Raw genomic sequence first — 71,464 nt, 5'->3', positions numbered from 1 at the left:
TGTCCCCATCCATGGGGAGAAAAAGCACAAGGACTCGCAGGAGGCTGTCCCAAATGGTTCTTCTGTAGCTTTTTGTTGATTTGTTCCAAAATGCCTCTTCTAACAGATACCCCAAGAGCGCCTAGAAATTGCAGTGCCACTGAAAACCAAAGGCCTCTGAGTACATAAATAATGGTGAAAATATTTGGACACCTTGACTCCACAAACTAAGTAGCGACAACATTACCCAGAGCATATAAAGGCATTTTTGCCACATGACAGATGAAGGGGAAAGACGCAGAAGAAAGTTTGGAAAACATAAAGGATCTGTTCAAGCAAAAGAAGAGCAGTTGCTGGAAGAGCCCATATTATCTTGCCTTCTGCACATGGTTCCAAGCCTTTTTTTACACGGACCACCCACTGCTCCTCTCTCCCCTCTCAGATGGCACCTGCATCCCCAATGTACTCTCTGTGTCTGCCGAGGGGTTGGCTGTGATGCGGTGATGTGACGGGTGGTTTTCACTCCACACGTCTTCCCCTTGCCATCCCAGATGGCATCAGGACAAATCCAGGGGTGAAGGAAGAGGCTTGGATTGCAATAGACGTTACTGTTTACCTCTTGTCCTCCAGCCTGTACCAGTAACCTCCTGGAATTCCAGATGTTCAGCCACTAGTCATCTGGAAAGACATCAGTCACATACAGAGCAGCTTCTGTACCTCCTTTTGATGCTGTCAATTCCTACCTTTCTCCACGATGGATTTCCACTCACCTCCTGATGTGTGCCCATCTTGTGGCTACTCCTTCAGCAGCCTTGCCTCCTGTGGCCAAGATCCACTGCTCCAGCCTGCCGCAGAGCAGGTCTGGGGAGAAGAAACTCTTCCAAGACACAGCTCGCCTTGGAGGTACCCTACGGCAGAAAGCACAGCAGATTGGTGATGTGTCCTCTAGGCCCACCAGGGCTTGAAGGCTCAGACCTTGGTCTCCAAAGGACCCAACAGGCCTCCAAGATGCTCCTTCCTGAGGAGTACATCCCACCAAGGGAAGCCTTGGATGGAAAAGTGCCTTCCTTTTGGAGTCCAGGAGGGACAAACTTCTTGGTGCAACCAACTTCTTCCCCTGAATGTCTGTCAGACAACTGCTTTTCCAAATTTTGTGTTAGAAAATGCACGCTTATTCACACAGTGGGTCCTCTCTCTCCCTAAATACACATACATGCTTCTACAGGTTCTAGTTAGAGCCATACCTCACCACCTGGGTGCACGGTTCTGTGCAAAAAGAGAGCTCCTCCCATGCCCAAATGCATGTATCTGGCTGACTAAGCTGAGACTGAACAGAGAGGGCCAATGCTTACTAACGATGGAAATTCTTGTTTTCTTTCGAGGTAAGAGGTCAATGCTCTGGCTCATGCAAGCAGCTTTACCAGAAAGGACAGAGCTAAGCCAGTGCCTCTCAGACTTTGTCCTTGTTATCCAGAAAGCATCAAGCCTTCTGTACTATACATCTTCATGAAATGAGCCGAATTATTATTACACATTTCAAGTTCGTTGTATTGCAACACTACGGATCTCGGCTGTTCTGTTTTCAGAAAGAGGATGCTGCTAAAAATTACATGAAAGATGAAGAAATACAAATTAACATGCCCTCTGACCAACCACGGGTCACTGGTGATGCATAAACACATCTGAACCCCAAGGGAACAACAGGGATCAGCCCCATACACTAAGTAAACTTGAAGGCAAAGTAATACTGCTTATTTCTACATTTCCCTTATTACTGCAACCCCATACGTGTACACTGTGGTTTGTGGTTGGGATGAGGCCGGACTGGAGCTTTGGTTGTGTCCTAAGGAAAGGATATTTGTTGTAATTGGGCTGGGATAAATTTAGAGCTGGCACGACTGTCTGGGAGAGGGCTCGGTTTTATCATGGTGCTGGCTGCTCCCCACGGCAGAGCTCATCCTGGAGCCAAGGCAGCTGGAGCCGAGCTCTGGTGGTGTGTGCGTGTGGGGAAACATTAACCGGGGAGAGGGAAAGCTACGATCAAGGCATCGCACCAACACAGGCATCCCGCCTGACTCTTTGGAGCCGTTATTTCTGCAGAGGTGCTCCCATCCAGCAGAGGAGGCCTTTGGAGCGAATGCTGCGGTTCCCCGGGGTCACCAGGCTGGCAGTTGTGTGATGAAGACCCAGCTCACGTTGAGAAAAAGCACTGAAAATGGAAGGGGAAAAAAAAAGGAATCAATCGAACCTCGAGGTGGCGTGGGCTGAGGGCAGAGGGCAATATATACCCACCAGGACTTTGGGCTTGCCTATAGAGTTGGCTTGTTTCCTTTTAGAAATGGGAATTTCTAGTTTGTGGCTTGGAGAAAGCTGGAGCCTGCCCACAACGAGGACGTCAGCGTGGTCAACCACAAAAGCTGGGCTCAAGTTCTTCTCCTGTCCTGGCCCCACAGGTCACATGGCGGCAGGTGAAGGCAAGAAGAGCAACCTGCTGGGAACCCGTTTTCCCAGACCGTCTTCCCTGCTCTCTGTCGATAGCCCAGGGTGGGACAAGAGGCTGAGACTGGCACTGAGCTGGCGATGGTGCTCATCTCCAGAGATGGGAGATGATGATGCTGGGTGGTGAATGGATGGAGAGCAGCCCTGCGGAGAAGGACTTGGGGATGCTGGTGGGTGACAAATTGGACACGAGCTGCGACAGGACAATTGCAGCCCAGAAAGCCAACCGTATCCTGGGCAGCATCCAAAGCAGCGTGGCCAGCAGATCGAGGGAGGTGATTCTGCCCCTTTACTCCGCTCTGGTGAGACCCCAGCTGGAGTACGGCGTCCACCTCTGGGGTCCCCAGTAGAAGACAGACATGGACCTGTTACAGCTGGTCCAGAGGAGGACCACAAAGATGGTCAGAGGAACAGCTCTGCTATGGATAGAGGCTGAGAGAGTTGGGGTTCTTCAGCCTGGGGAAGAGAAGGCTCCGGGGAGACCATACTGTGGCCTTTAACAATATAAAAGGGGCTTATAGGAAAGATGGAGAGAGACCTCTTACCAGGGCCTGTAGTGACAGGACAAGGGGCAATGGTTTTAAAATGACAGAGGGTAGCTTTAGACTGGATATAAGGAAAAAAACTTTTACGATGAGGGTGGTGAGACACCAGAACAGGTTGCCCAGGGGAGTTGTGGATGCCCCATCATTAGAAGCGTTCAAGGTCAGGTTGGACGGGGCTTTGAGCAACCTGACCTGGTTAAAGATGTCCCTGCCCATGGCGGTGGGGGTGAAGGAGATGGTCTTTAAAAGTTCTTTCCAACCAAAACCCTTCTGTGATTCAATGTTCAGGTACCCGGGAGGGGCAGGGAGAGGTCGGGGAGCTTCTGCCGGGCTGGCTTACCTGGTCAGTGTAAGCATCTGGGGTAAATCCCAGCCCTCCTGCCTGATGCCAGGTCTCTCCTGGAAGATTGAGACAACTCGTCCCCTGGAGCCCGGGTCGGCGTGGGGCTTGCAGCAGCCGTAAGCCGCGCCGTGGGAGTGCCAGCTCTGCGAGCCTGTCTGTGGCCGATGGTGGACTGGGACCAGCTCGGCATCCCTCGTGGCTTCCAAGGCCTGATGGATACCTGGAGAGCTGTGGCAGTCTTTCCAGAAACGTGCTTTCAGCCCCTGTTGGGACCTACATGTCAGCTTTGAGGCTGTGCTCCAACTCCAGAGTCATTGCGGTTAGTTTATTTTTCAGGAAATGCCACAAACCAGTTTCCCCGCTGGTTAGAAGAAATACTTGGTGCCAGGTTTTGACTGTGATGCAATATGCTGTTTTCTACCTGGGATGAGCTGAGCCGGCCACTGGAGAGTAGGAGCTGATGTTGTTTGAACCAATATTTGCTTCTAAGTATTGCTTAATTTCTAAACCGCACACAGCAAACAAAGAGCTCTCTGTCAGTTTTAAGCAGCTCTTCCCGGCTCAGAGCACTAAGCCCAGCTGCAGGCTGTAGCCTCTTGTCTGGACCTGCTTACCGCGTCGTGCCGTTACAGGTCTGCCTTTTTAAATTGGGCGCTGAAGTCAGCTCGACAGCCAGGTACCAGCAGTTCGGTCCCTCTTGGAGATGCAGCTAAGTGCCATTCCTCCTGACGAAAGGTTCCCCTTTGCTTAATTAACCCAGAGGTTAACGGGATTACCAGCCGCTCTGTGCAACCTTGGGAGCTGTGATACTCTCGAAGGGCTCTGGGAAAGGAAGGCAGAAAAACGAGGAGGGTCAACCGTTCCTGCTGAAGACATGCTTGCAAACAGAGCGGCTGGAGCCCGATAATACTCACCCCCACTTCCCGTCTATTTTCCAAAGCTGTGTGGGAACAAGCCAGTAAATACTGACAGCCGGGAAAGAAGGGGCAGGGGTGCCAGCTGCCCTGCCTGGCCACAGTGCCCTCAGCTCCTCGCCCACAGGACCCCCAGGTCCCGTGCGAGGGCATGCACCAGGTAGTTGCACAACTCTACTGTCCACAAAATGGTTGTGTCCAGCTCCATGGGCCACGCCAGAGAGTTTCCACGGGGGCATGTACCCACAGCGTATCCACAACGCGATGCTGGACCATCCCAGGGGATGTGGCTGGGTGAGAACAGGAGAAAGGGTGGCTCGTTTCCAGAGGTGGAGGGAGCTGCGGCTCACATGAGCCCCCGTGCACACATCCAGGGACAAGGGAGTAGGGCTGTGCGCGGGGACGTTCCCCTGCGGTCACAGAGCCCAGGTCACCGGGATGGGGACAGAGGCAAGACGGTGGCGGCTCTGGTCAAGAAGATCCCAGGGGAGCGAGAGCGGAGAAGCACGAGGTGCGCCTGGAGGTGAGCCACAGCCACCCCGCCCCACCAACCTCAAGGGGACACCCAGCTGGGTCCCACCTCTCTGGCTGCCGAAGGAGCGGGGGGACATCTCTGAAGCAGGCGGGAGAAAGCTGCCGGCAGCGGCAGCCGGCCTGGCTCCGGCAGCAGCCCTGCACGTCCCGCGGAGCGACGGTGGTGGCTTGGCTGGGCCCCAGCAGCCAGAAGGACGCAGAAGGAAGCAAGGGGAGACGCCGAGGAAGGAAGGCTTGTGGCAGCGCTGGCCAGCCGCTGGGTCCGGCCCAAGGAGCAGAGACTGAACCTCTTCGTGTCCACTGCAGCCCGCGGGGACACGAGCTGCACCCAAGCATTGCAGTTGGCTGTCGGATAGCCGCTCCGGCCAGAAACGGGATTTGGGCATTAAATGGACGGGAAAAGGGTCAGCTCACCGGTGGGTCAAGTTGAACTCTACCGCTTGCTGTTCAACGCCTTTCCAGTTAGTTAATTCATGGTAATCATTAATGCCAAGCCCCTGTCCGTACGTGGAGCCTCACAATAGCTAATTTTTAAACTGTGACCGCAATTACATGATGTTACCCGTGTCCTGGTTGAAGCCACCTTCCCATTTAAACGGTCTGACGGCCGATACATTTCCCTGCGGATTAATAGTGGTTGTTTTGAATCCACCAAAAAATCTGTTGGCAAGCATTCCCTTCCACTCCATAATTTTAAAGCAGCATTAGAGGGAATTAATGGAAATAAGGCTTCAGAGTAACAGCAAGGCTTAGTCTTTATCGGAGACCCTTTGAACTCTAGTTAAATTAATTTTCCTTTTGCTCTTGAGATTTTCAAACGCAGATCTGACAGTTCAGCAGTCACGAGCGTGCAAACGTCTCACCCTTTGGAGGTCAACGGCTAAGCGCGACACCAATGACCGGACCCAGGACCCAGGAGGACATCTTTTCCCTGCCAGTGTTGGTGACCACCATACCGTCAGTGAAAGACCTCCCCTGCCCAGGGATCTCTGAGGAGCCCACAGGCAGGCTTGACCTTTCAGTTCCCCCTCTTCTTCCCAAGCGGCAGAGGAATTTGTTTCCTGGTCGTCCGTCAAGATGTTCTCATCAAGATAAAATCCGAGGGGAATGGCTCCTCCCGTCCTCACCGCTCCACTCCCCGGTCGCCTGGGGCTGGCACAGCCCCGAAGGCGCTGCTGGGCCCTGGCTCTCAAACCACCTAGATCCTTCCAGTAATTAATGTTTTGCAATGAGGAAAATAATAAAAGTCTTGGGACTATTCAGAACCCTTGGAGGAGCAGACAGGGGGGAGCAAAAGGCCAAGCTGAGCAGATTTTAAACCCCCTCCCGAGGGCTTTTAGACCCCTGTGGCATTTTAATCCTCTTGGCATTTCCAGCTGCGAGGATAAAGGAGCAGAAACCCTAGGCAGAGGAGCAGGGGCTTCAGGGTACGTGTCTGGCTGGGGCTGTCCCAGGAGGGAGCTCTGGGATGGGGTGGTCAGCAGGACGCAGCAGCCGTCCCTCTCCCACAGCCCCCAGAGCATCATCCCTCCGCCCCTTGCTCCGCTCAGGTGGGTGTCTCAGCGCTGGGGAAAGCGATGGCAAAGCCCAGATAAAGTGTGACGTGGCCCTAACAGCTCCCGAAAACTGTTGCAAGAATAAGGAAGGAACCAGAAAAATTTCTTGCCTCGGATGCTTTGCTAAAAGTTGCATAAGGTGGGGGACGTGGCTGTGCTCTGTAGGTGTAATGATCGGTTTTGTTAGAGACAAAGGGTGCTGGGCGGGGAGAAACAGCTTCATGCCGGTGCTGGTTTTGGCTGGGATAGAGTTAATTTTCTTCATAGTAGCTGCTATGGGGCTGTGTTTTGGATTTCTCCTGGAAACAGTGCTGATAACACAGGGATGTTTTCATTATTGCTGAGCAGGGCTTACACAGAGTCAAGGCCTTTTCTGCTCCTCACCCCACTCCACCAGCGAGGAGCCTGGGGGGGGCACAAGAAGCTGGGAGGGGGCACAGCTGGGACAGCTGACCCCGACTGCCCAAAGGGATGTTCCAGACCATACGACGCCATGCTCAGCACATAAAGCTGGGGAAAGAAGAAGGAAGGGAGGGACACTTGGAGTGATGGCGTTTGTCTTCCCAGGTAACTGTCACGTGAGATGGAGCCCGGCGTTCCTGGAAATGGCTGAACCCCTGCCTATCGATGGGAAGCACCCAGGTGGCCAAGAAGGCCAACAGCGTCCTGGCCTGTACCAGCAATGGTGTGGCCAGCAGGAGCAGGGCAGGGATCGTGCCCCTGTGCTCGGCGCTGGTGAGGCCGCACCTCGAATCCTGTGTTCAGTGTTGGGCCCCTCACGCCAAGAAGGACGTTGAGGTGCTGGAGCGTGTCCAGAGAAGGGCAACGGAGCTGGTGAGGGGGCTGGAGCACAAGTCTTATGAGGAGCGGCTGAGGGAACTGGGGTGTTCAGTCTGGAGAAGAGGAGGCTGAGGGGAGACCTTATCGCTCTCTACAACAACCTGAGAGGGGGTTGTGGTGAGGTGGGTGTTGGTCTCTTCTCCCAAGTAACCAGTGACAGGACAAGAGGAAATGGCCTCAAGTTGCGCCAGGGGAGGGTTAGACTGGATATTAGGAAACATTTCTTCACGCAGAGGGTGGTCAAACGTTGGCACAGGCTGCCCAGGGAGGTGGTGGAGTCACCATCACTGAAAGTGTTAAAAAACGTGTGGACGTGGCAGTTCAGGACATGGTTTAGTGGGCATGGTGGTGTTGGGTTGATGGTTGGACTTGATGATCTTAAATGTCTTTTCCAACCTTAATGATTCTGTGACTCTGTGAATAAAATCCTGGTTTTGCTCTGCTTGCCTGCACAGCTTTTGCTTTCCCTATTAAACTGTCTTTATCTCAACCCACGAGTTTCCTCATTTTACCCTTCCGATTCTCTTCCCCCATCCCACCGGGGCGGAGTGAGCGAGTGGCTGCGGGGGGCTTGGTTGCCGGCTGGGGTTAAACCATGACAACACCACTAACCTTCGAATCACAGTGGAAAAGGAAAATTAACTCCTTTTGGGGAGTCTGGTCACTGGCAGTGACTGAGGGTCTCGGCATGGCCGCGTCCACAGCCTTGCAAGACCCAAGCTGGGATCTGTTGTTCTCCCCTCCACCAGAGGTTTTGTCCTTCAACATGCACTTCTCTGATCACCAACGCATTTTTCCCACCATCTGCGTCTGCCAGTGGTGTCCACTGCAGGCAGAAAACCCCGGCACTGTTCTGCCACGCGAAACCCAGATGGACACCACAGCCAGAGTGCAGCACCAGGACCAGATGCCGAGGGGAGAAAGAGAGAACAAGCTTTGGAGAAACACTGATCAGACTTCCCAGCTAGACCTTGGACCTGCCTGGTCACTGCAGACCCGTCTGGTTGGTCCCCGGGCTGTGTCTGACCCTGCTCCAGTCCCCAGACCTGATCCCAACCTCAGACCTGCCTCATCACCACCAGCTTCCCAGGGGATCTGGGCTCTGGGCTGACCCTGGCTGCTACCCCAGGGCCCATCCTGCTCACCTCGCATGGAGACAGTGATGGACGCGTCCCCTGCCCACCCGGCCGTGCCGCCACGCCGGGCTCCCCATCCCTCCGGGAGCAGTCAGCCCTTGCGATACTCTGACACGCAGGAGGGGACAACACAAAGCTATCTCCCGGTTGGACCAGGGAATGGAAAACAAGACCCCGACGCTCTTGTAGGGCACTGAGCCTCTATTTCAGTCCCTTTACAGCCCGTTTTATCCTCGGCAATTATTTTCTGTATGCAGCAGTGAAGGTTTTCCCATTGAACCAAGCGTTCGTACCGAGTGCTGGCTCTCGAAGGAGTCCCGCAGCCCTGAGCTGACATCAACACCATCGTCTATAGACGTGCCATGGAGAAATAACATGAACAAACAGCAGGAAAGGCTTTATGGAGATCCTGTTACAAACAAGATGTTTGTTCCTTTTGCACATTCCCCCTGAGGTGGGAAATCCCTGCCAAAAGACCAGGCTGGCCCTTAGTCAAGGACATCGGGCTTGTGTAACACGGCAGGCTGCAGGGAAGCTGGACGTACCAAGCCGTGTCTCCCTCCTTGTCTGCCGCGAGGGATGCTGGCACAGATTTTAAGAGCACAGCAGCAAACAGCTTCTCCAGGGAGCATTTTACACCAGAAGAGCAATCAGCTTTTTACTCGTTAGTGTAATACTTCTATTAGCAACACTTGCAGGCTCTGCCTGTGACAGACGACAATAAATTGTCGAAGCCAAGAGAAGGGACCACCTTGCTCTGTTTTAACCCTCTAAAAGTTAAACCTGGGCTGCTTCTACCACCCCAGGTGTAGACCTCTTCAGAGGCCAATTCACCCCACTATAGCAGAGGCGGCACCAAGGGTCCTGTGGATGCGGTAGAGGACACAGATGGTGGCTCAGATGGGGCACCCACTTGCCTGGTGGCTAGGGGAAATTATTCCCACCTTGAACAATCAAAGCTGAATTAAAGGATTAACTGATCGCAAGTCGAGCTGTCCTGATTTTATGGAGAGACATAGGCACCTGGAGCAGTTCGGGGTTAAGTCTCCTGCATTCACAAATGCCAAAGTACAGGTTGCTTATTTATCCAGCAGCCACTGTGCAATTTCTTCTGGTCATGGGTGACCGCTTAAAAATAAAAGGGGCAGAAGCGGAAAGGTAGGGGAGGGAGATGCAGAGGATGTGCCGCGGCCGGACTCCCTCAATGGAGAGCTCGGGGCCGCGGCCAGCTCCTGTCCCAGCTCCTGCCCCAGCTCCTGCACTGCTAGCATGCAGGGTCTTGGCTTGAGAAGACAAGCCAGGGAGCGGTATCCCAACCCAAGCCTTGGACATAATCATCTCCTGAAGGTTTTCAGCGGGTTGCTGAGTCTGCTAAACTCACTTTCGTGCATCTGCAATCTTCAGCAGCAGGGTGCTAAGCCAAGAAGCAAACTCCAGCATCTTGGGCACAAGACACAGCCCTCCTCTCCAGGAACAGCAGCTCTTTCTGCTCATACAGCCCGACCAGGGACTGTTTTTTGAGCTCTAACACATGGCAAGATGGGTTCCCAGTTTGAGGAAATATCCCACTTTTTTTTTTTTTTTCTTTAACTCAGCCCTTACCCAGTTCACCGTTGTCTCTCACGTTCATACATCTCTTACTCGGAGAATTTGATGGTGAAAGGGAAGGCAAGGGAGATCTGTAAGATCGTGATCTGTAAGATTAGCTAAGGTTAAGGAGCAATGTAAAGACAGAGAAAGGCCTTATGCACTATTGCCTGGTCTTGGTCTGTTCGAAGGAAAATAATGCTCCCAGACTGGCAGAGGAACATCTGGAAAGAGACACAACCTGCATCAACAGAAGGACAATGCCCCAAAGGTATCTGAATGCTAAAATCCACTCCTTTTGGCACCGGGACTGTTGTGGAGGGGCATCATGCCAACACCTCCCTGGAGCTACCATGCATGGGAACACACAGACCACCCTCCAGAGATGGTCTTCAGACTTTCCAAGGCTGGTGGAAACCACGGCAGCTACACAGACAACAGCAGAGCTCTTCCATTTCTTGTGATCTGACCTCATGTCTGTAACTTGTCCTAGGCCACTTTAACCCATACATATGTCTATGGCAACCCCCTTTTCTCCTTTCAATGCCAAACAGCTTGAAGTGCTCCAGTCGCTCTCTCCTGGGGCTCAGTTCCTCATCTCTTAACTTCTTCCCAACCTGGACCTGCATTCTCCTTATTCAGAAATTGCCTTTTTGAAGATGCGGTCAACAGATGTGAAGAGGGGATGGCTCCTCCTGGGGTGTGGTGTCCCACTAGACTGTTTGCAGCAGTTTCTATTCCATTCTTCCCTGCTTCCCAGCCGGTTGAACTGCTGAGCCTCACAGGGTGAGTGTCTCCCTTGGGCTACCTTCAACATAGAACTTCTGTCCAACAGGGAAAGATGTCCAGAGCCCACTCTGCTGCACAACCGGTCCCAATCACCATCACTGGTGGTGGTATGTACCCCTGTGCTGGCACCCTTTTTGCTTCGATGAACATTGCAGGGCATCTGCATTTCCCTCAGCCTTGTTTCGCAGAGAATTCGTTATTTTCCTAATTATCAACCCTCACCTCCTTACAGCACCCCAGGGAGAGGCACCAAAGAACGTGCCGACCCTACCCGGCTTCATGTCTGGTGGGTCAGGAGTCCCTCCAGGGTGTCCTGTCAGCTGCCCTGGAGCAGCGTATTGGAGAAGATAGAGAGGATAAGCGTGAGGAAGAACCATAAAGCAGCAAAGATAGAAATAAACGGCCCAGAGGAAGGTCATTCCCTTGGCCCACGGCAGGGAAAGGGCTCCAAAGCCAAGGCAGCGGAGGTGAGGGGGGCACAAGTTGTAATACGTGATCCCCGGAACAAAGTTCAACCAAACTATAGCCTAATGAATCCCCTCTGTGCAAACAGCCGCTGCTTGCTCAGCAAACACACCCTACCCCAGCCCCGGCTGCCGCAGCCTCGGCCAGGATTTTTGGAGGAGGGGATGTTTTAACATCTGCAAAGAACTGGTATTTGGACCACTTATGCAACTGTTGCATGTCTTCACACGCAGCCCGAGAGCACCCCATTCCCCTCACTGAACCACCATCATCGGTCTTCAGAGGTGCGGCCAGGAGTGCCTTCGCTCTGCTGGATGCAGGAGAGTCCACCAGTGGGACTTGGTAAAACACCCATGTCCAAACCCACGGCACACGAGGGACGCCATCCCCACCTTCTCCAGCTCTTTGTCTTTCTGTAGGACTGTGTTTGTGCGGCAGTTGTGCACCTGGTCCCTCTGTGACGAACGTGCCCTCAGACCCCACAGGAAGAGAGAGAGCTCTCCAGGCCCAGGAACAAGATGAGAAAGGACAGCAGAGATGTTCAGGGCAGGAGGAGGGAATGAAGGCAGCCAAAGAGGTGGTACAGCGGCAGCGTGCCCGTGCTCAAGTGTGCGGGAAGAAAACAAGCTGATTGTGCTCCTCTTCCTCGCCGCATCCCCAGGGTTGCTGCATCCACCTCAGTCTCCTCTTCTCCTCCTGCCCCACGGGTCTACACGGAGCACCCACTCTGGCTCTTGAGACCACAGCAGGGTGCTCTCAGTCCCCAGACCCTGTCATGTCTCTGTGAGTCACAGCTCTCCCCACACATAGACTCTGGACCCACATCTGTCCCTCTGGACCTCCGACCCACTGCTGCCAACAAGAAACGGCAACGGCAGCCTTGGCCCGGCACGTAGCGCTGTTTGCACAGTCCTTGCTCAAACACAACGGCCGGAGCCGGCCCTGCGCAGGGTGCAGGTCTCCACCAGCAACGCCGCGACCTGCCTCCCACCCGGACCTGCCGCCTTAGCAGGGTCACGGTGCCGCGCTGTGCGCCTCCATCTCTGCTTCAGCACCTGCAGGAGCTTGCAGGCAGGTGTCCACAGTTCAGCTGTGGAGGATGAAGGTTCACGCTCCTTCCGTGACTCGCCTCGTTGCTCCTCTACTAACCCACAGTGTCTCAGAGGGTGTGGGCAACCAAATTAGGTTCATTATTGAGGTTGTAATCAAGCATAAACCTCAGACCGTATTGTACAGTGGGGCTTTGCTGGTCTGGGAGGAGACAACGGTGACTTGGCCAACGTTCAAGCCCCAGGTACCTTCTGTGTCAAGACTGTCCTGAAGGCGAGAAGCGATGGGAATGTGGTTTACCTACAGCCTCGATGCCAGCGGGGCTGCGGCAGAACCGAGCAGAGCACTTGGGAGCCCCAGCAAGAGCCTGACCTACAGCTGTTGCTCTAAGCAAACGCTCCCCACCTACACCTGGAGCCCTGAACCCCCCCAAAGCAGCACCATCGCACGCAAAAGCAGCAAAACCAAATAAATTAAAAATTAAACGAACAGATCCACCAGCAGGCACTGGGGCTCCAAAAGGAGCGGCTCCCCTGGTAGGAAAGCCTCAAGTCCCAATTCCTCCTGGCCAAAGGGAGAAGCGGCAGACTCCTACCCTTTGTGCACTAACTCCGCCTGCGACGGAGTAGGCTGTAGGAAGAGCATCAGCGTTTCATTCATAGTCGAAAGCGTCACAGACTCACTCGTGGAAGCCCCAGGGACCGGACCAAGACGCTTGGCGGGACCAGCACAACTCAGAGCTGAATGCCTTCCTCGGGGCCTTTGACTTCAGAAGTCCTTCCTTCTCGGTGCGAAGAGGGCGATGGCAAAGGAGCCAGGCTAGAACAGACCAGCACATGCTGGCGGAAAAGCAAAGGGGAAAAGTCAGGTTTCCTGTGAACATCTTCAGCTCTTTTGCAGGCTTCCAAGGCCTGCAAATTATTTTTCTTGCCCTGAAAACATTTTGGACATGTCAACAGATTCCTCCGTTGCAACTGGGGGTAGAAAATGCAAAACTCACCGGCTTTTTTCCTACAAAAAGTAGCTGTGATCAGAAAATACTTTATCGTGCCTGTTCTCTGAGCAGCTACCTGCGATTTCCACGCTGCTTTGATGACCCCTGCAGGGACAAGCAGTAAAAAGTTCTGAGTTTTTAATCCCTCCCTCACCTAGAAGAGCTGTGATGTGGACACGGGCACCGCAGTTTTTGTGGGGGAGAGCTATCAAGGCCGGCCGGTCTCTCCTCCCTGGAGGAAGCAAAGATTTAACGCTCGCAGGAAGCTCCCAGAGTTCGATGTCCTTGTGGAAGGAAGGATGATTGCGCTCAGTAGCATCCAACTGTGGTTGTATATGAATGGAGGAACAAGATACGGCACCTGCTGCATGGAAATTGCTGCAGAAGAGCCAAAATACAAGTGCATGCGCACTGCTGACAGCACGGAGTGGTGCTGGCCGTGTCCAAGGACATAGAATCATAGAACCATTTAGGCTGATTCTTAAGATCATCAAGTCCAACCATAAAACCATAGACCTTGCTTGAAGTGCACGACATGTCCTGATGTTTTCCATCTTTCCCTTGCCTTTGACGTGCAGAGGTCCTCCATCCTGCCTGAAATGCCCAAATCTCTGGATAGTTGTTTTCAAGCTCATCCTTCTACACAGCCACATGGCCACTGCTTTTTCCCTTTCCGTGGTGGGCAGTCTCTCTTCTCCAAGCCCTTCAAGGACACTAGCGCTAGTCCTCGTTCTCCTCCTTGCGGATGGCACTCCATGACCAAATTCCCAACAGATCAGACACAGCCTCACCTGAGTACTAATGCTTTTGGTGTATGAGGAGGAGGCAGCTCTGCTGTCATGATCTACAGGAAAAGACAACTGCAATCCCACGACTTCAGCATCCTTCCTCTTATGGAACTGAGGCTCGCTTGTGCGCAGCTGGGACTTGGAGAGAGCAGAGCAAACTCTCATGTCCCACTTCCCAGACATGTAGAGAAGATGGAAAGATCTGATTTAACTGTGGACACCTCCTCCAACACCGGCTGACCATGACCCGTGCAGTTATTACATTTCATCATGGCTGCAAGTATCGCTAATAAGAACTGAACCAATGTTTTAAGACATCTCGGCCATAAGGCTGTTAAACGAATATCAAAGGGCACACACCCTGATGTGATGCCCTCCTTGCAGGGTGCTCACAGGAACGCTCTGCAGTATCTCTCCATGCACCCTCCACCACTGCCAACGTCTTCTGAGCTCGTCATGAGCGGCAGAAGGCAGGACACTGGCTGTGCCATGACCCTGCAAAGACATCTCAGTCAGCAGGGCAGGTACGCAAGGGATACTCCCTGTGGAGACCCAGCAGAGCAGACCGTCTTGGCCATCGTCTTCAGATGATGACCCTCAGCTTCCCTCCATAACCCAAAGAATACCCCTCGGTGAGAGGTGAGGCCAGAGTAACTCGCACATCTCCACCTTTGGGGCAAGTGTCTAGCACTCAATGGCAATGCTGTAGCTTTCCTAGAAACCATAAAATCTCTCCTAGATTTCACTCTGGTTTGGGGTTTTTTTGCCAGCTGAGGCATCAACATTTACCTGGGCAACCTGTCATGCTTTCCATAAATAGGAGGTGGCACCAGGCCACAAGGACCTCACCCTCTTTGCCTGCTGATTTGTTTCAAAAAGGCATTTGCTCTGTAAACTCCTGCTCCACCTGGTTTCCCTCGATCAACATGGCTTTTCTAGCCAGGCTTCATCTGAAAACCATTTCCACTATTTTGTTGCGGGCACCAGGCACTGGCTGAGGCAGAGCCGGGACTGGACCCAGCACTTACCCACTCCTCCAGGTCAGATGCAGCCGCACAGGACTCCTGCTGGCCATGGAGAGTCCTAAAGACGTCTTTGGCCATCCCCAGGTGAAACACAGCTTCCCGAGCTCCAGCAGCCTCCTTTCTCATTCTGCCCAGTACTGGTGAGGCCACGTCTGGAGTGCTGGATCCAGCTCTGGGCTCCCCAGTACAAGAGAGAGATGCACGTACCGGAGCCAGTCCAATGCAAGGCTACGAAGGTGATGAAGGGTGATGAAGGTGATGCATCCTTCCTATGAGGAGAGGCTGAGAGAGCTGGGGCTGTTCAGCCCAGAGAAGAGTAGCCGGGGGGGGACCTCATAGATGTCTACAAACATCTGCTGGGAGGGAATGAAGACAAGGGAGCCAGGATCTTCTCAGCGGTGCCCTGTGGCAGGACAAGAGGGAACGGGTGCAAATTAAAACACATGCCATTCACTCTGTCTCTGCTGAAGAGAGCCCACGGCACCTCGCAGTTGGGATGCCCACTTTCATTCCTGCTTCCAGACACCTACAGACAGACCAGCAAGTCTGTAAGCGACGTGTAACCTGGTGTCTTCGTTTGGAGAAGACGACACAGACAGCCATCAGGACTTGTTCAGAAGATCCTGGATCCTACGAGGCCCTGAGGGATCTGGTCTAATGTCGAAGCCACCTAAAATATACAGGTCTCTCAGTGCCCGAGTGCTGCCGGCGCTGCCGGCTTCAGAGGCTTCAAGACAAAGCCCGGGTTTGTGAGGCATCACTCTAATCTCTGAGAGGTCTCTGGCAAGGAAGCAAAACCGACCGAAAAGAAACGGCAAAGCCTGTTCCCAAGGTGAGTGGAGATGTATTTGGTTGTTCAAATGCTTCTGATAAGGTGACCGAGATTAAAGAACAAATAAGTGTACGGTTAGGGCCAAAGTCCCAACGCAAGCCGAAAAGCCAGAAGCAACGACGCACTTCTCACCTAAACCCCAGCACATCCAGCCGTTCTTCAGCCCTTCACGCCCCAGAGGAGCTCTGCCCGGTGCTGGCACAGCCTCTGCCTTGTCCCTGCTGGGACAAGGTCCCCAGGCCGGCGGGGATCCCATCCAGCCCCGCAGCAGCGGTTCGGAGCGCTCGGCTCGCTCCACGCTTTGCTCCGGATTTCTCAGCCGGACGCGTTTGCTCCCGTTGGCCCCGAGCATCCTTTCGGAGGGGGCTGGCATCGACCGGCACGCCACAGTCCAGGAAAGCTGTCGAAGTTAATAGGGACTAATTAAATCGGTACGCCTCGCTCGCTCTGCAAAGCGTAAAATTAACTAGATACCAATTTAGGCAGGTGCTAATGGGCCGGCGGCTGCCCAGCGGCGGAAGGAGAGGCCCGGTGTGTGATAGATTTCAAAACGACTTGGAAAGCAAACCGGCGCGCTGCTGATAAGACGGTGCGCCGGAGTCCCCGGAGAAAGTAATCTAGAAATTATCGTGGGTCGCCCCGTGAGTAGGTCTGTCTGGAAACTGCTCGGAAAGGCAAACAGAAAAGCTGCACAGGGAGTTTGCTGGGGCACAGGGGAAAGCCCGTCCCCCTCCGAACTTTCTCTCCATCGGGGGTTTTGCAGGGAGGACTGCAGACCCAGGAAATCGGGATGTCCCGGACCCCCATCTCCCCACCGCCTCTGGGGCCGACTTGCTACTGGGGAGACAACCCTTCCCACCCCGAGATCCAGCAAGCTCCGGGCTGTCAGGGTGCAAACGGCACGGCCGAGCTGACCACGTGTAGGCAGAAAATGATGAAGGTAAGTCAGTCCTTGCTTAAGCAAAGCACGCACGCACACGCCCGCGCACACACACAAAAAAAAGAGGCAAAGAAATAAAAGCAGGGAAAAGAAAACGCGCCGAAGCGATGCGAGCAGGGAGAGCCCCGCCAGCCCCAGCGGCGTGCAGGACTCGGCCGCGCTCCTCTCTCTTGCTGGGGTCCGGACAATGAATTGTGGCATCGCGCGAGGGTCCGGCGTTACGTGCCAGCTCAGGTTGTACAAGGCAGAGACCCCCGGCCCCAGGCACGGCTCATGCGCTTCTTGCAGGGTGGGGGAGGCAGCAGCAGCGGGTGACCTTGGCGCTAAGGACCCGAACCAAGAGGCAGAGGGGGGTCCAGGGGTTTCCTGGTGGGATGCTGTGCGTGTGCGGTGGGAGACGGGCCAGCGGAGCCCGGTCAGGCAGCACGGGCAGCGCAGGCGCAGCGGGGACCAGGCGGTGGGAAGCAGGACCTTGTGGTCAACCTCAGTAAGGAGTGGGACCCAGCCCAACATCAGACGTGCCTTCCCTGACTTAACCCAGGGGCAACAACCTCCTTCCAGGTCCTCAAAGTCTAGCTACCTGCATGAGGCAACGGGACAACAGTCTCAAGCCAGAAGACTCTGGCTTCAGGTCCCTGGACTCCCACCACGGACGCAGCCAGTGCCACCTCTGGTCCTCCCTTGTTGGAGGGCTCCTCAGCCCCTCTCACCAGCTGGGCTTCTTTGGAGGTCTGCCCCACCATCACAGCACTGCCGAGAGGCCTTCCAGGCTCCTCTAACATGAGATCAGCCATATTCTCACTCCTGGCCCTTCCTGGGATAACCTTAACCCTGCGTATGGCTTTTCCGTAGCGCTCTGGGTTTCCCCCTCCAGCTCATGGCTTCGCCAGGAATTTAAGGAGCACTGACTGCTGCTTTTAGACACAAAGAGGTTTGCATTTACTTTGCAGATGTTCGGCTTTGACATTAAAGGTAAGGAGCCACTTCCAGCAGGAGCTCCATCACCCTCCGTTCCCCGTTATTAAACCGCCGCGGGCCACTTCTGCCCCAGGAGATCCCCGGGTGGGCTGGTTGCCCCAACCTCTGTTGGCAAAGCTCAGAAGCAGTTTCCTCATCTGTCCCGGGACCCCAGTCTCTGCTCTCTACAAAGACACCTCCCTGGCTGCCTGTACCCTCCAGGCTACAGCTGCCTCCCTCTTGCCAGCACACGCAAGGGCATCAGTCCCCTCCTCGTTGGCCAAGGATCACACTGTCCTGGGCAGCAGCGGTGGCCTTCCTCCCGCGCGTCGCTTTGGCAGCAATGTCTCGGCACCCCAGCTCTTGCAGGAGAGCAAAGCTTTGCTGCTCCTGCCCGGGAAGCCCTTGCTGGCTCATCACCTCCACAAGGAGATGTGTCGTGCCGCCCACCTGAAGGCGACTGCTCGTGTCTTGGGGCTCAGCACGGAGTGTTGTTGATGGCAAACGTGTCTGCCTTTAGCAAGACCAAACAGAGACCGAGGCGCAGGTTTCTGCTGTGTTATTTTTATGCTGGAGTAGTCCCCACCCAGCGGGAAAAGGAATAAGGAGCGGATGAAGGGAGGCAGACAGCTACTTGACGTCCCAGTGAGCCTCGAGCCCTTGCAAACCCCAGTGCTCTCCCTCGCACCACCCATTGCTCTGGCAATTGATCCAGCCCCCCCCCCGGGTTGGAAATCTGGGTCGCAGGTCTCCTCTCCTCCTCACCGCAGAGGCAGTCGCCTTCCCACATGTTCCCCTTCGCCTCAACCCCGTGTACCGGCTTGCAAATAGACCAGAGATACCTGCTTTCCAGGTGCAGCTTGTCCAACAAGCCTGGGAAAAGCCCATCACCAGCCCCTCGCCCCAGCAGGACCCGGCTGCCCAATGAGCAGAAGCAGAGCCCAACCCCTCCTCCAAGGGCACCTTTCGCTTCTCAAGAGATGCAGCTGCAAAGGATGCATTTGCCTGCCCGTACCCTGCCCAGGTAGACAGCAGGAGATGGGTGGAGAATGCGACAGCCCCGTAGTAAACTTGTGGTTTCAGTGAGGTGGAAGGGGAGAGGCAGCGCCTGCCTGTGCCAGGGCCCTTTTGTCCCTCGAGAAAGCCAAGGTCTGGGCTGGAAGTGACTTACCTGCCTGGTATGCATTTCCTGAGACCCACGGGCACGGGTGAAGGGGAAGCACACGCTGCCAAGTCCTCTCCACCAGTGCCAGGAGGCGTGTGGGGAGCCTGGTCCTGCAGACCGGTGTTGCACAGCCGGAGCCACATACATCCTCCATCCCCACCAGCTGCCCGATGAGGACAGGCGTCTTAGCAGGGCCTGTTGCGATAGCACAAGGGGTAATGGTTTTGATCTAAAAGAGGGCAGATTTAGACTAGGTATAAGGAAGAAATTTTTCACAGTGAGGATGATGAACCCCTGGCCCAGGTTGCCCAGAGAGGTGGTAGATGCCCCATCCCTGGGAACACCCCAGATCGGGCTGGACGGGGCTCTGAGCAACCTGCTCTAGTTGAAGATGTCCCTGCTCATGGCAGGAGGGTTGGACTACATGGCCTTGAAAGGTCCCTTCCGACCCAGACCCTTCTGTGATTTTACGCCCAAGTACAAGGAGTACATGGTCCTGCTACCCAGGCTTAGGGTCTCTGGTCATGAAAAGCCATGGCTGTGTCCTGCTGATGCTGTGCAGGATGCTGGGATGAGCCTCAAAGGGGAAGGATGTGGAAAAAAGCTACTGAAGAGGGAGGAGACCCTGAGCAAAGGACCAGCTGTGGACCACCATCATGGAGGGCAGCCTCCAGTCCTCCTTTGAGTTGTTTTGCACTGTCCACCAGCCATCAAGAAGCAGGCGCAGTGACCATTTTTCTACTGGTACTGGGAAACAGTTGGCTTCCTAGGAGGGCTGTGCTGTTGCTGGTCATCCTGGCACCGCACAGTCCCAGCACGGGCGGGTTGAGGACATTGCCGGCTTGGAGGAACACGGAATGCCAGTTTGAAGATGGCAGAGGCAAGACACCAACGTGTTAAGCGGGGCCTGGGGCAGTGAGTGGTCAAGTGCTGTGCCTGGAGCAGTGAATATGGCAAGGGGAAGCAAAGGAGGGAGCCGGGGATCGCCATAACCCCAGCCCAGGGTGCTGGAGAGGATTAGCTCCATGCCACGCAGCTATGACCCAGCCTGTGCAGGGTCTCAGCAAGCACAGACCCAAAGACTGTGTCAACATTATCAAGAGCTAAATACCCGTGACCAAACTGTCCCTGTCCTCAGCTTTGTCAAGAATTAAAAGCAGGACACAAGAAGGGAAAAGAAGTGTCAAAGATCAACCACAAAGAGAGGAGCAAGAGGACACAAGGGGTCAAAGCAGAACATTAACAGCCATGGCTGAAACCAAGGAGTAAGGCAGGGATGCAAACACGGGTGGCATGGCCACCTCCCGCAGTGTCCACAAGCGCCCGGACAGCCTGCCCACCCCTCGACGTGACGTGGCGGCGGTTTGCAGAAGGCAGCCCGCTGCCAGCAGCCCTCGAGGACGTGGCCATCCAAACATGCCACCCAGCAGAGCGGAGGTTGGTCACTCCCTGGGGCAGGCGCAGAGGAGGAGGGCACCGGTGGGATGGTCCGCTGCGGGCTCGCCATCCCAGGCGTCCCCCCCGGGGAGGGGCCACCGGCCGCAGGTACACAAGCCGGGCTCCGGGTGTTTGCTTTCCATTTTCTCAGTCTGACGATAACCACCCACTCCCCAGCCAAGGCTCCAGCTCACCATGCTGAAATTCAGAAGGTATTTGATCATGTAAGTGGATTTTTTTATTTATTTAAGTAAAATAGTATTTCCTTAAGTAAAATAGTTTTTCCACCCTACCCAGAGCTCATGCCCTTGTAGGTCCCTCTGCCCTGAGAAATAGTTGGAGATTGAAGGGATGGTGGGAATGGGTGGAGGAGCGCTGCTGCTCTGCATAAAGGCAGGGAGATCTGGGCTGGTGGGCTCTCTCTTCCACTGAAGCTCCAAGGGCAGCACTTCTCCCCGGCGTGGGGGAACATGCGTCTTTTGTAAGGCCCGATACTGCATAGGAAGAAACGTGGCAATGACCTTGGTGAGGCGAGTAGGGTGCTGATCACCTTCAGCACTGCACGCTGACCTGCGGCGTGGACGTGGGGCAGACGCGCGGCTCTGCGCACGTCTTACACGGCAAACGCAATGAATGCGTCTCGGGTGAGGTGTGCTCGTCAACAGCCTCTATTTTGGAGAGGACGGGCAAGGAGCAGAGAAGGGCACGGCTTGACTTTGTGGCAGATCCCTCTTGCTGGGGAAGAGCGTTTCGGGGCAGGACAGCCTTTCCCCACGCCTCTGCAGCATCTGGGGCGTTGCACTCCCTGCTGCTGCACAGCAAGCTGCAGTGCGGGGGGACCTGGGGGCTTTGCTGACCCAGCTGTTTTTCGTGGGGTAGGTTGGGCACTGACGCGGGCAGGCACTGCCGTTGCGCCTTGCTGCGCTACCTTGTCTTCTCCCGAGCATCCTGCAGACCGTTGTCCCCATTTTCTCATTTATTGAGATTGTAAGTGAGGAAAATGACTCCAGTTGCTACCCAGAGGAACCGGGCTATCGCTGGCGTACGTATCGTGTACATTCATTGCCCGTGCAACATCGCTCGCTGGCTGGAGCGTGTCTAGCCACAGCAAATCAACAAAGTCATTTTCTGCTACCTACCTACCCGGCGAACTCAGCCTCGGCCACCTCCCATAGCGCCCAGTGGTCAGCCGAGACCCCGCACGGCTCAGCAAGCGCCAGCCGGCCCTAGACCCATCCCAAGCGGTGCGTGTATTTCTGCGTTGGGCAGGGAAAGGGGCAGGTCAGAGGGAAGCAGGTCGTCCTCTCTGCTTCAAGGGGAGCAGGGAAAAAAACGGAGGGGAAATCTGCCCTACCCCTGCTTCCGAGCAGCACCCCAGGCACCCCTTCCCCACCAGAGCAGGCAGTGCGACACGCTGGGGGCATCGCCTCTTGCGAATAAACGACCGACATACCGGGTTTTGATTAAATCCATCGAGCCGGCGTGGGAGGATTCAGCTGCTGCGTCTCTGCTCCCCAGCCCTCGCAAGCCGGAGGCGTCTTTGGGGCGCTGCGGCCGGCTTTGCACCCTGCTTTGTCGCTTCTGGAGGTGACAGCACGCGGGCTCCGAGGCTCTGACGCTGTAGCCTGCCCGCAGCCGGAGGCACTTCCAGAGACGCTGCAGGTTGCTCTCGCAGCCTGACCCGCCAGCGTTGCAGGGCAGCATTGACTCCCACCAGCTCCGAGCGCACCTTGGACATCGTCCTGGTGCTTTGATCTCAAGTATTTAACTCTACCCCAAGAAGACACCCACACCCATGGTCTCATCCTGGCGTGTTAAACCGAGACAAGGCTGTGAAGGAGTTACTCATGGAAAGCAGCTGAGCCTTTTGACGGCTCGTTGTCCAGCTACAAATGATCCAGCTGCTCCAGCCTCCAAGACAAAGGCTTCTCATGCTACAAGTGCCATTTTATGCTGGTTTTGCTGCCTTCAGCGCAACTTCTTGGCACCGTCAGCGCGAACTTCAGTGCTGCCCCAGCTCTCCCTTTCTCACCCTCCTCCATGCACGTGTGTCCCAACGGAGCCAGCCTGGAGGAAGGGCTCTGGCTTTACGCGAGCCTGATCGGACCCCGGCAGCCAGCAACGTGTTGCGTGTTCTCAAGCGGTTGTTCAACCAGCACAACAGCCATCTCCAAAGAGGCAGCAGGCTGGCAGCAAAAGGACCTGGATCTTTCACAGATCCTCTACAGGTTGAAAGCTTAGTACCGACCAGGCACCTCTGTGGAAGCAAGTCCAGAATTATATCCGCACAAAATACAGCTACCGGAGTAGCAGAGGGTGCTGCCTACCTCAGCGCCGCTTGCCGGGGAAGCGTTGCGTCATTCCGCCTTCGCTACCGGGTGCTCGTGCAGATGTCCCCAAAGAGAGAGTTTGCATATATCGCTAAATATCACAGTTAGTTAGGTCTTCGTTCCCTTCTTGCTGCTTTTCTTAGCCTGACCAGGCAGACAAACGTGATCAGTTGTGCCTTGAGTGATGGGAGAGTTGGAGCAAGTCTCCAACAAGATCTGTCCAGCAGTATCACTTCATCCTGGAGCCACTCCTCCTTCACTGCCTTCTCCCTCTTTGGTCTCTCTGGCCAGCGGTGGTCTTCCACACAAGGGTATTTCCACAAGCCTTGCCTTGCAGCAGCATTGGGGCAGCCCCAAGTCTTCTGCTTCAACCCTCTCCCTTTAACGTGTCTCGGCATTTTAAGCGCTGTTTTAGCGTTTGCCATTTTTCTGATCTGTTGCCTGTCATACCCATTTACCTTTGACAGCACGAGGTTCTCCTTGTGCTGCTTGCACGGCCAGACAGCGAGCCATGTGCACGTTCGCCAGCTGCCTGCCTCTCATCCAAGCTTGGCAGTCTGCTCCTCAAGCGGAGGATGAGCATGGATAACTCCAGGTTGCCATCAGGTTTTGGGGATGCTGTGCTGCTGGCGACTAGCACGTTCACCGTGCTAGTCATTACGTGCCTTCTGAATCCTCGGTAGCACTGTCATGACCTAAGACCTCCCAGCCTTTACAGTCCCAAGTACTTTAGACATTAAAAATCTCCTGGGAGGAGCTGAGCGTTTCAGCTCAGCAAGTGACATCATGGAGAGCAGGGCAGAACCGTACCCGTGAGCGTCCGAACTGATGTGCAAGCCCTGGGAGTAGTGCTGTAACGAGCAAACTACATTCAGTCGTGACAGTTGACGATTTTCCTGGAACAAATCCAGTTCTCCAATACCAAACCCAAATTCCTGACCCGTCCCAATGGGGATGCCCGTCACCGCTTCAGACAGCCCGTGTTTATGTCGTTGCTAGCTCATCAAGCCAGTACTTGCCACAAGACTGCCCCGGAGTAGGAGATAAAGCACCACAGAGGTGAAGAAGCTCTGGGACAAGCAGGTCTGTGCGGTCCCAGCCCCACGCTCTTGGTCCAAAACCGACCGCTGCGGGAAGCGGGCAACATCAACAGATTAGCTGTTGCAACGTGGCTTCCGAGCAGGCTCTGCCCAAATCTCTGCTTTCATTAATTCCTCCTATTTAGTTCTCTCCGTTTCATGCTCAGCAAAGCAGCCTGTGCCCGCTCCCTCCCTCTGAAGCGGGGGGAGAGCAGGCGTCCGGGGCTTGCAGGCTGGACTCCCACCCAAGGAGGAGCCCACAACAGAGGACTTAACCAGATTCTTGGTACAAATCATCTCCCGTTAGGCGACAATAGGTTCCCTGGGTAGAAACCAGCAGAAATGAAGGGCAAAACTAGTCCTTTTTTCCAGGCAGCTTAGTCCCCGACTGCTCCGCTTAAGATTAAGACTAAGACAAAGATTATTGATCAAGCTCCACCGGGGTTTGCAGCAAGCCCTACGAACAGTAAAAGTCCCGTGGCAGCGTTTTTCATGGCCTGAATGTCCCCACATACAATGCCAACCCCCCCGTAGCATAGTGCTGATGACGTGAAGACTTGGCCAAAACCAGACTAGCGGCCAGGTCGCCCACCGGCCAGGCACAGCTGGAGCCCACAGAGGTGGCCATCGCCTCCAACGGCGGGCGTCAAGAGAAGGGGAGAGCAGGGAAAACAGAGGTTTATTGTCTCTGTTTATAGGGTCACGACGTTTCCAGGCCAGGCAGGGCCGGGCGAACGCTCCTGCTGCCGAAGCGGGAGCTCCGGATGTGCCGATAAGGCATTCCTGAGCGGCCAAGGGGCTTTGCGGTTATCGCTGTTTGCCTTTCGGTGCGATACGTGTGTCCCAGCTGGAAATTTCCACGAGGCTACACTTGTTGAGCACAGCCTCTGAGGTTCCTCGGTTGTTGCTGCCTCTGCACCTTCTTCCACGCCTGAAAACGCAACTTAACCTTAAAAAAGGAAATAAAAAATTTTAAAAAGCCTCAAGGCCTCTTTCCCCCCTGCCTCACGCACGCATTTCTTCTACCTACTAATGGTCTGAAAATGTCTGCTTCCTTGCAGGAAGTTGAAAGCAATACACCGGTGCCAGCCAGGTCGGCTCTGGGTCTTCTTCAGCCTCCTCATCCTCCTCTTGGTCATGCTTCAAGTTGTGGAGAAGCTGCAGCCTCCCAGGTAGGTCCCAAGCAGGACGGCAAACCTGCGCCTCACCCTCCAGCCTTGCGCGGACCACTGAGGTGGGCTCAGAGCTGCCCCCTGAAAACCACCCCCCGGCGTCATCTTTAGAGAGGGAGGGGAGTCCAGGTGGGAGAGGACCCCTCTGGGGCTCTCGTGTCCGAGCCCTTCGCCCCGGCCGGAGCTGAGCCCGCTCTGCGCTCAGACCAGGCTTCTCCGGGCTTTGTCCTGGCCGGCCTCGAAACCCTACAGCCCTTGGGTATCCTCCCAATTTTGGGTCCTCTGCAGACTTTCCTCCAGCTTCTCCAGGCCACCCGCTCTTCCCTCTCCTCGCCCCCTCCTGCTCTGCCCCTTCCCGCCCGCCCACGGCACGGGGGCATCCCTACGCCACCGCTGTGGGGCGGCTGCCGGGGGTTCCGCCGGGCTGCGGAGGAGCTGCCCTCTTTGCGCGCTCCTCCTGCCCTCCGCGTATCCGCATCCTCCCTGTTGCAGGAACTGCAGGTGCGAGCTGGAGCAGACCACGGGCCGCGGCCAGAAGAGGCTCGGCTGTGCCCCTCGGACCCCTGAGCCGCCGCCAGAGGACGGTCCCCCGCGCTGGCGGGGGGAAGCCGTGCCGAGCCCCGCTCCAACTGAGAGCGCACAGGACGTTTCCCGGGTGCATCCGCGCTTCAGCCGGGCGACCCCGCTGGAAGGCGGCCCAGGCAGCCACGGGCAGCACCGGACGTGGCAGCCTGTGGAGAGCAGCAAGAAGGTGAAAACCCATCTTCTGTCCACGAGGCTGAAATCCCAGCTTCCTGGCCTGAGAAAAGCCACCAGAGATGGTCCTTCTCCGAGTCTTCCTGGGAGGGTCTCCACAGCTTTGGGAGATGCTGATGCTGCCACCGGCAAGTTCACGGTCTTTGCAAACAGGGTGAGCACAGAAGAGCACAGGAGAACTTCGCCACCGGGAACAACACGGGTGGTGGTACAGAGCCGGTCTCTGCCTCAAGCCATGGTTTCCCCCCACCATCAGTGGGGCAGCTCACTTAGACAGACCGTGCCAAATTCAGCTCGACCTCCACAGGCAGAGGACTTTTACAAGACAGACCTGGAGAAGGGATTTTTCCCAAGCTGGACAGAAGTCTCTACGGTTGGTGAGGTGGCTCTTGGAGAAGGCCAGCAGGCCAGAGGGGTCTCTTCTCAGGGGCAGACGTGTGAGCCCAAGACTGACATTGTTTTCCTGAAAGTCCACAAGAGTGCCAGCAGCACCGTCATGAACATCCTCTTCCGCTTCGGCGAGAGGCACAACCTCACCTTCGCCTTCCCTGCCGGGGGTGGCAACCAGCTCTCCTACCCGCACCACTTCTTGGCGAGGTTCGTGAAGGGCTTCTCCCCCAGGAGCCCTCAGCAGTTCAACATCCTCTGCCACCACATGCGATTCCTGCAGCCGGAGGTACGGGCAAAGCCGTAATGCCTTGGGAGGGGCAAGCAGGGGGAGGAAGAGAGGGGCCCATGGGGAGCAAGGTGGGACACCCATAGAGCACATAAGCTCTTCAGGGATGAAGCTGGATGAAGAAGGACCAGGTACTTCTAGTACCTGGAAGTACTAGGAAGACCCCCCAGGTACCTTGCATGTTATGGGCATCTCCGGCGAGCTTCTGTAAACAGGTTTGATGAATCATTGTGTTGTGAACCAAGACAAGCCAGTAGACAGCATCTGTAGCAGTCAGCAACTATCATCTCATTCTTGTCTGGTGGGCCCTCAGAGGATGTCTTGCTCCCTGGACAGGCTCAGGCGGTACCAGCTGCAAGAGGGGAACACCTTAAGAGCAGCAGCTCAGGTCAGCCGTGCCCAGCGTCCACCTGCCTGGATGCGACTTGAGGACACCCAGATCTGGGGAAAGGCAAGGAGATAGGACATACCTCAAGCCTGGACAGGCCACCCGGCTGTGGAAGCACGTAGCAGGGAGATTTGGTCACGGGGCCTCTCCACAGCTGACACAAACACTCCTTTGATGAGCTGCACCCTGAAACCCTCCCCAGAACCCATCTCCCACCCCAGCAAGCATTTCTGCTTTCCAGCAGAACACAGGATGGCGAGCGAGCAGGTTCCTTCTCCCTATCCCACCTTTAAAACCTCCTTTTTCTCCTCTGCAGGTGCAGAAAGTGGTGCCCAGCTCAGCCGTCTACTTCTCCATCCTGAGGAACCCTGTGCAGCTCATGGAGTCCTCCTTTGCGTACTACAAGGGCACATCGGCTTTCTCCCGCGCCCACAGCCTGGAGGAGTTCCTCAGCCAGCCCTACAACTACTACAACCCCATGGACAGCAACAGCCACTACGCCAGGAACCTCATGACATTTGACTTCGGCTTCAACCCTGATGGAGAGGTCTCTGTGGAACGCGTGCAACTCATGCTGAAGGCCATCGAAGCGTCCTTCGACTTGCTCCTCATCTCTGAGTACTTCGACGAGTCCATGGTGCTGCTGAAGGAGATGCTCTGCTGGGACCTGGACAGCGTCGTCTCCTTCCCGCTCAACATCAGGGACAGCAGCACCAAGTTCCCCCTTTCAGACACCATCGTGGAGAAGATAAAGGACTGGAACAGGCTGGACTGGGAAATCTACACCCACTTCAACAGGACCTTCTGGGAAAGGATCGAGCGAGACATTGGCCGGGAGCGCATGCGGCGGGAAGTAAAGGCGCTTCGGGAAAGGCAGGCGGAGCTGGCGAGGACCTGCCTGCAAGGGTCGGGCAGCGTGGCCCCGACGGACATCAAGGACTCTTCCCTGCAGCCACTGCAGCACGGCAACGCAAAGATCTTGGGCTATAACCTCAAGCAGGGCTTGGACAAGGAGACGGAGCGCACGTGCCGGCGGCTGGTGACCCCGGAGCTGCAGTACAGCAGCGCTCTCTACAAGAAGCAGTTTGCCCCGAAGCCCCCCCAGACCCACCAGCCCGCTCCTTCTTGGCAGAGCCGTGCCCTGCGGGACAGGCTGGAGGGCACCCAAAACTGAGCCTCCTGGCCCCCTCCAGGCATCGTTCTCCAGCTGCCTTTGCTGAGGACAGCGAGGGGCTCGCCTCCTGGGCCGGGGGGCTGCTTCTGCCCCGGGGTGGGCAAGCAGGCTGGGACGCTGCTGCCCACGAGAGCTCCTGGCCGCCCGCTCACTGTGCAGGACTGCGCACAAGCTCTTGGGTGCCGCACGCTGCCGTTGCTGCGGAGCAGGACGGGCTGCGCCGGGGGGTCCCAGGGGCTCGGCACGACACGGCTCTTCCAGGGCAGGTCCTGAGCAAACGGGGTGAAACCCCCGAGGGGCGGCCGGAGCCTTGGAGGCGGCGATCCGGGGCTCGGCGCTGCGCAGCACCGGCTCCAGCGGCAAGAAGCAGAAGCAGGAGGGCAGTCCACGTCCTTGGCCCCGCGCCGGAGACCGCAACGGCGCGGGGCCAAGATGTAAATCAGAGCTGTGGAGCTTGATTTACAGCTTGGGAACAAGTCCGTCTGTCCAGCTGTGGCTCTCCCCCACTACGCCTTAATGCTACTGTGCTGGAAAAGCAGCCTCTTAATTAAAAATAACAATTTCACTGTCACTCCTATTAAGGTTCCCCTTAATTACATCAGTCTGCCTAGTAGACGATCTCCCCAGCAGCCCAAGAAACAGACCTCAAACATCTGAAAATGTCAGGGGGGGGGGGGGGGTGGAATTAAAAAAAAAAAAAAAAAAGAAAATCAGCAGTTTTTGCCCTGACTCTGTGGTTGCACGCTGCCTCGGACGCTGCACTCATACGCTGTGTTTATAGGATCAGCATCTGCCCCGGAGCCGACGCCGCGGTGTCAGGCTGCCAGTTAAATACCCACGCGTCCGGGAGACGTCTCGTGAGCATCAATTCAGCCAGACGTCCCGACCCACCGCTTGGAGCGGCTGTAGGAATATTCGACGCTATGCCTGGGGAAAATTACCACAAGAATGGGTTGTGGTGGGCTAGCCAACCTTACTTTTCACATCCTACACTCACCCTCAAATCAAAAGCAGAGCCAGCAAATCAGTTTGGACAAACGAAGGCCCCGTCTCAGGATTTTCAGCACGATTTCCAAACCAAAAGAGGTTCAGAAAAAATTGCCGGGGGGATGCGAGCATCCCAGGCTCTCCCCTGGGCAGCCATGCGGAGCCTCAAAGGTTTCGGTTTCCACCCGAAGATGCCCCGTCTCCTGCTCACAGTTTCACCAGGATAAAAGCTGGGCTGTGTTCCCTCTGCCCTTCCCGGGAAGGCACTGGGCAGCACCGAGCATCCGGCCAGGCACGATGCAGGGGCATCATTTTGGGGGCGTTGTTTGTTCCGTAAAGTTTCATCTCTGAGGCACGTCCACGTATCGCTGCGTTGGTCCCTTCCCTCGTCTCTCCTCTTGGGATGTGGTGTGGTCGCACGGTCTGCAGAGGTCCAGCTCCCCTCCGCGTTCCTGGGCGGTCTCCGGTTCGCCCCAGAGGGCAATCCCGCATGGGAGCAAGGGAGACGGGCAGCCCACGGGCAGCGTAGCCAGCCTCATTGCCCAAAAACCCACGGGGGGGGCGCAGGGCTGGCACCCCGGGCTGGGAGCCCCGCACGTCCGGGTACCAAACTGGCGCCTGACACCTTCCCTCCGGATTTCAATCAGGTGCCACTTCCCTACTCGCCGTGTGCAGCTCAGTAAGTAGGAGCAGATCTTCCCCGCGCAAGCTCCTGCCACGGTGACCCAAGGCAGGGACACTTGTACAACCAAAGCATCGCGTGCCCCCGCGCCCGCTCGCGCAAAAAGCGCAGCCTGCCCCGGAGCACGCACCCCGCCGACTGCTCCGAAAAGCCGTGGTGCATCAAGAATATATTCAACTCGGGAACTTTCTGCCCAGAGAGATCCCGCAAAATTGAATGTTTTCTGCAAAATGCAGGAACCGCCCGTTTTCGGCGGGGGACACCTCTGGGCAGCAGCTCGGTGCCCGGCCGTGCCCAGCAGCCCCGCGCCAGGAACGCTGCGCGTGGGGTTGCCTGCTCTTCCCCGTGGAGAGACCCCCGGGGTGCAGCACCCAAGGGGTGCCCCAGCCCCCACATTGCCCGAGGGGAGCCCTGTTTACCTAAGCAGGGTTTTCCACCCAAATCACCCCCCTTCCAGAGCAAGCAGGACAGAGTCGGTTTGGACGACTCCACGGCATCTCCCATTTCCCGTGATCCGATGGGCTGATTCCCCCCCCAGCCCCCCGAGCTCACAGGAACGACATCACGCACCTAAACGCCAATCACAACGTTTATTTTTATTTCCACAAACCGTGATTTTATCTGTAGGAATATTTCACATACATCGACACGGAGAGGACGCCCTTGCCCACCCACACTGGCTCTGTACCGGCTGCCTGGGTCTCGTTTTTTAACCACAGACGCTTCGCGCGCCATTTCTTGGTGCCCTACAGCACACGAAACCCAGGCTACGCGCTGCGTCCACGGAGGAGCAGGGTCTCCCGTGGCCAGTGAACTCTCTTGCCCTGCAGCATTTTAAATTCCTCTCCAAGAGCCGCCAGGTTCAGCCTGTGCGATTCAAGGACCACAGTTTAACTCAAAGAACGCCAATTTTTGACTAATATTCAGTAATTCCAAAGATCAAAGCCTGCTTCCTCCTCATCCCAAGTTTCCAAGGCGGTTACTGGCTTATGCTTTGTTTTTATGGCTGCAAGAGACCCAGTCGGATTATTTCAAGTGTTGCATGATGCAATAACCCGGGCGTTGCTCAAGCCTGCTCAGCGTAATGGTCCTGACTTTCTGTAAGCTTCCCGGCAATACAAGACAACCACCAATTTATGCAAAAGCGTTGGGGTTTTTTTCCCCACCGAGCCAGTGAAGCGGGCGTAAAACATTTCAAGCTCTCCAAGGGAAACTTTCAAAACTATTCCCAAAGGAGCTCGGGGATGCCGACATCCCGCGAGGCCGGCTTGGCCGATTCCTTTGCGATGCTTTAAAAAAAAAAAACAACAAACAAAAACAAACACACGCCTCGCGGTAAGGACCGAACGGGCAGGACGGATGCCGGGCGGGACAAGCAGCAAAATCCTCCGTGCTGGGAGACCGACTCCCAGGAGAGGGGCTGCAGGGACTCCCCGTCCGCGGCTCAGGCGCGAGGCTCGGCGCTGCTCTTCTCCCCTTTCCTCTGCCGCCGCGGTTCGTCACCCCCCGCGCGCGCCGCCGCCTTTGCCTTGGGTACCTTGTACTTGCTCTTCCGGCTGTAGAGGAGGTTTTTCTGGAAGAGCCGCGGGATGTTGCCGCGGTACAGCACGAGGGCGGCGAGCATCCCTGCAACGAGAGCGCGGACCTTTTCGCTGCGCTGCCGCGAGCCTCTCCGCCCTCCCCACGGCCGGGCGGAGGTTTTCAGGCCCTTGCCACAAGCCTCATCGCGACCAAAGGGTCGCTCAGCACCACTGAAGTCCCCACTGAGAGTATCTGAGACCCCCTTTCTGTATTCCTTTAAGGAGAGTTTAACCGTTGTGTCCTTGGTGTCGTAGCGAGGCTTGTTTCGACCCAAAAGGGCCACAATCCACGTAGAAACGGGATTAAAGAGACGGATAGCAAACGGACGACTGGAGTGACAGGGAAGGGGGACAGAAAAGGTCGCTCGCCACCGGCAAGACCCAGGTTCAGCCCTTTGCCAGGAACAGCTGGTGTCACGGCCAGCGTTTCTGTCTTGCCCATTGCCCCCCGTGCCAACCCCTGCCCGCCAGTAGCCCCCGGGCAGATCTCACCTGCGAAGGGCCCCAGCCAGTAAACCTGGACGTAGTCCCAAAAGCTGCTCCCCGAGCAGCGGAAGGTGGTGGCCGCGGCCAGGGCAGGGTTGAAGAAGGCCCCCGTGAACGGCCCGGCTGCGTGGGAAGAGAAGCACGGCCGTCAGCCTCGCTTGCCTCCTTTGGGGGACGGACCGAGAGCTGGGCCGGGAGACCCGCGAGCCCTCCTGCCTGCCGGGGGCATCTCTGCTGCTGCCCAGCTCCAGCAGCCGCTTCTCTCGGATCCTGTAACAGCAGCACACGGGGAAATCCCACCCTCGCCGCCCTGAGCTTTGCGGGACCGAGGGGTTGCATTAGGGGAGGTTCAAAGAAAGGGCTTCCCGTCTTGGGGCAAGCTATGGCTTCTCATGCACTGGCATTCCACCTGCTGCCTAGATATCCTAAACTGTCGTCTCCAACCCAAAACAAATATTCCCCAAAGTAAGCGGACAACAAACGTCTTAATAATCGTTATTTCTCCAGTCCCAGGAGAGGAAAAAGGGACCGCTCCTCCCACCACAAATTAGGTATTTTTCTAAAGGACTTAGAAAAAGAAAGGCCGGTGCTGCTCACCTGTGTAGGTCAGGAAGGTGACGGCCGCTGCCAGGGCAGGGACCCGGTACATGGGGTGGCTCTGGTGCAACTTGTAAAGGACCAGGTGGAAAAGGAACGAGCAGGTGCCTTCCACAAAGGCGGCGTGGCGCAGAGAGGTGCGGATGGAGGAGCTGCACTCCGACGCTATCAGGTTTTGGATGAGGTGGAAAGGCGTCAGCTCCCAGGACCAGTAGAGCTTGGTGACAGCCCAGCCCACCCCCGTGCCCGCACCCTGGGCCAGCAGCTTGGCAGCAGTTGCGGCGAGGTTGGACTCGCGGAGCAGGAACTCCTGGAGAGAGACGGTCGGGTTGGCAGATGCCCCATCGAAAGAGGCGCCGTGAATCGCGAAGAGGAAGAAGAACAGAGTCAGGACCACATCTGGGCCAAAGCCACCACCCCACGGGCCGATCTCCACCAGCATCCTCAGCTCAAGGCAGCTCGTGCACAACTGTAAGGAGCCAGCAAGTTCTCTGGCAAGGCAGCCATATGCTCCAGGAGACAGAAGCCTCTTTGAGATCCGCCTGAGAGCCTCGCACACCCCGACAACCAGGAAAAAAAAAGCAACGGAGACGTTCAGGCCAGCCATAGCCAAGGCTGCGCCGGTGGGGAAGGGACTGGGAGCAGCAGAGAAAGCTCCTGCACCTCCTCTTTATAAACCCGTGTGTAAGCAAACGTGGCGCAGCGTGACGGGCTTGGGAAACACCGCACGTGCCGCCCTCTCCTTTGCAGGGCGATGCCGGCCGCCACGGGGAGCCGATGGACCCGCCTGCAGCTGGACCAGCAAGCGGATCCCGGTGCTATCTGCCCTGCGGCTGCGGAGCCTCCAACCCCCAGCGTTCGCACCTGAGAGCCTGCAGCAGGTCCCCGGAGCAAAAACCTTCATTTCGTTTCTACTTGGCACCACAAAACGCCCCAATCCCAAAGCCTGGGACGTGAGGGGGACTCTGAAAGCCAGCAACCCATGCAAGGAGTTCACATTTCTCCAGGGCTGAGCCACTCTGACCCAAAGAAAAGTCCGTCTTTGGCCAATTTTAAAAGCCCATCTTGCTTACTGCTTCCTATCCCTGTCTTGAGTAAGACCTCACCTCGTTTGGTGGCGGTGGCACTAATTGCACGTGCCATTGATGTGCAGGTAGCATTCTAGCGACGGTGTCATTTCACATCCTCCTGCCGCTAACACGTGTACCGAGGACAGGACCCTTCCCAGCTCCACCAAAACCACCCCAGGGTGCCGTCATTACCTGACTTCGGAAACCCACGCCACCTAAACCTCTAAATACAGTTGGGTTACACCTTTGAATACACAATGGAGCTGACAGCAAGTGTAGATGACGAAATACGTTTGCTCCAGCAGTTGCATCCCCTGTGCCAGCTCCCACCAGGTCGCTGGGGACCCCCAGACTCCCTCCACTGGGGTCTGCAGGAAGAAAGTGGACAGCGAGCGATGGAAAGCACAGGAGCAGCAGAGGCCATGGCAGGAAGGGTGGAATGGGGCGGATAACGTCATGTTATCAGGGACTCAGGGTTAACAGAGCATAAACAACTCGTTGGGTGTCCTCTGGGTCGCTCTGCAGCAGAAATTACACCACCCTGAGCTCGCGTTTCCCATCCCTGCTGCGGGAATAGCATCTCCGTCATCACCGGCATGCTGCAGGGATTCAGCGCGCCCAGGGCGTGCTCTGCTATCACGGGAACAAGAGGAGGGACGTACGGCGAAAGAGCTGCTGGGCACCGGGGCCACCGTGCTGGATACACCATGCCCAGGGCAAAGCCCGGTCCCGCGCCCTTGCAGGCTCCTCTCACCGCCCCATCGCATGCAAGGAGGCAACGGCTTTTATTAATGCCAATTTATTTCCCCCGTCCCAACCATTTATAAAAGAAATTGCCAGGAGACACAGGCTTGAAGCACGCTTGAGCTGGGGATGAGGCACTTAATACAGTTCCAGCCGGCTACAGCAACACAGACCAACCCGTAAAAACAGGAACGCACGCTTCGAAGATGTGGGAGGTGCTCGGCCTCTGTCCCTTACAGCCCTTGCCACAGCAGAAAAGAAACATGGCATTTTGGGAGGGCGTTTTGGGGAGGTCTGTGAACATCTCAGCATCTCCTCTCGTAACACCCTCCCTCCTTTCACCTTCATTCCCACAGTCATCACTATCACCAGGTGTCCATCCGAGAGTGGTTTTGGGAAGGTACCTGGTCCCCAGCGATCGCCGCACACAGAAAGGTTTCCACTTTGGAAACCTTGGGAAGCCCAAGCAAGGAGAGGGACCACACTGCGACAGCCAGAACCGCCCTGGTTGGTTGGCCTGCCTGAAAAGGTATTGTAACTTCAACTGTTCTTAACCCATTTCTCCCTCCAGAAGACAGGATAAGCGTGAATCTTTCACCTCAAATGAGAAAACGACCTTGCCTGAATAAAGGAAGGTGAAACATGCTTTAAGAGACTCATGAAAGTTGTATTTTTGGTCTCATGAAAATTCACGTGTCGAAGCTACTCATCACTGCAGAACAGACCACAAAAAAATGTAACATCACCATCCAATTAGTTTCTTTCCATCTCTCCTACTTTTATTCCTCCGAAACTCCCACCTTTAGAAACCAAACTACAAGGAGCCAGTGACACCAACCCAAAGCAAGTCACTGGCAGGGAGCCGCCGGCTCGTGGGACGCAGGAGGTGACAGGTCCCCTCTGGAGAGTGTCTCAGCCACTGAGCTGAGTCCATCCAGATCAACAACAACAACAACAAAACAAAGGCGAGGGGGTTAAAGACATGCCCCTTCCAGTAAAATTCCCACCTACTCTTACAAGAGAAATGCCAAAGCCTAAAAATCAAGTGCATTCTCATCCCCTTCCTCCAAACACAGCTGTGACATGGAAAACACTGTGATACCCGGGGTAAAACTGGAAAAACAAAATCCCAACATCTCTTCCTTCCCACAGGAACCGATTTTTTCCCCTTCCCCTTCTCAAGCACTTCAAGAGCCGGGCCTTCAGAAGTAAATGTTCAGAGCGCTTTAAAAACTATTTCCCGTCCATTGCCTGTAAGAATGCCCACGGCACATCCTGCAATTGTGGGACGCTGAACCCGGGCTGGAAAGAGGAGCTGGGAGCTGTTGCTTAGGAGGATAATTACGGGATCCGGTAACGCCAGTGACAGGCAAGCGGCTCGTTTCCCACCTCCCGTTAGTGCTGGCAGCAGCAGGGGCACGCTGCAAGCTCTGTACCGCAGAACGTCTTCAGTCCACTGCAAAGGTGAAACCAAGAGTCCCTGCACAGCTGCTCTTCTAGAAACAAGCCTAAAAATTCAGATACCCGCACGGAAAACCGCTTTTCCATGGCTGGAACATCAGCGTCTTTTCTAAACCAAATTTGCTTTCAGGGCTGTCAAGAACGACAACAGCTTAAAACGCAGGTTTTCAATGGGGTTTTTTAGCCACAGGATAGGAACAAGCTGGGATTTCCACAGTTAAGTAAAATAAACACTCTCCAAAAACACTGAAGTGTAACAAAATCTGAACAGAACCACCCCGGCTCCCTGCCGCCATGCTATTTTCACCCCCAAAGAGGTAATAGCTACAGCTGAGCACAGTTGTAAGGTTATTTAAGGAGAATTTTACCGGGCAAGGAGGTGGACAAGAGCTTTCCAAGAGCAGCCACCTCTTATCAGCTGCTGCGACAAGGCAGCAGAAAGCCGGCAGCAGGTTTTGTCCCACAGGCAGCCAGACGGAAAGGGCTTGAGGAGAGCCACCAGGTAATTGGGCTTTGCAAAAAGACCCGAATCCTTAGAACAATCATTCGCTGGGAGGAAAAAAATAACAAAGATGGATCGCCCTCGGCTCTAGAAACCTTGAATTCAAGGGAGATGCTTGTCCCTAGGCAGGTCACCCCTGTACCCAGCACGGGAAAAGAGCATCTCTCTATCCCCCACTCCAGAACACCCCGTGGAGACACCCTGAGCCACAGGTCAGCATCTCCTCCATCGATCTGCACTTACAGCGTGCCAGATTCATCATTCACAAGCCCTTCAAAAAACACCAGAAACTTGAGTCTGTGCATTGAGACATAATCTGCGCATTGAGACACACCGGCTGCTAGTCCAGCCCCACCCTCCTCTCAATACATCTTCTCCAACACGTCTTCTCCAACGCAGAAGTCTGGTGGCCTTTTAGCATCCTAAAGAGAATGAGCAATCATTAACTTCCCAGTGGGCAAATCCCATGAAGAAAAAAAGAAAAAAAAAAAATCACTCCCCACAGGCCATGTCACTGATCAGGTCAATAGGTAAATGGGGTTTGAAATGAAGTTACCGTGTGCTGGAGGATATTCCCCCTGCAGAGGCTGGCTGGCCGAACGGGGAAAAGCGGTAGCCCCATTGCGATCGGGGAACGACAGCGTGAGAAGCTGCATCAGCACTGCCCTCCTCCCTCGTAACAGACTGCAGGTAGAGAAGTTACAGTCAGCAATTCGCAGCTCTCGCTTGTCGGTATTTTCCCCCTCAAGAAAAAAAAAAAAATCCTTCCTTAGGCTGGAGTTCAAAGCAGGGAAAAAAGCTCTCGGAAAAACCTGCTTCCTCCACACATCTGGGAGAGCAACATGAAGAATTCAGCTGAGCTCAGCACACTTTCATGTACCTTTCTCACATGACTGAGGATGGCTATTTTTATTAAAAACAAACTTCAGAGCAAAATGCACGTTATAAAACCAGGAAAAAATGCAGCTGTACAAACCCCTGGGAGCAGGCATTTGCAGACAACTGCTGTGCTCGCGCACGAGCCACACGAGCCACACGTATTGCACCGAAAGCCAGCACTTTTCTTCAGGCATCGCTGCGAAAACACTAATTAGAAATGAAGATCCTCAGTTTTCAGCCATCCTGGTTTTAACCCGTGTGTTGCTGGTGCAGCCTGAATAATTGTGCTCAGCTTTGTGGTAAACTCACTGCAACCAAAGAGCAGCCCTGAAAGGGAGAAATCTTTACCCTCTGACTTTACTATCTTGAAGAACGTTTTAAATACCCAATCTTGAATAAACGGATCCAAAAAGATAGCGCTGCTCTTGGTTTTCGTCTAGGCCAGGTACATGCAAGGGATGAGCAAGTTCATACAAGACTTAATAGGGTTTATCAAGGACTAGCAACTTTCAACTTGTGCAAACCCCATTCAGCCAAAACCCTGCTCTCCTTCAAGCAGCACAAGTACCAATATCCAGATAATTAGTGAGTTCCACTGAGCTCCTTCTCCCCCCTCTTGTCAACCTCTCCCCCCATAAATTAAATGCAAAATCACTTAAATGCAGTGTTAGAGAACATCAGTTTAAATGCGTAAAGGGTCAATTATGTATAAAGACAAAGATACTACATCAAATTAATTAACCTGAAGAGGCAGTGCTTTGTGCAAAACAACATTCTCATGTCTGGTTGAAAAGGCTTCTGAAGACGAGTGGTTTCTTCATTTCCCTTTGTCAGTGGTATGAGCAAAGCTTGTACAACATGCAAGAAAGGGGAAGAGATCATTTCCCAATAACACACGGGAAACACACGACATGATGAGTCCTTGACATTCACAACCGAGACAGAAACTTCATCTGGATTTCAACTGAACTGGTCTCAACCCCAAAGTAAATCCGTTTCGATGTCCTTTTTCTTTAGCTAGACTGCCACACCATCACGCCACAGCATTTTTTTGTGGTTTCGATGGAAAACACGAGCGAGTCTCTGCAGCCTACCAACAGGCACCATCGATCTCATCCCCAGTTGCAGGCGAGCTGTCGACATTCAGCGTCCTCGCCCCGTTCGGCTCTGCCGGTCAAACGCTGATCAGCGGAGACAGTGCAGACCCAGGAGACGCGTCTTCCAAGCAGGCACCAGGGCAGCTCATTCCCTGCGTTTCCGGTGCCGTAATGTTTATATGCAGCATACTGGATGATATTCACGGTGCAACAAAGCAGTCTTGTTCGGAATAGTTACTGGAACACCATCATATTGCCACGACCGCAGTTCACTGGTCCGTCGGTCCCACCCCAGTCACTACCAAAAGGCTACCCTACGGCGAGTGGATGGTGGAAGACGCGACTGTGATGAGCTAGGCTGGTCTTTGCTTTGCTCCCTTCACAAGAAGAGCGAGGGATCTCTCTTCCACGGGGGCTGGAAAAGGGTATTTCAGAGCTGCTCTCCTCCCATCAGTGACCTGGAGCATTTTGCGGGAGGCATAACCATCTGCCAGTGCGCGGCGGCAAGGAAAGCGTGCAGTTAGCACGAGGCTGATACAGACACTGATGAGTAATAAAATTCTAAAAGAAACAGGACAGGCTAGTATAGCATAAAATGATACCCACCATAATTAAAGCATTCGAAAGAAGCTTAAATCGCAAATACATTCTGTTAATCTCTAAGACATCTAAACATGTACTCTTTTCAGCGACTCTTGTCTTAGAAGGTATAAACTCGTGACGGGGAAGGGGGGAAAAACCCAAATGTTTTTTAAAAGTTTATTTCTAGCCCTGAAAGAACAGTTATTAAACAAAGTCAACAAATACAGTAGTTAATATTGCAGTAACAATTAAATAACATAATGGGATTAAATTACACAAAAGGCAACATTAAAATCTGAAGACAGTTAAAAAAATAAAAAGAAAGCTTGCACCTACTTCCACTTCCATTGACAGCGTGAGGAACAGAGGGGAAAAACAGATCAGACGTTTATTTATTCAACTCCAGCTGGAGAGACCATTAACAACGTTCTTGCTCCCTCCCCAGCCCACCCACCATCCCGCCTGACAAAGGGACCCAGCCTCCAGCCCCACCTTTGCACCCCCCTGCGCCAGAGAGCCGGGGGGAAGCCTACAATTAGTCTCGTTAACACCTAAGGCAGGTCAAAGTGCACATTCCCAGCGCCATGGTTGCTTTGAACGAGAAGTCCTGTTTATCCTACGGTAACAACAGTATCCCAGGAGTCACACGTTCGCTGCACACTTGCACCTCAGCCGCAAGCTGCCCAGCTCCGTACACCCAACTAACCGCACCACCGTACGTCACACTTCATACGTTATCGCACGCGTACTTGATCCTGACTCAGGATCTTACGCTGGCACCCGAGAGCGAGCGAGACGTATGGGAGTCCCAGCACTTCCAGATGCAGTCCTTCCCTTATCATCATCTACTCAAACTCCGGCTGGTCTCCATCTGTGAGACCTAGTGATACAGCAGAGTTGAACAGCCCTTAAAGGGATGTCTTAAGGACATTAATCTGCTCCCATCAGGGAAAACAAACACAAAACCAAAAACAAAAAAAACCCAACACACAGCTTGCATTTCTTAATCCTGCAGACTCATCCGGCTGACATCGTTAGAAAAGCGATGCCCGACCCACTAAGACACAAAAGCACAGCGTGGCAACCTTCTCGTGGCTCTCCTCTTCTGCCAGCTCCATCTCTGACCCTAATTTCTGGCAGCGGGGGAGTGAGAAACCTCACCACGTAACAACAAAGCTGCTGGATGGGGAAGGGGAGACATGGACACTTCTCAACCTCAGAGCTAAACATCTTTCCAGGTCACACAGCAAGTGCCGAAATACGTTTTGGTAACTTCTGGATTGGGCCAATTGTTGTGTGCTAGGATGGCTGAAAGTTTGGAAATCATCTCCTAAAGTAAACTAAATTGGACAAATTTTGTAATACATGTTTTAAACCATTCTCATTCATCAATAAAAGTGAACTAATAAGTTAAAATTACCTATGATTTCTTGTTTTTCTATTTTAAAAAGATTAAATTTATCGCAAGTTATCTTACTGTCTAGATTGTGCCATCAAAAAAAGAAAGAAAAAAAATAAAGAAAAGCTCCCAGTTTAACTCTGGCACAAGGAGTTTCGCAAAGTCCATTGCCAGCAACGGACAAAGAAGGAATCATCAGTAAAACGGGTTGTTTTTCTCAGCCAAGCATCCTCGCTACTCATTTGATCAGGGAGCCGGGGGCATCGCCGTTACAGTGTTTAGTGCCCATGGCTTCTAATACACATTGCCTGGGAAATGCATCTAGATTTACTTGCCTGGAATGAGACAGTTCCTCGAATTTAAAACCATATCTATTCTTACACTTACAACGAGAGGGATTTACTCCTTTGATGAAGCAGTTAACATAATTTATCCAACGTACATTTTTACCACCACCTAAGAGCAGAATGCAAGCTGAACCACGACACTGCAGTGCCCTGCACAACGAGGCGTCTTGTTGGTACCACGCCATTTCTGAGAAACCAGTGAGTCACAGCAGGCACTGCGAGACCGTAGCCCCGCTTTCCCTCCATCGTCAACACAAAGAGCCTCCGCTGTTCTGGCCGGCCGCTCTCAGCTGGAAGTTGGTTTTGTCATACCTTGGCCACCAGTCCCCAAAACATAGTTATCTCTATCGCTATACAAATACCAAAATTTTCTGAAAAATCACTTCTATCTTCTGCCAGCAATGTTTGTAAAAGTGTGCAAAAAAGTTTTATTCAGGGTCCTCCGTCCATACCCAGTCATAACCCTATCTCTGTCCCAGGTCCTGCCCCACTGGGAACGCAATAAAATCCCACTAAAGTAATGGTTATTCTTTCACAGAATCGTTTGGCACGTTGTAACTACAGTTGGCTCTTCGTTAAACTGCTGGGGAAGTTGAAATGCATAGACTGTAGCGCTAGAAGAAGCCGGAGCACAGGCTCTTCTACACTTGCCCCTGGTAACACCCCAAGAACTCAACCACTCAAGTTGCCCACTGTCTTTCAGAGGGAGGCACTTTTTCTTGCATTGAATGTTTGACTTCAGCCACTCTAGCTGGTACAAGGCCTTTAGTGAGAAAGGATCAGTGTGACACATCACGTCTCCTCAGCCTCGAACTAGCCGGTCAAATAAGCCCCATGGATGTCTGATGGCACTGTTCTCCCTTCTCAGCTTTCGTCTTCTCAGAACAGCGCTTTGGCGTTTCCAGGTGTTCATAATCTTCTGTGTGAATCATATTTAAAAAATCCTGTATCTTCAGTGTCCTCAAATCTGATTATTTGTTCTTCCGATTTCATTAGTACAAATGGAGCACGTACAAAATTGGAAAAAATAGCTCTAATACTTAAACTCTGACAACTCCGTAGGTTGATGCATTATTTGCTTGGAGAAAAAAAATTACAACATATACAAAAATGTATTTGATACAAAGAAGGGAAATGTAAAATAAAAAAAGTCAAAGGCACCAGCATAACTTCCAAAGCCCAAGTCAGAGCACAGATACAATACATGTTTTTGAACCACCCACAGCACCAAGCACATTATCCCTTAAGCTTCTGGCCAGCAAGTCTAATGGGGAAAAAAAGAGCAGACAGGAAGACAGCTGGAATTTTTTTCTTGCCCTGACTATAGCTGATCATTTGATCATAAATAAAGTATCTGACCCCTACCTACATATCCATAAACCGACATCCAAAGACTTGACCAATCATTAAGTTTCTACAAAGAGGCCACATCTCTGATTAAAAGTCCACAGAGCACAGGCGTATGAGAAATAGCTGAATACTTCTCTTCCCCTTCTCTCCATATTCATCTTAAAAAGCAAAAAATATCGCAATACATAATGATTTCTTAAGTAGCCAGTTGTCAATTCTACAGTACAGTAACAGCTAATCCGTCAAAGAAATGAGGGGCAAGATGTACCTTCACATTTGTCACACTTGCCGTGAATCTGGTCATATGGGAGCTTACTAGAGCGATTTAAAAGTAAACAGGTAGAGGGGAGGAAGAGGAGAGTGAAAGACATCAGCAGGTAAAATTAGTACTGCTCTCTGAAAGCTTGAATCTGTCATTCAAGTATTGAAAGTACCCAGATGGGTACAAGGAATGGGAGCTGTTACAGCAAAGTCGTTAAAAACCCTTAAAACCCCGGGCACAGTAAGTGGCATTTCTAGGCTGTCTGGAAAGAAAAAAAAAAAAAAAAAAAAAAAGGCCAGTAATTCAGTCCTCAATTCCTTCTGGACCCCAGACACGGATCGCAAAAGTCACCACAAATTATTTTGAGTGTCTTCTGGATGAGAGTTTCTTCCCTTTTGCAGACGTTTCCCCCCCCAGAATCCCTTCCCTCCCCCCAGAAGTGTAACAATTTCATATATTATAAAGATTTGTAAAATACAAACAAACAAAAAAAAGGATGAAGGCTGTGGCAGTAATGTTAGCGGTTACTCTTCATTGCTTCTTTGGCTGCCAAGATCAGCGGCGTCAAGCTAGACAGAGGTTTGGCCAGTTTCAAGAAGGGATGCTGCCAGGAAAAGAGAAACACAGTAAATTAGTGAGAGACACTGTTTAAGAAGCCAGTGAAAGCCAGATATCTACACAGCCCTTTTCACCCTGAGGTATGAAGAGCAATGCAAATGCTATCAATGCCCAGCTCCTGAATGGACAGGTCCAGAGCACCTCAAGCCATTCCTCCTCACCCCAAAAGTGCCTAGGCCTTTCCTTCTCTAGTAATTCACTACAAAGAGGTTTGCTGCTCAAACATCTTCTCTCAGTCCCATTCTGCTCACTTCAATGGCTCTATTACAGTGTTTCTAAATTGCTGGATGCTTGAGCAGTGGCGGAAGGAAGGCACAGATTCCTGATGGAAAGATTTCAGAATACATATTACAATCTTCGATGACTGTAGTTTCTACCAACGGCTTTCTGCTAGAGTCCTCAGAAGAAAATACAAAAAAACAGGGTGCCAATCTACAGTGCAGTTTGTCACAGGCTGACCTTACTCGTGGCTTCTGTACCTCAGGCTGAGCAGCAGCTGACTCTCACCTGTAGCAATTCTTTGGCTGATCCTCTTTTCTCTACATCCATCTCCAAACATCGGTTCAAGAAATCCCGGAATATTGGGGACAGTTTCTCAGGGTTCTGCAGCTCTGGTGTCCCGTTAGTTGCTATCAAATATAAAGCCTGTAAAATGAGGAATATTGTATAACCAAGCCAAATCTTTAAAAGATGACAAACTGACCTGCCTAGCGGCAACCCCTTAGTCTAGATGAGAAAAGGCTCTGCAGCCTTCTCCCTGATGAGATGAAAAACACTAAAAATGCCACAATTCTAGGCAGTCGTGACCTATTGTTGCTAGTAGCAAAATACCAGTCAAAAAATCTTTCGGCAACAGACACTTACCTTGGCAAAGAAAATACCAGATTCTGACACAAGCAGCATTTTTCATAACCTAATGGATTTACTTTCCCTAAACTAGCACAGAAGACTGAGTTCAAAGTCCAGTGTTTTAGTTACAAGCAGGTACTCATCTTCTAAAAAGAAAAATTCAGGTTAGGGCTGACTGCAAATTTAAGACAGTTGTCTTCCTTTCAGAGGAATTTTCTTGCACTGCTGAAGCTTGTTGGTTTTTTCGTTTTGTTTTCTTTTTAATGTAGATACTATTAATGAATAATTACTGAAAACGTTCATATGGTAAACACTCGCAAACAGTTCTAGCTGCATCTGGGCTTCTTACCCTCAGGGGGTTTTCGTTGAGGTATGGGGGTTCTCCTTCCACCATCTCAATAGCCATGATGCCCAGAGACCAGATATCCACTTTAGGGCCGTACGCTTTCCGTGTGACCACTTCAGGAGCCATCCAGTAAGGAGTTCCAACCATAGTGCTGCGCTTGCTCTGCTCTGGGGTGATCTGAGCACAGAAACCAAAGTCGGCTGTAGGATAACAGAATTTTTAAAAGTTAAATTGGTGCACCCCAAGTAAGTGGGCTTCCTAGAAGACTTCTCTATTACTACACATATATTTTACTCCTCCACTTGAAGGTCTTGGGGGGGGTGTCTCCTTCCCCCCTCTACATTCGCCATACCACAAAATCCAACGTGCAAGATAGATACAAAACCTGAAGGTGTTTAAGCAGGGCAGACTTCCGTGGAATGGAGATAAGGCTTTTTGTCCTCTGGAAAAGCGACACAAGTATTACCCTGTAGAAGAATTCTACCTGTAGAAGAATGGTATTTTGCCCAGTCTTCAAGATTCCTAGACTGGTAACAGCCAAAAAAAAAAAAGTAATCAAGCAGAACACAGAAGGCAAGCGTTCTGTGCATGGCATGTTATACAGCCTGATCTAGAAAACATGAATCCGCAAACCACAGCTTCTGCCCTGCTAAACAGATTTAATTTGTGCAGCTATTGAGTTCAATGTTTCACAGCAATTTGGCCATCAAATACAGGTACTACAGCTGACAGAGACATGGAAACAAGGCTTCAGATAAGTGAAGTGCTACCCCACTCAGCAGAAGGAACCTGGACAAACAAACCTTTCCACAAGGTAACTACTGAGGAGAACAACCACACTCAAGAAAACGAGAAAAGTCACCTATTCCTATAGCCTTCAGGTGCAGCAGCAATGCATGTTCCATCATGTTACTTTATCCAGCTGCAGCACTCCCAACTTCCCAGGCATGTAAAGCATCAATAAGAACACAGTTAAGGCAGGAGACAGATTTTACCTTATCATTGACACTAAGTTTGAGAGAGAAAGAGAGAGAGAAAGAGAGAGAATTTAAAATTTCGAGTCAATTTTGAAAATGTTATGCCAGGCAGTGCTGACAAAAGAGCCACAGTCATGAAAGTGCTAAGTCGTACCAAGAGGACAATTTAACAAAGAACTGGCCCCACCCCAATTGTCAAGATGCTGCCTTCAAAAAAAAAAAGGAAAAAAAAAAAGAAAATCAAACCTATAGCAACCACTGAGTTCCTCGCCAGCACTTCTTGGCCATTATCAAGGTGTCATACTCAACTGAAAGCGCAGCTTATTTCAATGAACACACCAGAGAAGCAGCAGTAGTGTATGTCTCCTGACCTGCCAACGAGGCCTTCAGCACCATGCCACCAGCAAGGACAGAAAAGACAGGCAAGATGTAGAAACCAGTTTCACCAACCAGTAGTGTGTGTAGGTACGTAGTGGTGACAGGCAGACTGGTATCTCTTACTTCACCTGTCACCAGTCTCCCAGAAGCCAGACTCCCCCAGAGAAGGGGAAGAGCTTGAAAAGAAGGTCCAACTTCTTCCATCCTCCATCCTAAAAAACTGCTAGAAGCAGTAATAACAACACAGCCAAATATGGGCTCAACACTACAATACCTCCATTTTTACAGCTGACTCCTGTTTTCTCCTGTCTCTCCTTCCTCCCCATCTTCCCCCAATCTCCTGGGGCCAATGCTTCTTTACATAAGCTGCTAACCCTGTCCTTTCGCCACTCTGCTTTGACAGCTCTTACATTTCGGAGCCTTCTCCAGCTAACTCTTCTCAGCCACATCCTCTACTGTAACCGTTCACTTATCTTCAGCCTCTAAATCCATGTAGTCTGTGCACAAACACATCACACCCTTAAAAAATAAAACCTCCTATGCAAGCAAGCGGTGCATCCACCAATGCTGGTAAGCAAATCAGGTTGCTTGCAATCTTTCCTTGCACTCCAGCTCATGACCAGCATGAGACTGCAAACCATCTAGGTGAGGGATTATTGCAAGATACATTTTCATGACATTTCAAATTCCTACCCAAATGTAAAAACACCATCCCTTAACTCCTTGGTCACTTTATGCTTTGCACATTCCTACATACCAAGAAGTCAGAAAATGCACCTCCCTCTCAACAGTTCTGACAGCTTCTTCATGTGGTTTCACATTTTTTTTATTGCCACACGTTTACACACACCAGAAACCGATTTACTGTACACAAGTCCATGCATGCATAAGAATTACCTGAAAAGCAAGTAGTTTCTTTTGTCATTTCATGATTACATTAATGAAAGTGTGTTACACTTTCAGTCCAAGAAAAGGAGACCCAGTACAGGCACAGCATAAGACTAGACTGCAATATAAATGGTTAATAATGTACAGTTTTCTTGTTAGTGATCTTCTAATGACAAGGGCAAAACATTAAAAGCAAGTCATAACAAAATGAAGAGACCAACAAAGCAACTGCAGTTAGCTGCAACTTTTCTCTTGCAATCATTTGCATCTTTGCTTCACTGTATGGTGACAGTTACTTCATATTTATCAACGTATTCATGTGGCAATAGGTTTGCTTCAACATCCTTCCTAACATGTTCACAGCCTTAGTCTTAGGGCCCTCAGAATTTCAATACCTGCTACCTGCAAGTCATACATTTTATAACTCGGAATGAATTTTTATGATGCATATCCAATAAAAATTCACCTAAAATTCCACTGCCAACTGTCCTTCTACTGATTTACACTCTGCAAGTCAAAGTCTATTGGGAAAGTGAAAAGAGAACATTGAAACAATTGTCTAGTACTCACTTAGTTTAACTGATCCATCCATTCCTAACAGCACATTGTCACTCTTAATGTCTCTGTGGATGACCTGGTTGGCATGTAAGAACTCAAGCGCTTGCAAGCACTAGATGGGAGGGGAAAAAAAAAAAAAAAAAATCAGCATATGGAAACAAAATTTGTGTATGTGGACACAAATCCAAAAGTAATGCTTACACCCTCAGCCAGTGCCAAGTGCAAAACCATAACAGGTATTATTTAAAATAACCAGTAGAGGAAGCTCTTGTGCTAAAAAAAACACTCTCCAGATCTCATGAGGTCAAAAATCATTTAACCATGAAGCTTCTCTGCTATCTTAATAAACCCATAAATTAAACCTCTCATCACCCAGCCATCATCTAAGATACTCCTAAAAATCCCAGATGTTAATTCTGGTACATCCCACAAATTCTAGAGGAACCGTAAGGAACTGAGTGACAGCTTTTTACTCTGAAGTCTCACCAACAGAAATTGGTGAGACTTCATTCTTAACACGCATGCAACTTCTCCCACAGTGAAGGCTGTAAAACATCTTCATTATGAAAGTCACCAATACTGGTTTTGCAGTGTTTTTAGATTAAAACCTTTCACGCTAAGCTTCTGCCTAAAAACATAATGAAATTTACATTTGCTATTTGAGAATAAAAGGCAAACAACAACCCTAAGATTTTTCTCTTTTAGCATAGGCAGAACATTTACCGTTTGCAACCTGGCATGGATGTAAGGCTGAGAGAATTGGGGTTGTTCAGCCTGCAGAACAGGGGAGACCTTACTGCAGCCTGCCAGGACTTCAATGTCCTGTTCATAAGAAAGATGGGGACAGACTTTTTAGCAGGGCCTGTAGTGATAGGACAAGGGGTAATAGTTTTAAACTAAAAAAGGGAAGATTTAGACTAGATGCAAGGCAGAAATTTTTCACTATGAGGGTGGTGAAACCCTGGCCCAGGTGCTCAGAGAGGTGGTCGATGCCCCATCCCTGGAAACACCCCAGGTCGGACTGGATGGGGCTCTGAGCAACCTGCTCTGGTTGGGGATGTCCCTGCTCACTGCAGGGAGTTGGACTAGATGGGGTTGGACTAGATGGCCTTGAAGGGTCCCTTCCAACCCAAACTACTCCACGATTCTATGTAATCCCCAGTGAGCTTTTTCTTTCTTTCATTTGCTTTAGCGAAGTGGCACTGATTTGCAGAGTGAAGCATATCTAACATACTGTGCAGCAGAGTTTTGATGCAGTACAATAGTTCAATTATTAGACGTTTTCCTCAGGAAAGTTAATTACTGTTACAGTAAATAGTTACTTTCGGTTCTCTGCTTCCAGCTCCAGTTTCTCAGGAAACCATTACCTGTCCGTACACGTTAACGTACAAGTGTGCTTTCATCCCCCCCCTTTGGATGAGTCATTGAAAGCAGATGTCATGTTGATGTAGTCAAATGGGGTTTTTAAAAGCCTAAGTTTCTCCTGCACAGCAGATAATACAATTACTTCTTCTGCTATAATAAACCATGCCTGAGCTGGATGCCAGCACTCTGACTCAGGGCAGGAAACACTGATAAATTGTGACATCAGCTATTTTTAACTCTTCCATTTGTAATCTTATTGCAATCTTAAAATTATTCCAATTACAATCTTCTGGAGAATTATTTTTCTGAGAAATCATAAAGAAAGAGTAACTGTCACAGAACTATTGATTTCACACACTATGAAAACTACTAAAATGAGAAAGGGATAGTCTGCATGAAGTTCATCTTCATTTTAGCACGTCTTAAAGTTTTCCTGTTTCTTCAGATCCACTTTCACATTCTAAGCAAACACAGCTCCCCTTCTTCCTTCTGGAAAACATTCCAAAGTTTTCAGGCTTTTTTTAAAATATGTTCGCATCTCTACTTTCTACATTACCTATATACACTCAGTTTTCTTTTTGGTGCCTTTGAATATTCTTCATTAGTCAAAGTTAAAAAAAAAAACATTCTTTCCAGCTGCTAAACTTCTTCATTGCTCTTCCTTCAACTCCAGTCTGCATTGTTATCATCTTTCTGTTAACACTGTCACCAGGACTAGGTAACCCAGGTACCAAAAGCAAAATCTTTATTCGCTCCATCATCTAACATTCCCAAACACCCAGCTTAAAACTGCCATAGATCTTGTGTTACAACTTGCAAACCCCCAATTTTCTGAGTTAAACTCATTTTGTTATTTTCTGTAATTTTAATATTGATGTCTGCTCTAAGTATCATTCATTCTTCCATTAAGAATGGCTCCAACAGCAATTGTTGCAATTAGTCCTAACCTAGGTGCACCGTAAAACCTAGAGGAATAGAGTGCACCTTCATTCCTCTATCCATCACCATAATACCCACCTCTCTGCAAACAGCAGCAATCTGTGCTTCATCCATACATGTTTCAGTGACCACATCTGTTAGTGAGCCTCCAGCTAGATACTCCATCACCACAAACAATTCATCTCCTACGAGGTAACTGCAAACAGAAAACGAAAAGTATGGCCATTTGCCACCAAGAGATCAAGAACTTAAAAACGACTGATAAGAGCTGGTCAATTAAATGATTCATGAGCACTTCAATACAAACAGTAAAGAAAGTTAATCTCTGGAAGGTAGCCTGAAATGTAAGTGCTGACAATAAAAGCTGCATGCTTCTTAGTACCTAGACAGACAGGATAACACCCTACGTATCTCATGCACAACACAAGCATTGCTCCAGCTGCACTCTTGTCCACTACTGCTCCCCAACTACATGCCGCACTACATTCATGATGGAAGAAGGCTTCTTACTGAATCATCAAGACCGTTCCCTGTAACAGATGACTTTGTATTTAGACTGTCATTAAAAAAAAAAAAAAAGTCTCATTTACTTATAAGACCCTTAGGTACAGGCAGTCCGGGTCTGTGTAAGCATATCAAGTTAAAACCTCTTGAAACCCTTACAGATGTAGCCAGCTGTCTGCATTTACCTGTCCAGGAAGTTGACTATGTTGGGGTTCTTTAGCTCCTTCATTACCAAGATCTCATTAATAATCAACTCCTTCTTGGGCTGTTTCTGCAGGTTTATCTGTTTAATAGCAACCTGAATAGGACAAAATAAAATAGCGATCACTCAAACCTGAGTATCAAAACCTTTCGGTCATTCTTAATACAGTGAAAAGTTAGAAGAAATTCTGTAACAGAACTCAGAGAGTTTAGCACAGCTTGCAGCTAGCAAGTTAGTTATTTATTAGCATACAACTTAAATGAATGTAACCTGATGAGCATACAACCTGCACCCATAGCCAACACCATCTTCTTGCAGCTGAAAAGATCCACAAACAATAACAAAGGCCAGAACATACAGCAAAGGAAACATTCAGGAGACAAAAAGATAATCACTCAGTTTCATATCAACAGGCCTAAAGCAGAAGAGAACCGTGTAGCATAGTTACATAGACAGATAGCATAAGCCTTCCAATGCAAGGCAAGGCAATTTGTTTTTCTGTATTCTGACCAAGTTACTCTTTGGGTATAAGGAATGCTGGGAGGCAGAAGGAATTGCTCTCAAAGCAATTAAGCCAACGAACTATTCCAGAGAGAGAAGGAAAGTTAAAGACCTATCTCATCCAGGAAATAAGCTAACCGGGACATGTATTCCAGATTTTAAAATGGAGAGGAGTTGTTCCAGTTATGTTAGCTACAATATTTTGAGGAGGCAGTTCGGAGTTTTACAAGATAACCTCCTCATGAGTCCAAAACCAAACACAAGAACCAACATAATCTTGCAAGACTGTTCATTATCATATTGCCAAGGGCACTGAAAGAAGAGAGTTTGTGACACAGAATCACAAAATAACTAAGATTGGAGAGGACCTCTGGAGGTCGTTCAGTCCAATCCCTTGCTCGAAGTACAGTCAACATGGAGCAGGTTGCTGATGGTCTTTTGCAACCGAGTTTTGAACGGAGATCTCAATGAGCAGATATCCCACAACCTCTCTGAGCTTGTGTCCCACGTTTGATCATCCTGACCCCGAGGGAAAAGTAGTCCTAACATCTAACCAGAATTTCCCTTATGGGAATTTTTGTCTCTTGCCCTGTCATAGAGTAGCTCTAAGGGGAATCTAGCTCTATACTCTCTACACCTTCCCATTAGGGAGTTGAAAACAGCAAAAACAATCCTCTCTTTACCTTCTCTTCTTACCGCTGAAGAGACCCAATTCTATCCTCAGACATTAAGCACTGAGGAAGCCAGAGTACTGCATCCATTTAATGCATGAAGGCTGCAAGCGACCAACTGTTAGCCCGTCTGCCTGACAAAACCTTAGACCTTAGAAGAGGTCTAAAAAAGGAAATGGGCAACAAAATTTACTCTGCAGTCAGTAAGAAGACATGAAGTAGTGCAATATGTAGAAAGCAAATTAAGAGACAATATATTGAGATGATTGAAAGGCTTGCATTTTATCAAGATGTGGTGCTCCATTACAGTACTAGTAAATATGGTTACTGTTGAAAGGGCAACTACTTATCAGTGACCTAAGGAATGGCTACTCGCAGACATTTAAAGGAAAATTAAGGAAATCTGAATTTAAAGAGAAGCAAATAATTCTTAAAATTTTAGTCCCGGGAACCAGACATGACCAGTGGATGACAAGCATGCAGAGTATTGCTGATGTCATCAACTTCACCAGGTGGGTCTGGAGACACTAAGGAGTAGAAGCGAAGAGGGGGATGTGGAGAAGGCATTCTAACTACAACAAAGAATCATACGGGGCAAGCTGCTCCCATACAGATAGGCACATCCATCACCTCTATTGAGACGGGACTAGAGAACAAGTGTGCAAAGACTAAACAAAGTTTTACTTCTGAAAATGCAGGACACCATTGCCCACAATTTTTGAAGGATAAACTGTTTTCAAAACCCATTTCTGGAACACCTCACTCCCTCTGCTTTTCACTGGAAAGACAAAACTCTATTTTTAGCTTTGATCATCTGATTACTACGGAACAAGGCACACACTGTTACCAATGACTATGACAAACGTTCTTCTGAGAGGTGATAGCAGAGATAAGAGCCACAGAAAGAAATCTAGTCAAATCATTTCGGCCACCTACAGAAGAACATTCATACAGAAAAAGGATTTTCACTGCAATGAACACAGAAATCTTACCTCCTGCCCCGTTGCCACATCAATAGCTGTGAAAACTGTACCTGAAGCCCTGTGAAGAAAAAGAAAAATGTTACAGCCAGTGGCATCTCTCTGTGTAACAAACATAGACGAGAACAGACAAATCACAAACACAACACTGTCAGCTTTCGACATTGCAAGAGCTGTATCAAAAAGGCAGCTATTAAAATTAAGTGGTGTCATAGAAATGCCAGTCAGCTCGCACAAAACAAGCTAATCACAAATAGGCTCTGACACCAGCTCTTCAGGATGTCTAACTCCCAGAACTTGTGCTGCTCCCTGTAGATAAGCTGGGCAGCCCTTTCTGCAGCAGGTATTACTTTTCATTTCCCCCAGGGGAAGTCTGCTCACAAACACATACACAGACCTATTTGGAAAGTATACAGGAAGAGTCAGGCACATACACAATCAAAGCTGGGAAAGCTAGAACTTGTATATACTTTTTTCTCAGAAGGATTCAGAGGGCCATTAGAAGAATAACTTAGTCAAGGCAGTGTCATTAGCTTAGCATACAGAAAGCCGCCTGATGTGCTCTCATGCTGGTCATCAGTCATATTACAAAATGGATGAACACATCTTACCGGGAGAGGAGAGGACTAGTTACACATGCAGAGAAGTTACAGAGCTCTGATTTTGCATTACAAGACAATTCAAAATTTCCACCATTGTGTAACGCCTTCACCATCTGTTTCTCACTGCTTAATACATTTCTGCCTGCTTCTGTAAGCAGTGGCTACATGATAGTATCAGACAGAGAACAGTACACTGCTTTTAACACTGGCTTGCTGGGAATAAAAGTTGGGGTGAACACTTACCCCTGCCCGATTTTTTCATATCTGGTGTATTTTTTCTTGGGATCTCCTATGCTCACAATAGTGCCTAAAAGAAAAAAAAAAGGCCAAACAGTCAATCCCACTGTCTCGCTTTAGTATGGCTGGCCTGGCCAAGATACCTACAGAAGCCAGACAGCTCAAGTAGTAAAGACTGATGCATGAACAGCCAAAGCTTCCTGACTCAGTTCCAGTCGCAAACAGCCCAAGCTCAGGCAATCATTATGCTAGGTTATACTCTTAAGGAGACAGATCTTGCTATTTCCCCTAGTACCTCAATTTAATGACAGTCTTCTGTGTAGCAAAACCCAATATGAGGTTATGACAAATCCATTAGCTTAGCCTAGTCCAGAAACTACTCAGTTCTCGACTTAAGCACAGGAACATTAATATGGTGAAAGATTATCTTCAAGATAGTTACAGAACAGGCAACAGCAGAAACTATTTTGTGTTATTATGGTTGTATTACACACGCAAATCACGTTATCACAACTGAACTTGAATTAAAAAAAAAAAACTGTTACAGATTTTTTTTTTTTTACCCGATAAGGCTCTGAAGCATATAAATCAGCAAAACTTCTGAATGCAGCGCTCTCAGCTACTGTCTGAGACAAAACCAATCAAGCACAGTATTCACACAACCCTTACACAAAAATAAGGATGAGGGTAAAAACTTAATATTCCTTCCCCAGTCCTAAATCTTTTGTTTATCTAAAATAAAAAACACCTACGTAGTTTTTCCATGATCTCTTCATCTGACATTTTGGTCTTCTTTTTCTGCTTATCACCCGATTTCGTTGCACTGTCAACAGAAGTGTCACTGGCTGGTGCAGGGATGGGGTCGATTACAGACCGTGTATAAATCTGTTAAGAGAGACCATTCACCTGAGCATTTTCTTTGCAATCGTTGACCTTCAGCTGAAAACAACTACAGTTCTTCAAAGACCCCTAAGCACGATTTTACATAACAGGTCGGAGGCAGATGTTAGACCTGAGAGACATTAAAGTCCAGTAAGTCAAGATGCTGGCAACCTTACTGACCGCTGAAAGACAGCCCCAGGCACCTCCTGAACAGAGTGGATGCCAGGAGATCAACTCTAACTTCCACAAACAGACGTTTTGTGGGTTTTCTACCTGCTTATTCTTTATAACTCATGCTAGTTCAGAGAACAGAAAGCACTATGTAATAGCAAGATCAACTACTACTAAGATCTAAAGGAAAAAGATTCACGCTTTGCCATGAAAAGACACGAGACTCTCAGAAATTTCCCAGTTTAGGGGATTTTCCTGGAGCTTTATTTAATTTCCTCCCAAGCCGTTCACAGACATATGCAGCTACTCTAGAAATATCAAACTGTAGACCTGTCACATTTTGTATGCCTACATACCCAGAGTGGGCAATTATAAAGCAGTATCACTTGACAAATAAACACAATTCACATTTGCACTCCTGAAGCAAGAATAACGGGACAACAGAGTGTCAAAATGTACACCTACCACGGTCAAAAGAGTGAGCTGGAGTAAGTGGGATCCCTGGGACATTATTAACAAGGTGCGTAGTTCAGGACAGCTACACTAAAATTTAACAAACAACTTCCTAAGCATTTAACTTTTTGTGTAATGCTAAATCTTAAATTTGAATTGTTGTGGGTTTAGGTAGTATATTTGGTGAGGCTATCACACTGCAATCAAATAAGATAAAGAAAATCAATACACTACACTTGTACCATTGTACTGTGTAAAGTTACAGAAACTAGCTGCAGGTTTTTTAGGACTAAAAAGGCTCCTCCTCGCACATTGGGCTGAAGGATAAGCAAGGTTGAAGGATAAACATAACTGGATACCTTCAACACAAGCCAACAAACAAGTAAGCATTAATTTCAGGATTTCCGATCCAACTGATATCCAGAAATTAGGCATTTTCTTAGCAAACTCAAATAAAAAACAGAACTTTTCCCTAAAAACTTACAACAGCTCACTTCACAAATACAAAACTTTGCTAGAAAACAGAAAGGGGAAAAGATCTGCAATACTGAGCAATGCAGGTCTGCACTGTAAATTTTACAGCTGCTCACCGATTTTGTGTGATCTGGCCGTGGAGCAATAACAGGAGGAGGAGCTTCTTCATCATCCTCATCATCATCTGCCACAGCTGTTGATGGTTCTGAACCTTTGGCATTGGTCTACATTTTTACCAAAGTTAAAAAAAAAAATTAAACAAAATTGTCTCCCCCACAGCATTAAAGACTTGCTTGCCTTCCCCCCCTCCCTCCATGAAGATAAAAGAATTCCTACTGATGTCAAAAGGATAGGTTGAGTTGTTTAAGTACCTTTTACATTTTATTACAAGACTCAAATACTATTGCTCTAGTGAACTATGCTCTGTTGACCCCTCAATTTATGTTTTTATTCCACAAAAGATTCTCATTTTGTTTTACACTGCAAGATTCAGTATAAAACAAACACAGAAGACCTGAACTTGTGTGCGCCTAAGAATATAAAAAGAATAGTAAACACACTCACTGTTGGCGTTCCTGAAGGGAAACCATCTTTTTCTAAATAGGACAAATAGCAGAATACATAAAATCATCAGAAAAATAACAAAAAGTGAACTTTACAGACTAAAGAACACACACTGCTTTGGAGGTTTTTGTCATCTCTCAGAATAAAAAATTTGTGAAAATTTTCTATCTCACAAATGAGAGAAACCAGTATTGCACTGTAAGACCGTGCAGAAAGAAGCTGTACATTTCTAAAATCCTCTGAGTGTAGGCAAACCCACTCATTTCCCAACTTGCTCTTCACCTCACTCCAGTACCCACACACAGCTTTCCAAATTGAGCACTGCTCATCACAGGCATGTGTTTTGTTTTACTGACATGTGAAATCAGGATCAAATGGATATTTCAGTTCCCTTAGCAGTATCTTGAATGAGATGAGAATATTACAAAGCCTTATTTACTAAGCTATTTTCAGAAATAAGTTGGAAGAAAGCTAGGTAAAACTGCATCTGTTTGTAGGACAGTCATTCTCTCAGACCCCACACACAGCTCCCAATCAAGGAGCCACAATTTATTTTGCATCTTTGATGTCATCACACAGTGACATCAAGTTCACAGACAGCTCTTTTGGCCATAGACAGGAGGAGTGAGGTCTCCAGCACGAAACCAATTAATCACAGTCTCAGGGCCCCAGCTTCATAAACACAGCCCGTTAAAGTTAATTTTGGCCACTATCTTGAATTATCCAGTTCCATCTTCCCCTCCCCACTTAAAACAGGAAATTAACTGGACAACGCCAGTTGCCAGTAAGTTTTAAATCCATCTTCAAATATTTGTTCCTCATTGAAAAGTAGCTTGCTCTTTCAGCATTTAAACCTGACTCATTACTCTGAAAGAGAGGAAGACTGTGTTCCAAGTACCCAACTCCTCTTCGATACATCTTGCACACACTCAGATCTCACCTGGAGCAGAAAAACTCAGATATTTCTGTTTTGCTGTGTCTTTAGAGTCATAGAATTTCAGCACATCTAGTACCGCCTGGGGGTTTTTCTTCTGTTCTAGCTTCGTGATATTTGAGGTCTGAAGCAACCGAGCCCATTGCTCTGGCATTCCCTGAAAAAATAGGCTATTTTAAGCATCCTTCTAGTATTGTAAAGATTTTTTAAAAGCAGAACAAATTTCTTTCCTCTATAAAAAGCATAACACATACAGCCTTAAACACATGAATAAGTAGGATGGGGTTTTAATGGGGAGCCTTACGTCCATCGGTGACACAACACAAATCCCTGCGCCAACATGACACCACCTCTTTCAGGCGCATTAAGCCAGATGTGAGGACTAGGAATACAAAAGCATTCAGCAGAACCCGTGTTACCCACTAATGAAAGTAAACTGAAGAGGGTTTCTCAGGGAAGGCTCTCCCAGGTGACACAAAGCATCAAACCTGACATTTACACTGCAGAAGCACTAACAGGTCGCAGTCTCATTACTCTGCATGCTGTACAAATACACAGTAAAATCATTTATTTGATAAAAACAGACTGACTTGCACTTTATTCTAAAACCCTGCGATGGCTTCACTACAGCACTAACCCACGGCTGTTTTCTGAGCAACTGCAAAGCAGGTACACTTACAGTGAACTCTCCAGTAACAGCATCAAAGCCAACATGGATGGTATGCTCAAAATCTGACGGTGGGGAAATTTCTGGCCTTTCCTTTTCCTTCTTCTTGCTTCCTGAAAAAGACATTCAAAGATCTACTGAGCAAAGATTTGAAGTCCTATTGTCTCCATTTAAGGTAACCAGTCCGAATATTACAACAGTTAAGATGAACGTAACCATTATTCTCTTTACTGGATGGAGTTGTTTGTATATGCAGCACAGTGATTTGATATTTTCAAGTTGGCATAGACTTCACGTAAGAATCAACAACTCGTTCCATTCAAATCACTCATACTATGGTAGCAACCAAATAAGAGATTAAGAGCACCAGACTGCAAGGAGCTCTGCTGAGCATATGAAATCTAAGCATTTGAAATGTTTACAATGCAAAAAAGGACATTTTAATATGGATTAAGAACAATCCCGAAGACAACTTCAGTTCAACCTCAAGTTCACCCTAAGGACAGTTAAAACTTAGTTGCCTCACTGCTCCAATTCAAGGTAATTAATGCAAACTAGGACTTCCTGTGATGAAGATAAGAGTTTATAGCCTCAGAGCAATTACCTAATTTAAATTAAAAGGGGGGGGGGGGGAAGCAAGCATAGTAAGTACCAGAAGGAGGAACAGATAATGGGAAGGACTATGTGCACAATCCAACCTAGACTCAATTAAATTTGCAAGATGTTTTATAATGCCTGGGGATTGGGTTTTTGGTTTTTTATTTTTTCTGACAAAGAGAAAATAAAAAAAAGCAGACAACAACTTGTCGTTAACTCTCAATATAAAATACACCATTCTGTTCCCTTCACTCAGAAAATGTTGGGAGTTAAGTTGGAAGGTTTCAGGAACCCGTTTTCTTGATCTTGCCAAAAAGCCCGAGCCCTGCTTGCTTTCCCTGGCAGAGCAGAGGAGTGTACTTGCTGTTTGCTCTCCAGGTAGAAAGACGATGCTCACGGCCTCATCTCGGAGCACTCAGCTGGAAGGCAGAGGCCTGGCAGTGAGCTGTAGAGCGCGTCTGACCCGATACCAAGAAAACTGCGTGTGTAATCCTGGGAACGCCTGTGGGCTCGCAGAGCATAGAGCTGAATCGGCTGCATTTATTACAGCGTGCATGAAGCCAGCAAGAATACCATAGTGCTCGTAACCACAAAGGAAAGCAGCGCACCATTTTGCAGCCTAACTTGATTACCATTTTATGCCAATTAAAAAAAAAAAAAGTTTTTTTTGCTTTGTTTTTAAATTCACCTTAAAAGTCATGCAGTTTCAGAATGGAGACAGAGCCGCTAAACCAGCACCCTCTTCGTTACTACGTGGTAAAAAGTTACTGAACATGAGGTAAGCATAGATCACGCTGCTCAGAGCCAGAGGATCCGTCTGAAATCCCCTCACGCTGGCGGGAGAGGAAGGACGGGGAGCCGAGGACAATACTGACGAGCGAAAAGCCATGTGGGCTGCCTCCAGCTGAACAATGCAGTGGAAAGACACGGCTGTTATAAACAGGATATCTTTAATATGGCTGCACAGGTCAGAGCCAAAATGCAAATGCACTGTCAAATGTTCTCATTAACATCGTTCAGTCACAAGACAGGAGAAACTTGCTCATGTGAAAACCTTTAAGGAAAGTACTGTTTCTTCCCAATCTCTTGCAGTTGTTTATGTGAAAGCAAAGGGGGGGGGGGGGGGGGAAAGTTATATTCCTCAGGAAGGTTCCTGCTCGGGAGCACTTGACATCTAGGGAACAGGAGCTGGTGTTCAAACCCTCCAGCATGCCCTGCACAAATAAACCCACTCTTTCCAAAAATACACACATCTTCTTAGCAGGCTAGGCAAGGAGACTGAAAAGCACCCCTCTGCCCACAGGAGCAGCAGATGAGAGCAGCACTTCAAACGAACGCAAGCAGCCAGCTTCAGTCAAGAGGCAAGTCCCGTGAGTCATGGGTTGGCAGGATGTACTCGAGCCTCTGCGAACGAGGCCACTGTGAGGCCAGGCTGCTTTTCAACCTCTGCTTGCTGTATTTAACTGGGAATCCCTTTAATAAAGGGCAACGCTTGTTTCAAACCATGAGTGAATCGAAGATGCGGTCCCTTGGCCCTGCAGAGACAGCAGCATGCAGCTCCCGTGCTCTCGGGAGGGGGAAGACACGGGTCCTTCAGAAGGATTCAGACAATTGCTTTGTCTGATTAAGAAAGTGCCTCAAATAGTTGGGCTCTTCCCCAAATGAAGGCGCAGGAACTCAGCAAGGCGTCACCCGCGGTACTTCACACACCCTCCTGCATCGCACACCCAGCCTCGAGCATCCCTCGCTCCCCAGCAGCGTGCCAGCCTACGGCATGCTCCAGCCAAACTCCACACACAAAGCAAGAAACACAGATGTTTCTCAGCAGCCTGGCTGTAGTAGGTAGACAACTCCAGATGGTACGTTCTGAGTTACTGAACCGCAGCTGAAACCACACCGAAATCTGCCCTGAGCCAGCGGTCTTGAGCCCATCTCATGCATGACGCTGGGACCTGGGCGATGCCCTGCAGCACCTCCTTTAATAAGTTCTGCTTGAAGAAAAACATTTCTAGGTTTAGGGGACTATTTTAAAGCTTTCCAAAAACACACACAGGTTCATTTGACTTCAGAAGTCTAGCCAAGGAAATTCACGGCAATTAAGTACTCTAGTAAAAAGATTACTATCACTTCATTTATCCTAAACAATGGAACTAGGGAGGAAAAAAAAAAAAACCTCCATGACTAGGTCATTAACTCATCCCTTCAAACTCTTATGATTATTTCAGCGCAGAACTAGCTCAGACTTGGGGCAGAAACTCCGCATTTGCTAATTCTCACTGTCTGCAGTGAGTCCCTCAAAGCACACCACCTCCCCAGCACCATCTCTGAAGCTACAGAAACCTCCCAGGGGAGGACCCGTGGAGGGGCAGAGAGATACGATGAAGCTGGCCAGGAGGGACCTTGTAAAAAACAGAGATCTGCAGAACAAAACCAAACAACGTTATCCAGGAACAAGTCTACTGGCAGCAGCAGTGTACATCTCCTGGTAAGGCATCCCTTTATTTCCTGAGAAAGGAAAATTTACCATTTTTGTAGTAATTTGTTAACTTTTGTACTGGATGGAGAATTTTTCACATGAAATAATTTCTATCCCAGGTTGGCAGATTATTTTACATATAGTCCCAATATATTTTGAAAAATCCAAGCAGGAAGTTAACATTTCTGTAAAACTTCCCAGCAGCAGACTTTAAAAAAAAAAAGTATTTAAATGGGCATTTCTGGTGGGGGTGCACCTCAGCCATGCTAGTGAACAAAACAACTAACATCTGACTATTGCTTTAGCGCCAGAAAGTCACTGTGTCCATTTATATTGTGCTTACACTTGACAGCCAGTTTTCCAGTCTTGAGGGCCAAAAACGTTTCTTTGGATGTCTACATTATCCTTGTTGCGGGTCATCCAAGCGACAAGTTTTCTCCAAATTAAAAAAGGGACAACTTTCAGGTAGTTTCTTTAAGCTAGATAATTCAGTTACCATTTTTCCTAACCACATTATCTTGCCATGCAGTAAAACCTTCTGCTTTTTTTCAGGACATTCCTTTAAATGCTTTTAAACATCTAGAAAAGATAAACTGACACCATTTTCTCTAAAAGGTACTTTTCTCAGGAGAGATTATTTCTTCCATTTTTAGTTCACATCACTAAATATCTGTAGGTACACAGACACATGCTAAACAAGTACACAGAGTAATTTCCATAAATTTGGTACACGTCAGTATTTATAGAGTGGTCTGAATAAGCCTAAGTAATGGGGACTCCAAAGCAATTTCAGATGAGCCAATACAACTTTGGGCAAGTCTTCAACCACCTCCCCAGCCATTTCAGCAACGAACAAATCCACCGTCAAGATGGAAAGAGGAAACGTCCAAGGAGAAGTAAAGGCGCTATAAAATGTCACAAAGCTCTCCAGCTGCGCTGCACCCACGTGCATTCATAATTCGTTTCACACCGAAAGCAAGTCTTACTGAGTATTACTAATTCAGAGCAAGGAAAACCTTCCTTCACGTGGGGTTTATGTTCTACTTCATTATATCCCTGCCTGGAAAAAAAGGCTACAAACGCTCTGATGAACAATCAAGGGAACAGCATAATGATAAGGGTCATCCCAGCTCCTAAACAGCTCCCCTGGTCTGAAGATGGACAGATTTGATCCTTCCATAAGATCTTCTTGCAGCACTCTCCATGACAATTTCTACGCATTTCCTCCCATGACCAATGATATAATGGTAAACCACCAGTTTGTGCAGTATTGAAGGGCTAAGCTAGAACCTGCTCCAGCCACGTGGCACTACACCTAGCAGACAGCACCCAGGTTCACCACCTTCACCAACCTCAGAAGCCTGGAGTCTCTTGCTTGGGGTGCTGCCACCAACCTGTAGTAGCTTCTCAAGTTCTTCTTACCTCTTTAAGGCTCTTACCCACGCCAGAAAAAAAAAAAAAACGACCACCATCGCTATTGCTGTAATCCAGCCACGGACAGTTATTTCACAAGAAGTGACCTTGTGAAATAAGTATTCTGCTTCCAAAAGCTACACTGGCCAAATCTTTCCATCCTTCAAAAAGGAAAACACGCCCACCATTCAGAGCAGAAACTCTGCCAGGCTGTGGAAAGCCAGATGTTCTACATGCAGGGAAGCCTGCCTCTAGCGGGTGAGGCATGGCTGCAGAGGGACTGCTCACACAGCTGAGCAAGAGTAAAAACCAGCCCTGGGGAAAATACTTAGCCGAGTGAATAAATAACCGGAGGAGCAAAGTCTCTTGAAACAGTCAAACCTGTGTCAGCATGACTGAACCAGTCCTGCCCGGCAATGAGGCGCAGGAAGCCAAGAGCAGGACTAGAAGACATTAAGAGCAGCAGGGTCTTCACCTTGTGCATCTTGATACTAATCACAAAAATGCTAACTGGTAGAGATTTATAAAATGCATAGCAGTGCCTGGGTCAGGCTTGTAAGTTCCTGCGCAGTTGTACTGTACCAGACGTTGGAAGATATTTCTATCTATGCACTGTTTTGTTGTACATGGATAGAGACATTCTGGAGAATGGGGATCGGGGCTCCAGTGCTGTATGTATATTCATCATAAAGAAAAGAGGACAGCAACAAAGCACAAATACAGTCTAGTTTCATTACAGCAGATTTTTTTCTCAGGAATAACCCTTGTTTATAGCAATCCAGATTTCTCCCCCACTAGTAATTAATCCTAGCAGTGCAGTTACACATACAGAAGGATTTAATTTTTCTCAATTCTCCTTCATGCACACTGCATCCTCCCCACTATTTCTTTACTACCTTTTTTCTCCTCAAGGTAGCACATAAATGGTCATCAACATGAAGTACCTTCCAAAACAGCTAGATGCTCAGTTTAAACTAGAAAGCCGCATTTAGCATAGCAAAATGGTAAGTGACATGATACCCAGGAATCACAAACACTAACAGGGTTGTTTGGAAATCCATTACTTCAAACTGGGCAACAAACTTGAGACGCAATAGGTGGTGGTTTTCCTCAGTGAGCAACATGTTTCATTTTTCTCACTTCGCATTTCATCTTCAAACATCCCAGTAAAAACAGAAAGAACATCTCAGCTCATTGAATGCACATATCCAATTTTCAACACTTCCTCCAACCCCCTACACTTGCACAGGCTGGACTCAAATGCCTAAAGTGCTACCAAAACTTAGAAGAGTAGTAAAGGAATAAAAGTAGTAACCTTGGAAAATAGAGGCATCTTACCTTTTTCCGTGCTAGAGAAAATGGAGATGATTTTATTCCTAGGTTTTCTCTCTTCTGGTACAGAGGGCAGGGGTTTCAAGCTGTGGTTGGCAGACAACTGGTCTTTGCCCCCTAAACTGAAGATAGCACTGCTCATCCGGACGGGAGGAGCTGGTGGCTTGTCTTCCGGTTCTCCATTGTCAGACATGGTTCTCAATAGCTAGTGAAAGCACTGAAATGGAAATATATGTTTTAACATATAGGAAAAGAACATAGAATACATAAATGTAGCATTTCTTCTGTTGGCCAACAGGGAAAGGAACTCGGCAAGCACTGATGTCTCCGCCAAAGGAAGCGGATCCCTTCCTCTCTCCCGCTTCTGGGTCACCCATTCATTTGTGCCAGCAGCAGCATTCGTGGGATGGAGTGACAAAATTTTGCAGTAATAAAACTAACCCAGTCAAAAAGAACAGTCAGTTATAATGGGGACCAATTCCCAGATCTGGTTCACTGTCTGTTCACACAAAGGTTGCATATGTGAAAAGGACAGTACACGTAAGGGCGTAAGTGCAACTTCTTTTAGGTGTAGCTCTAACCCAAAGAGCTTCATGCTCGAGACTCAAACACCTTCAAAAGTCTTAGATGCTTTCCTCCTTGTCATTTATCAGACAAGGCCTTGGGGAGAAAATATCTTATGTCATAATTCAGCACACTGTCCAGATTAAGTCGTATGAAGAATATCTCTACACAAATTATGCAGCCTATATTATAGAGCATGGGACTAAGATCCCCTGCCTGCATTCCACTTCTGAATGAAGATTTGCATTGCTTCACCACTTTGTGCTACACTTTCACCGTTTGTGAAAAGAATATATACTATCACCACATCCCTCTTTGAGTCCTTAACAAAAACATGAGCGAGATCACGAACAAATAGGTGGTAAGGCTGAAAACACACCACAATAAAGCATCTACATGACACATTGCACATTCAAGAAAATCTGCACTAGCCTTTCCTGCTTTGCCATAATATCCTGGAGATTTTTCTCTGATCACCAAGAAACAGGCAGCCTCTCTGCTACAGAGTAAATAGCACAAAGAAAGATTTACAGAAATTACCTCTCTGTGACAGCTGAATAACAAATATGCCCCTCATTCTTCCATACACTCAAATGATGAGCTACCTCTTTGCCCCTCATTCTTCCATACACTCAAATGATGAGCTACCTCTTTGCCCCTCATTCTTCCATACACTCAAATGATGAGCTACCTCTTTGGAACAGGAGCCAACACATCTCTGTGTTGACCTCCTCCTCCTCTCACGAAAGTTTGAGAAACTAATGGCCTACTGGTATCTACCAGCAGCCCATCATAGTCCCAAAGCATGACTCTGTCCCAGCCACACCACTGGAGCAATCATTATCAGCATCATTCCAAAAAGTCAGGATAAGACAACACAGTCCCCTCTCAATTATCACACCTTATTGCCAGAGTGTAAATGTTGTGCTATGCGACATCTCGGCACAACACATGCATCTTGCACAACATGTCTTAGCAGAGGAACTAAAAACAGGGGGGCTGCCGTTCCCTGTCGTTGCACTGGATGAATACTGCCAGATCCCAATGAAGAAAATCAAAGCAGGCTAGCAGCCTGAACCCACGCAGCACAAGAGCATACTGTTTTGTCGTGAAGCTCAGGAGAGGTTAAAATTAATTCCCACCATAAATGCTCATGAAAGCAAGTAATTTCAGTATGAATACTTTCAGAGGCACAAGCAGCACAAAGCAAGGTTCTGGCAGTGCAAGTAGAAACTGGACATGTGCTGGTTACGCCATCTCCTTAGAGACTGATGGGGCACAGTGGTCAAAGCTGTGCAACACCCACCTAAACAAACTTGCCTTCGAGCCCTTTGCCTGATGATGGAGCAATAAATAGACCCGTTAACACTTGAACTTGTCTGCAGGGAGGCAGTTGTGAACTCCAACAGCCTTCCAAATTCGCTTACTGATTGCTCTTTCAGATGTTGCAAGTTATCTGCAGGATCTTCTGTATTTTCCAGTACCTACACTGCAATATGGGGAAAAAATTAAGAACCCTGCAATTTAACAGCAGGTCTCAGCAGCCTACCCACAGGGATTTTAATTCCAATTGCTTCCCTAACAATACATATTGTTTGCACAAAGTGTGTGCCACCCATTTGAGATCTACAAATTTCTGGTCTGAATCACCAAATCAGATATATGGTATTCAAGAGTCCTACTGAAGTTGGACTTGGAGTATTAGCAGCCTATAATCCACTTCCCTTATGTTAATGAAATCTCAGAAAAGAATAGGATATAGGGTCCTTAGCTATCCAAATGGGAATCGACATTTAAAAGAAAGCACTCCTCCCTTTGAGCAAGGAAATCCAATCAGATGGCTAAGTAAATCATAGCAGATAAAGAAGCATATCACACAACTTTAACACCAAAATTATACACTACGTGAAGAAAGCAACATCCCGACCAGCCTTTTGTATTTTTCTAAAGTAAACCCTATTATTTCCTCCGTGTGTGCAGTTATTTGAGCTGCTTCACATTAGCAAGAGCAGGATGTAAGGACAAACAACTAACCTGCATCCTTCAGATGGACAAGAACAGACTTGGCCCTCCAAGCCCATACTAATTCCCCACACGCTCCCTTGGAGAGCTCAGTCACTGAGCTAACAAAGCTGTAACATGGTATTCAGTTGCAAAGTTTAAAAACTGTATTTTTGTTCACATATTTTTAAATAAAAATTCCTTAACTATAGTAAAAATTCTCAATTTTCAGTGACACAAGCAGCACAAGTCGGCTGATCGCATACTCAGTATTACAGCTTCTTGATCTGAAATAAATTACTCCTTAGTGCCTTGCGTGCTCCGGAGAAGAAAATGTTAAGCAACAAGTTGGAAGCAAAAGTATACGGAAATCCAAAACTCATCTCCTCCACAAGAAAATAAGGTGCTTCAAGAAACTGGCGTAACAGCATCTGTGCAGAACCCTCAGAGCTGCTGAGTGTTTCATGTTCAAAGTGTTCAGAAACATCCTTGACCTTGCTCGAAGTAGAGCCCAGGAGCTCCACAGGAGAAGACAAGCTGCGGGGCTGGCAAAGCAGACCAGGGGGGCAGAAAGAGCCCGGGCATCAGCTTCCCCCCTGAGGGACTGGCTCTGTCATTTGATGTTAAACAAAATCCTTCAAGCTCATTAAATCTGTGGTTTAGTAAAGCCTCAGCTTTTAGGAAAAACTTAAGAGATGTGATTTATTTAATAAGATAAAGCAGTATAATTTCTGGGTGGCTGTTTCAAAGACTGTTGTTAAAATAAACTGCTAGATCCAAAAGTATTTTGCACAAAGGACCATTTCAACGCACAGCAGCTTTGAATTCATAGTTTAAAGAAATTACAACAGCTCCACTCACAACAGATGGCTTCAGGAAGCGGAAGTCTGATCCTTCAGTCATCATCGGAAGTTAAAAATCAATCATTTTGTCCAGGTTCAAATCCAAACAGCTGGTCTCTTTCTGACAGCCAAGTAGAGAAGAAAAGAGCAGTTCCCCTCTCCTTTTTCCTTACCCTGCCTTCATTATGCAGGGAAAGTTTCCACAGCGTCAGGAAGTACTTTTGAAATTGCTGCGGAGGTCTGGCGTTATGGGCAATGACTGGAGGAGGGATTTAGGAAAAAAAAAAAAAAAAGAAAAAAATAGGAGTGCAAATACACCCTGAAGCTTCTTTTCTGCTCTCTCACTCCTCCGAAGGGGGAAAGGAGGCTGTGGATTTCACAGCAGCTAGGCGTAATCACTCTTGCACCATCACCCGCGTGGCTGCCTTGCTGAATCATGGCTTGCACGGGGAATTGCAAGGACGAGGGGAATTTTAATTTTTTCCGGTGCTTGCGAGGAGTCTGTATGCTGGCAAAGGGGACATCAGGTTCATATATCTGACAGATTCAGACAATGCAATTAATGGTGGGATTTTTTTTTAGCCTGGTTGAAAGACATTTACCAAAATTATTAATAGTATTCTTTCTATTTTTTATAGATACAATAGTTCAAGTCATTGAGTCAAAACAAACTTATCACAAATGCATAGAAAATACTCTCTGAGTGTCAAAACGGTGGATGCTGTTGGCAAACTCACCTAGGAGGTACAGCTGAGCCAGGCAGCAAGTGGTGGGCAAGATGTGCATCACCCACCTCAGGAGGGGATAAACTCCATTTATCTTTGTTTGTCCTCAAGTATGACACTGGTACAATATATCACTCTAACATGCATGACACTTTGCAACTCAAAAAATGTTCTGTGTTTTGAATTCCTACAGATTTTAGTAGGAGCTTATGCAGTCCATAACAGCATGCCATAACGTTATCTCTCTGGTTCCTTAAAATAAACAAACTTAATGGTGCTGCAAAGAAGTAAATGGACGCTATCTTCATTGCTTTATGGATTTATTGAGGTGTGGTCCCTTCTCCCCTGCTCATTAAGTTTGGGCAACCTCATAAAAGTATGCTAAATCTGGAAGAAAGATGGCAGAAGCAGCAAAGGTAATATATGGAAGAGGACGTAATCAAGGGAAAGGGATTCACTTTCCTCTTTGCCCGTGAAGATAATGCCAGTAATAATAATGTATGCAAACACATGGGCAACTCCCCCACAATCACTAGTCGCACTACATTTAACTACAAGAACTAGAAAGCACTGGAGTGAACCATAGAGACAAGCCGCAAAGCTGCAAACAATACTTAACTACAGACTTCAGACAGATTAATTCCCACCACAGGGCAGTGCTGCAACCCATCACACTCACACAAAAAAAAGACACAAAAAGAGCTAAAAGCTTTTCTCCCAATAGTTCTGCCGCTTACTCCACAAAACGTACTCACAGGTACCAGCACTGGTGACCACAAGGCTCCAATTCTCAGTCCCCAATTCCCATCCCCGCCTTTTGACAAAGGTTTCTCGTCCTGCTCTGGGGCAGCAAACATGGAAGTACTCCTATCATCCTCGGCAGCCTTAGACACCATCTCAACACCAACCGCAGCAGCTGAAGAGCGAATGTGCCCTCTCCTCTGCTGCAGAGGCAGCAGCAAGCGGGCAGGCGAGGGTCTGCGCCGTCCTAAGCCACGCACCACCAGCAGTGGGAGACCTGAAGCCAGCGTCCTCAGAAGTGCAACTCTGCTCTTTCTATCTTTTCCTGATGAGGCTGGGGCAAGACAAGCACAGGGAAGCTCCTTGCGTAGCTTAACCCACCCCTTTCCTCCCAGCCCCTGAAGAGGCCTGCAGTGACCAATTTATGTTTCATATAGATGAAACGATATGAATACAAAATGAGAGTTTCATTTTTACAGCGATGTTCCAGGAGCCAGTTCTGCTGCTCAGTAGCTTTCTTCCTTTTGGGGAAGAAAAGGGCCCAATAACCTACGGCATACACCAGGTCACAGAAGAGAGACTGCAGTTCCTGTTGCTGCCACTGGTGGGAAAACACCCAGAAAAGTTAACCCCGACAGGACTAAAAGCTGGAAAGTGCGAATTGGGCAGCGTTTTCAGAAAGCGGATGAACGCACACTGCTGCAGCACGTTAGTCTGAATGCTCTGGCGTAAAATGAAACTGAAGACCAGCATCTTCCTATCTGCTATAGTGTACAGGCACATTTTTCCTGGAGCACTTGGACTCAAGTAGATTGAGTTTTAAATATGCATTATGCGTGCATACACATCAATCTTACAGTGTAGTACTGTAAGGCCACGAGCAGGGGTAGGAAGACGGTACCATGCGTCAAACGAAACAGCTGGTGTAGAAAGTTCTTATAATGAGTTGAATTCGTCTTCTTCAGATGTTCAAATTAATGTATTTGAGGAGCCGAGGCTGCATCTGTATTTCACTGTCTGGGAACTGACGCACAAGTAAATTGGACTACTGCTTGGAAAAACAAAACACATCAAGCTCAGAGCTGTTTGATAATACGTACATAAATTCCTACTGCTGGCACACAATACCCTTGCTTTCTGCTGCCACTTAAGCAACAGAACTCCAAGGAGCCAGAACTAAATCAGTGAAATAAATCAAACCTTCTGTATGGACATACCCTGACAGGAGGCTCACAGAGCTGCAAGCTGAACTCAGTTCTGTTTATTGCAGGTAAAAATTACTCAACTCATTTGCTATCGGCAAGGTAACACGGAGCGCCACAAACATCAAATTTAAGCCCGTTTTGCCAGGCTGACCAAAAAGCAGAAGTAATGGATTTCAGGCTAGCAATGCATTAAGAAACATAACCACTTTGCTTTTGAAATTTTAATCCTTGATGTGCCACTACAGCTGCAGGACCGTATTGGGATGCCACCTGAACAGCTGCAAGGAGAGCTGCAGGACGTTTGGGCCACGGTCACAGGCAGCAGGCACAGTGCTTGAAAGCAACACAGCAAAACTGTTTGTTGTCCAACGGAAGGAATGGAAGCAGAAAAAAGATCAAAAGTGGAAAAAGCCCTGATGGTAAGCACGTTTCCCTGTCCCTGCTCTCGCAGAGGGCACAAGGGTTGAGAAAAGAAAGTTGTCCTTACAGCAGTCTGCTCGGCGGTGGCTGTCATTTGCTGTCTTCCTGTAGAGCCTTATAGGGTGCTACTGGCGACGTCTGTCACGCACAAAGAGCGGCATCCGGGACAGCCAGGTCCAGAGCAGAGGGAAATAGCAAAATAGATGTCTCGCAAACAAATCTCCAAGGCAGTCAAGTGAAAAAAGACACAGAGTAATTAAAAACAATACAATGAAAGAGTTAGCATGTGATGCTCCAAGAAAAGACTGGTGAAACAAGACAGATTTAAGATAGTCGTGTCCCACTCTTGGTTTATATTATAAAAATCCTTGTTGAACATGTCTGGAGACTCGCTCCCACTACGTTGGCCCCCAGCCTCCAGTGGTTTCGGCAGCTAGCTTATCCTCAGCCTCCCCACACCATCACCTTGTGGAGATGAGACTTGGTCCTTCGCTATTCTGGAAAAGAGGGCAAACAGATACACACATTGTGCAATTTTTAAGTGGAGATCAGCGGGATGCTCATTTCATCAGATATTCCATTTTGTCGGACCAAACAGATTTTGGAGTACAAAAGCAGAATGAAATGTTTGCATGGGGTTTTTTTTTTTCTTTTCCCCTTTTTCCCCCTCAACCCCGCTTTTTTTTTTTTTTTTTTTTAAAGGCTCCTGTTGAGCAATAGATTTCCTGTGATTAGCTCACTTAGTACTGATTATAGCTCACTTCCTCCCAGGGATTAGCTGAAAGCAGCTTTCTGACAAGTTTTTATTCAGATGGTGCTACCTAGCCACAGCTCACTTCCTGCCCCATCTCTAACATGTTAGTTCAGCAGCTCATCAATTTGAAATTAGTTCACCGCTGCAGAAAAATTCCCAGAACCAGCAAATCTCAGGCTGTCTTCTCCACAAAAAGCAAAACAAATCGTTTTGGATGTTTTGCCTTCCAACTTGAAGCATTTGGATCAATGAGACTTATTTAATCAGATCCATAAAGGAGTTTTCTGGAACAGTATGAGACTGCCTTCAGAGACTGAAAATGCTTATCTCTTCATTTCAACTCAGAAAAGTTGTGCAAAAAAACCCAGCAGTGGCAGACGAAGAATTACTTTCTTGCAGACTTGGCAAATGCAGTCGCAAATCTTCTGCCTGCCAAAGGACGACTTGTGCAAAAGCAAGAACAAGAGTAACCTTGATAATGGGCAGTAAGAGCCAGCAGGATAATCTGTTCCACCTACGGTTATTAAAAACATGTGCAGATGCTCTAATGCAACACACAGCTCTCAAAGCCTTCCCACCTCTAAAAAGGCAAGTAACAATCTGAACTTGCTGAAACATCTCTTTCCAGCTTTAAGGGGTCTTGGGTAAAAGTGTTTGGTCGATACCAAATCACATACCTGCAAAAACTAACAGTTATTTTTATTTAATTTTCATTTATGGAGAGGGGAGAGGAAACTAGACTAACCTAAGATACTCCAAACAAGCACAGATCTCCCTAATTTACAAGCACAAACAAGCAGGATACACCCTTCAAATGATGCAGTGGAAAAAACACCTAAAAAACAGAAATAAAAAATAGCTGAGCCCGTCAAATATAAATTTTTCATTAAGATTTACAAAGGGACACACATTAACCAAACGGACTGCTGAGCAAGGCTGACCCACTAATGGAGCCAATAACTTGCCAGCATCTTTTTTCAAGATTAAGACCCACAAGCACCAATTTGCCTCCTTCAACCAGAGCAAGGCTACAACCATGAAGTTTATAAACAGGTCCTTTCTTGCTATCTTCCCTTTAACACTACATGTGACAGAGGCAACACATAATACTCCCACTCTAACGACAGTATAGGAGAAGCTCAGTCTTTTGCAAAATCGGATGGGATGACATATATGACATACCCAGCTAAATTCTTTCCAATTTGTCTTTTTCCGACCCCTGAATTTCCTTATGATTTTTGCCGAGGCACACAAATAGAAGGGAAAACACAGCACAGAAAATAATAACTTCCATTTAATTGCCAAGTGAAGAAGAGAGTTGGGGGAAAAAAGAAGCAAAAAAAAAAGCACAGTCAAACAGAAGAAATTAAAAAATGCAGAAAGGATCTTTTTTTGTTCAGAAGAAGGAACAGTCTCTCCAAAATAGTAATGAGATGTGCTTACCGTGAACCAAGTTGCAGGAGACAAATATCCTATTCATGGGATGTTTGAAAGGGTTACTAAGGCTTCCTAAAGAAAAATATTCTTCAAACCCATTGCCAAAGTACATTACAGCCTAAAGCAATTCAGCTATTTACTCCTTAAGGCACTTAGCAGATGTGCACTGAAAACGAGCAACCAGTCTGCGAAAATGTAATTTTGGAAATGAAACCAGATCCC

The 71,464-nt window shown here is 49.2% G+C and overlaps 2 protein-coding genes across 2 annotated transcripts; both read right to left on the bottom strand.

Annotated features, from left to right (window-relative positions):
• Positions 1-30,714: 30,714 nt before the first annotated feature.
• LOC309407884 (aquaporin-12-like) lies at positions 30,715-32,889 on the bottom strand (the record flags this gene model as incomplete). Its single annotated transcript, XM_082003543.1, has 3 exons — positions 30,715-31,245; positions 31,692-31,808; positions 32,283-32,889. 3 exons carry the CDS (start codon positions 32,887-32,889, stop codon positions 31,064-31,066), a joined length of 906 nt encoding a protein of 301 aa, XP_081859669.1. The 3' UTR covers positions 30,715-31,063.
• An 8,362-nt stretch (positions 32,890-41,251) lies between these two features.
• PAK2 (p21 (RAC1) activated kinase 2) lies at positions 41,252-62,746 on the bottom strand (the record flags this gene model as incomplete). Its single annotated transcript, XM_082003660.1, has 14 exons — positions 41,252-42,579; positions 43,101-43,238; positions 43,792-43,988; positions 46,602-46,701; positions 48,972-49,089; positions 49,583-49,695; positions 51,764-51,812; positions 52,597-52,660; positions 53,343-53,475; positions 54,687-54,794; positions 55,135-55,166; positions 56,075-56,225; positions 56,748-56,848; positions 62,560-62,746. 14 exons carry the CDS (start codon positions 62,744-62,746, stop codon positions 42,493-42,495), a joined length of 1,578 nt encoding a protein of 525 aa, XP_081859786.1. The 3' UTR covers positions 41,252-42,492.
• Between the last annotated feature and the right edge of the window lie 8,718 nt (positions 62,747-71,464).

The sequence above is a fragment of the Phaethon aethereus genome (genome assembly GCF_964289735.1).
Source record: "Phaethon aethereus genome assembly, chromosome: 9".
NCBI classification, from domain to species: Eukaryota; Metazoa; Chordata; class Aves; order Phaethontiformes; family Phaethontidae; genus Phaethon; species Phaethon aethereus.
The sequence above is the reverse complement of the archived record's forward strand: the minus strand, read 5'-3'. Positions and strand labels throughout refer to the sequence as shown.